Consider the following 72,089-nt stretch of genomic DNA (forward strand, 5'->3'; position numbering starts at 1 on the left):
GAGGGAGTTTTAGGGAGAAAGATGAGTTGTTTTTTAGGTATTTCAAACCCTTGAAGCTTCTATGGGACATCGAAGTGGAAATAGTCTGTGGGTTGGGACAATAAAGAAAGAAATTGGTTGAAGACTAGGGGAAGAGTATAGAGCAAAGAAATATTTAAGATAATAAACATAGAGAGATAGCTGAAAATGTGGGACTGGATTACAAAGGAAGAGTGATTTAGTTATGAAGCCCAAGGGCTGACAGGAATGGGTGACTACTCGAGGAGTTCATATGCATCTGTTATTGTATGAATAAAAAAATTATCTGTTCCTTCCTAAAGATATCTTCAACCTGTTTTTGGATACATATGGGCACTGCTTTTCATTCTCTTAGCCCCATTTCTTATTTTAGCCTCTGCTGTAGCAATCAGTTCTGCACAGGCTTTGACCCAGGCTTTGACTAGTTGGTGCAGGTGTGATATGACACTTACCTGGAATGGCCCACAGTTTGTGGCTGCTCTCACTTAAGCAGGTGGGATGCTCATGTAGGTGTAACCTAGAAGCTTGGTAGAGTTTATGCCCATGGGGCAACCTGTGACCACTCAAAAATAAAGCCCTTTCCTCCTCCCAGATTGAGGAGTCTTGCATTATGTAATAAAACTCCTTAGAAGGCCTATTAGGTTCCAATACAGCATTAGGCAACTTGATAAGGTATCCCATCATCAGCCTTCCTTTCTTCCCTCATTCCTCTGCCTCTCACTCTTTCTTCCTAAGTTAACTTCTTAGATAAAATGCCAACTTTCTATATTTTGTTTCACATCAGGGAAAATAATTGTATATCCCATTTCAAAAGCACATAAAAAGGTTACTGTATAGAAAATTTGTCTTTAATAGATTAAGGTGTAATTTTCCAAATACTTTAAAATTTTATTTCAGATACGTTTTTCATTTTTATAAGCTTCATCTAAAAGCAGAGTTCACCTAAGAATATACCTAAGAGCATATTACGTAGAATATATTTTATATTTCAGTAGTTTAGCTAGGATTCTTTCAAAATTGAGAGGATCTACAAATATTTCTAACACATTAGTTTTCAGTCTTAAGGCTGAGTCAAGAACAAAGCTCCTAAACTTTGCATTGGTGATTGAGAACATTTTAAAATTGTTATTTAATTCATTAATTTATTTTTAAAAAATTTTCACATTGTAATCATATAGATTTATAGGATACAATTTGATGTTTCAATGAATATGTATGTTGTCTAATGATCCAATAAGGATAGTTAGTGTATTAATTACCTCATGCATTTATCATTTCTTTTTAATAAGAAATTTCAAAATCCTTTCTTCTAGATACTTTGTAATATACAATACTTTACTTTTAACTATAGTCACCCTGCTTTGCAAAGAACACTTCAACTTATTCTTCCTATATAATTGTGATTTCATAACTGTTAACCAATCTATCTCCATTTTGCCCTCCCCACTTCTTCCTCACTGTTTGGTAACCACTATTCTACTCTATTTCTCTATTAACATTTTTTTTTAAGATTCCACACATGAGAGAGATCATGCGGTATTTGCTTTCTGTGTCTGGCTTATTTCACCTAACATTGTATCCTACAGGGTCATCCATGTTGTTGCAACTGGCAGAATTTCATTCTTTTTTTATTGCTGAATAGTATTTCATTGTGTATGTGTCCATATATATATATATTATATATAATAATATGTATAATTATAATTACACATAAAATTATAAATAATTATAATTAATTTTATGTATAATTATAATTACACATAAAATTATATATAATTATAATTATAATTATATATAATTATATATATATAATAATAATATATATTATATGTAATATATAATATACATAACGTATATTATATATAATATACATAACGTATATTATATATAATACACATAAAGTATATTATATATAATATACATAACGTATATTATATATATTATACATAATGTATATTATATATATTATACATGATATATATTATGTATAATATACATGATATATATTATACATAATATACATGATATATATTATATATAATATACATGATATATATTATGTATAATATACATAATATATATTATATATATATATAATTCACTTCTTTGTTTTTAGACACATAGGTTGATTCCATATCTGATTATTAGAAATAGTGCTACAGTAAACATAAGAGTGCAGATATTTTTCAAACACAATGATTTCATTTCCTATGGATATATACCCAGTAGTGGGATTGCTCGGTTATGTGATTGAATAATTGTTTTTTTGTTTTTTTTTATTTTTTAGCGAACTTCCATAAAGTTTTGCTTAATGGTTGTACTAGTTTACAACTTCATCAACAGTGTGTAAGTGTTCCCTTTTCTCCACTTCCTTGCCAACTCTTGTTATCTTTTACCTTTTTGGTAATAGCCATTCTAATGGGTGAACTGGTATCTCATTGTGGTTTTGATTTGCATTTCCCTGATGGTTAGTGATGTTGAACATGATTTTATTATATATTCGTCTTGACCATTTCTATATTTTCTCTTGTGGCATGTCTTTTAGTTTATTTTGTCCTTTTTTTTTTTTTTTTTGAGAAGGAGTCTTGCTCTGTTGCCCAAGCTGGAGTACAGTGGTGCAATCGGGGCTCACGGCAACCTCCATCTCCCTCTTTCAAGCAATTCCCCTGCCTCAGCCTGCTGAGTAGCTGGGGTTACAGGCACACGCCATCATGTTTGGCTAAATTTTTGTATTTTTAGTAGAGAAATGATTTCACCATATTGGTCAGGCTGGTCTCAAACTCCTGACCTCAGGCAATCCACCTGCCTCAGCCTCCCAGTTTTGCCCATTTTTAAATAAGTTTTTTATGTTTTTGCTGTTGAGTTGTTTAAGTTTCTAATATAATCTGGGCATTAACTCCTTAGCAGATGTATAGTTTGCAAATATTGTATCCCATTCTGTAAGTTGTTTTTTCACTCTGTTAAGTTTCCTTTGCTGTGCAAAAGCATTTTAGTGTGATGAAACCCCATTTATCTATTTTTGCTTTTGTTGCCTGTGCTTTTGACGTCTCATTTAAAAAATCCTTGTACAACCCAAAGTTATAGAGAATTTCCCACATGTTATCTTCTAGTAGTTTTTCATAGTTTTCAATCTTACCTTTAGGTCTTTAATCGCATTTGAGTTGATTTTGTATAAGGTAAAAGATAGGGGTCTAATTTCATTATCCCACATATAAATATCCAATCTTCTCAGTACCATTTAATGAAGACACTGTCTTTACCCCTGTGTGTGCTCTTGACTCCTTTTTTGAAAATCAGTTGACTTTAGGTATGAGAATTTATTTCTGAGCTGTATATTCTCTTCCATTGGTCTATGTGTTTGCTTTATGGCAGTGCCATGCTGTTTTGCTTACTATGGCTTTGTAGTATATTTTGAAGTCAGGTAGTGTGGTGCCTCCAGCTTTGTTATTTTTGCACAGGATTGCTTTGGTTGTTTGGGGTCTTTTCTGGTTTCATACAAATTTTAGGGTACTTTTTTCTATTTCTGTGAAGAATTTCATTGTTATTTTGATAGGGATTGCATTGAATCTGTAGGACATTTTGTTAGTATGGTCATTTCAATAGTATCAATTCTTCCATTCCATGAGTATATAGTGTCCATTTTTTGTGTATCGTAAATTTTTCCATCAGTGTGTTATAGTTTTCATTGAAGAGATCTTTCATGACCTTGATTAAATTTATCTGCAGATTTCTTGGTAGCTATTGTAAATGGAATTCCTTTCTTGATGACTTTTTCAGATAGTTCACTATTAATGTATAGAAACACCACTGAATTTTCTGTGTTGATTTTGTATACTACAACTTTACTGAATTTATTTATGATTTCTAGTAGTTTTTGGTCAAGTCTTTAGGGTTCTCACTCTATATAAGTATATATAGAAAGAACCCTAAAGAGAGAGAGATCATATATATCTATATGATCATATATATAGATGTATACATATGTATGTGAGATCACATTTTCTACAAACAGAAACAATCTGACTTCCTTCTTTCCAGTTTGGATCCCTCTTATTTATTTCTTTTGTCTAATTGCTCTGGCTCTGACCTCCAGTACTATGCTAAATAGAAGTGGTAGAAGTTGACATCCTTGTCTTCCTCCATATCATAGAGGAAAAGCATTTAACTATTCACCATAAATAAGATGTTAGCTGTGGGTTTGTCACATATGGCCTTTACTGCGTTGAGGTACACTCCTATACCTACTTTCTTGACAGTTTTTATCATAAACGAATGTTGACTTTTGTCAAGTGTTCTTTTTGCATCTGTTGAAATGATCACATGGTTTTTGTTTTTCTTTCTATTGTGGTGGTGTATCATATTTACTGATTTGTGCATGTTAAGCCATCCTTTCATCCCTGGGATGAATCCCACTTGATTATAGTGAATACTCTTTTTAGTGTGCTGTCGAAGTCAGTTCACTTGTATCTTGTTGAGAATTTTTGTATCTATGTTCTTCAGGAATATTGGCCTGTTATTTTCATTTTGTGCATGTCTTTGTCTGGTTTTAGAATCAGGATATTGCGAGCCTCATAAGATGAGTATGGAAGTATTCCTTCCTCATTACTTTTGTGGAAAAGTTTGTGGAGAATTGGTAGTTATTCTTTAACTGTTTGGTAGAATTCAGCAGTGAAGACATCAGGTCCTGGGTGTTGGTTGTTGTTGTTGTTGTTTTGATGGAAGATGTTTTATTATTGATTCAATTTCCAAACTCATTACTGATGTGTTCAGATGTTATATTTCCTCACAATTTAATCTGGGTAGTTGTATGTGTGCAGAAATTTATTCATTTTATTCTACATTATCAAATTTGTTGGCATGTAGTTATGAGTAATGTCTTACAATCCCTTATATTTCTGTGGTGTATCAGTTGTAATGTCTCCTTTTTCATCTTTTATTTATTTGAATTTTCTCTCCTTTTGTCTTAGTTTAGCTAAAGGTTTGTCAGTTTTACCTTTACACTTTGTCTTATTTATCTTTTGAAATATTTTTTAGTGTCTGTTTCCTTTATATCTGCTGTGAGCTTTATTATTTCCTTCCTTCTACCAATTTTGGGTTTAGTTTGTTTTTGATGTTCTAGTTACTTGAAGTGTATAATTTTGCTTTGTGATTTGAAAATCTTTCTTCATTTTTGGTGTAGGCTTTTATTGCTATAAATTTCCCTCTTAGAACTGCTTTTGCTACGTTCCATAGGTTTGGGTATGTTGGATTTTCATTCTTACTTGTCTCAGCGACTTTTGAAATTTTCCTATTAATGTCTTAATGAGACCTATTGATTTCTTGGGTGCATGCTATTTAATTTCCATGTTTTTATAAAATTTCCAAGGGCTTTCCTGTTGTTGATTTCTGGCTTTATATCACTGTAATCAGAAAAGATACTTCATATGATATCTGTCTTCTTAAGTTTGTTAAGACTTATTATGTGTCATAATGTATGATTGGTCCTAGAGAATGTTTGGTGTACAGTTGAGAATAATTTGTATTCTGCAGCTGCTGGATGATGTATTAGTCTGTTTTCATACTGCTGATAAAGACATACCCGAGACTGGGTAATTTACAGAGAAAAAGAGGTTTAGTGGACTCATAGTTCCACGTGGCTGGGGAGGTCTCCCAATCATGATGGAAGGCGAAAGGCACATCTTACATGGTAGCAAACAAAATAGAATTGAGAACCAAGTGAAAGGGTTCCCCCTTATAAAACCATCAGATCTTGTTAGACGTATTCACTACCACAAGAACAGTATGGGGGAAACCGCCCCCATGATTCAATTATCTCCCACTGGTTCCCTCCCACAACATGTATGAATTATGGGAGCTATAATCAAGATGAGATTTCGGTGGGGATATACAGCCAAACCATATCAGGTGAGATCTTCTTTACCTGCTAGGTCCATTTGGTCTATGGTATAGTTTGAGTCTGTCATTTTTTGGTTGATTTTCTCTTCATATAATCTGTCCATTTTTAAAGTGGAGTGTTGAAATTTCCTACTAATATTGTATTGCAGTCAATCTCTACCTTTAAATCTAATATTTGCTTTATATATCTGGTTGTTCTGGTGTTGGGTACATATATAGTTACACCTAAGTAATATATATGTTATGTCCTCTTATTGAATTGGGCCTTTTATCATTTCATTATACAGCGACATTCTTTTTTTATATAGTTTTTTTATTTAAAGCCTTTTAAAATGTGACATGACTGTGGCTACTCCTGCTTGCTTTTCATTTGTTTGCATAAAATATATTTTTCCATCTCTTCACTTTCAGTCTATTTATCTTTAATAGTGAGGTAAGTATCATGTAGGCAGCATATAGGTGGGTTTTGCTATCTGAATCCATTCATCCACTTTATATCTTTTAACTAGAGTTTAATCCACTTCTATTGAAGTTTATTATTGATAAATTAGGACTTCCTTCTACCATTTCATTAGTTGTTTTTTAGATTACTTGTTCACTTCTTCCTTTCTTATTGTTTATCTCTCTAGTTTGGTGGTTTTCTGTGGTGCTAAGCTTTGTTTCTTTTCCCTTTTTTGGTGTGTGTGTGTGTATCTGCTGTAATTTATTTCTTTCTGGTTAGTGAAACTAACATACAGAGTCCTGTATTTGTAACAGACTATTTTACACTGATAACAACTTAACTTCTGTCACATAAAAATACTCTTGACTTCTCCCCCCGCCACACACACAATTTATATTTTTGTTACGTTACATTGCATCTTTATGAATGGTAGACTCAATGGAACATAGGATCTATGTCACAACTAAATCAATTATTTAATGGCAGCATTAAAGCAGCCCAAAGAATGTGAAAAACTGGTGTGGGTGTATTTAACTTTTTAAAAACTATGTTTCATAATGTTTTCATTAAAAAGTCTTTATCAGTTTGCTAATGCCTAATTTTTACAACCAGCCACCATAGATTTTACAGGATAAATATATTATTTCAGTGGTAATTGAAGCAGAATTTTTGTTGCTCTTCTTACCCTTAGAGATTGTGTATTATCCTCAGACGTAATTCTTTGATTTTTTTTTTCTTTTCATGTTGTTACACATAGTTACCAACAATCAACGTGAGAATAACCTTTGAATATTTTCAAGCATTAAGATTTGTTTATACAGCTGCACAATTAGACAACCAACACTCTTCGGTCTTTACCTCTCAGCATACACCTGATTATTAACTTAAAGGTATGATGGGAAAAGTATCAATTTTTCTTGGTCACCTAGATTTAGAAATATGTAATAACTATAAGCTTGGGTCTGCTTCTTCAGAAGCCTAGGAAGTGGAGTGATGGTTCTCTGAAGAGGCTGGAAACAAAGTATGTGTTTCCAGAAGGCTTAATAGAATATGTTGAGACATAGGCCATTAACACAAAAGTGAAAGAAATGCAAAAAATGTATGAAAGTAAGGATTTGAGAAGGGAAATTTTATTTTTCAGTCTAAGATTCCTATGAATTATATGAAAGTAAATGTCCTATCCTTAAAATTAGCCAAAGGAAGCACTTTACTTATCAATATGATATGACTTTTCATACTCTTATCTAAAGATATCCTAAACTAAGATCCAGTTTTCTAAGAAAAGACTTTTTACTCATGCTTTAAAGCATGCTAGATGATTCCTACCACATCACATAATGTTGTTTACATGTATGATTTAAACTGCATTTATTCTTCAACTCACTGGTTCCTTAGGCTTCTTATCTTTCCTTGCACGCTTAGATAATTTTATGTAAAATTGATTTTTAGAAGTTTAGTTGCTGGGCGTAGTGGCTGTCATCTGTAAACCCAGTACTTTGGGAATTCAAGGCAGGTGGATTGCTTGAGTCTTGGAGTTTGAGGCCTGCCTGGAAAGATGACAAACCCCATTTGTACAAAAATAAAAATATTAGCTGGATATGGTGGCACATGCCTGTGGTCCCAGCTACTCCAAGGCTGAGGTGGGAGGATGACTTGAGTCCGAGAGGCAGAGGTGTGAGCCAAGATCATGCCCTGCTCTTCAGCCTGGGCAAAGAAGCCAGACCCTGTTTCAAAAAAAAAAATCTAGTGAGATTTGATTTCTATTTCTATGTGATTCAAAACTAGGAGAGCTTCAAGGCTAATGACTATTAAAAAATGGCCATTGCTACTTGCATTTTCTATGAAGCCAGCATACACAGCAACGTGCAACCTAAAAACCAAGCTATTTAATATGTAGCTTAGATCTCAGGTTTGATTGTCTTTGAGGTTTGATTATTGCAGAGATCAATTGCCAGACCAAATATAGACTAATTCTGTATTTGGTCTTTTTATCATATGAAACATCCCAGCCTTGGGTATAAATTAAGAGCAAGTACGGATGTTTATACCGATAGCGGTGTAGATATTTCCATGTTTATACAGATAGCGGTGTAGATATTTTCATGTCTATACAGATAGCGGTGTGGATGTTTCCATGTTTATACAGATAGTGGTGTAGATATTTCCATGTTTATAGAGATAGCGGTGTAGATATTTCCATGTTTCTACAGATAGCGTGGTAGATATTTCCATGTTTATAGAGACAGCGGTGTAGATATTTCTATATTTATAGAGATAGCGGTGTAGTTATTTCCATGTTTATACAGATAGCGGTGTAGATATTTCCATGTTTATACAGGTAGCAGTGTAGATATTTCCATGTTTGTACAGGTAGCGGTGAAGATATTTCCATATTTATACAGGTAGCGGTGCAGATATGTGAATTCATTAAACCTCTTTTTCTTTATAAATTTCCCAGTCTTGGGTATGTCTTTATCAGCAGCATGAAAATTGACTAATACACTCACTGTCCATGAATGATACTCTGTTAGCCCATTTGCATTGTTGTAAAGAAATACCTGAGGCTGGGTAATTTATAAAGAAATGAGGTTTATTTGGCTCCTTGTTCTGAAGGCTGTACATGAAGCATAGTACTGGCACCTGCTTCCAGGGAGGGTCTCAGGAACCTTCCAATCATGGTGGAAGGTGAAGGGAAACCAGCATATCACATGGTGAGAGAGGAAGCAAGAGAGACAGGGAGGAGGTGTCAGTCTCTTTTAAACAACCAGATATCGCATGAACTCACAGGGTAAGAACTCATTCATTACCAAGAGGACAGCACCAAGCCATTCAGGAGGCATCTATCTCCAACATTGGGGATCACATTTTAACGTGAGATTTGAAGGGGACAAACATCCAAACTATGTCAGATACCAAAGCTGACAATGCTTAGGATCTTTAGCTGTTCCAGGTTCTGGGAAAAGGGAGAGAGTTAGCTTCCCTCGTCTATGCTGTGCTACTCCATATTATATTGGTAATTATTGTTCTCTAAAGGTTCTTAAAAGCAAATAAACAAATGCAAGGCAAAACATTTGAAATGGAAGGCAAAACACAAGAAATGCAAGGCAAATGCATTAAAAACTTTTGAGTGTTAATATATAGATTTTATTTTATCTTTTTAATTTCTTTTGCTTAACCAAATAGATTATGTAGTTTTGATTAACTGGCCATGAAATAGCTCTGCCTACATAGAATTTCCCATGAATAATTGGTTGTGGAGACTTTTGTGTGTGACCCAAATCCTCCCTCAAAACTGAAGTTTGCCCAGCTATTGGGAGTGTTGGCAATTCATGCCTCTCAGCTGATTCTCTCTAGAATTTATTCTCAGGAGATCTAATTAATAACTTGTCAAGCTGATGTCCATCCTTGGGGACAACTCGTATCTGAAGAATGGTCAGTGAAAGGTATTAAAACTCCATACTCCTGCCTCAATTTAGGGCAACTCTGAAGGGTCACCCCAGCTTCTCAGCTCCCCCTTGAGATTAGCTGAGGTATTTGTTGTGACTGCCTCACATCTCAACTCCCTTTATCCAATTCAGCTTTTTTGCCACAGTTGTTGGTTCCTAGGATTTTACCCAGTTAAATGTTCTCTACACAAATCTCTATCTCAAATCTGCTTTACAGGGAATGTGGCCTCAGACAGGTTTTCATTAGGTTCTGGACATAACTCTCATTAGTCATTGATATGATTCGGCTGTGTCTCCGGCCGAATCTCACCTTGATTGTAATTATCCCCGCATGTCAAGGATGGAGTCAGGTGGAGATAATTGAATCATAGGGGCGGGTTCCCCCTACTGTTCTCCTGGTAGCGAATAAGTCTCACCAGATCTGATGCTTTTAAAATGGGAGTTTCCCTACACAAGCTTTCTTCTCTGCTACCATTTAAGATGTGCCTTTGCTTCTTTTTTGCCTTCTGCCGTGACTGTGAGGCCTCCCCAGCCATGTGGAATTGTGAGTTCATTAAACCTCTTTCCTTTATAAATTACCCGGTCTTGGGTAGGACTTTATTAGCAGCATGAGAACAAACTAGTACAGTCTGTTCTATAAGCCCAAGTCGGATCACAGAGTCCCGCTTTCTTTTTTTTTTTTCTAGCCCATATTTCTACTAAAACTTGACTCATATAGACTTAAAACAAAATAATTAAGCATGGCTAATATTTATTTAATATTTTATACGTGTCAGGTACTGTATTTTGTAACTTATCTTTTAATAATCTTTCCAAATCTCTAAAAGGAGAATTCTGCTCTTTTATAGAGAAAATAAGGATGGCTCAATCTTTTGATTTTTATTACAAGCTTTATTTTGTATAACATATAATAAACTAAAAATATTGAAAGTTTAGAAACCATCAGCACACAATCGAGGTGATGGAAATATACTTCACCTCCAGTTTCCTGATGCCTCTTTATAATACATTTCTCTGGCCCCTCATTCCTGGCCCTTAAAAACCACCAAACTGCTTTCTGTCACTGGACAGTAATTTATACAGTCAAAAAATGTATATAAACACAATTTTACACTATGCACTTTTTTGTCTGACATTTTATGTTTTTTTCTCTGCATGTTTTACCTCTAGAGTCTGCCTTGTTTCACTTAGTATAATTATTTTGAGATTCATTCATGTTATAGTATGTATCCATAATTAATTCGGATAAAGCAAGTTAATTCATTAATGTATTGATTGATATTTAGATTGTTTCTAGTTTGGGCTATTATGAATACATGTGCTATGAACATTTGTGTTGATATCATTATATGAACACCTACTTTTATCTCTCTTGGGTAAATACCCAGGAGTGCAATGGCTGAGTCTTACGGCAGAAGTATGTTTAACTTTTTAAGGGACTCCTGAACTGTTTTTCAAAGGTTACACTTTTTTGTATTCCCATCAGCAGTGTATGAGAGTTTCAGCTTCTCCACATCCAAGCCAGTGCTTGGCTATTATCAGTCATGCTAATCTTAGCTATTTAAAAATAGATAGTGGCGTCTCATTTTGGTTTTAATTTGCATTGCCCTAAGCATTAATTATGTTGAGCATATGTGCTTATTTACCAAACAAATGTCTACTTTGAAATGTCTGTTCCAGTCTTTCACCCAAGTTTTAAATGGGGTTGTTTGTTTTTCATTATTAAATTTTGAGCTTTTAAAATATATTTTTGATGCAAGCCTTTTATCAGATATATGAGTTGCAAATATTTTCTCCCAGCCTGAAGCTTGTCTTTTCAGTCTCTTAATAGATTCTTTTGAAGAGCAGATTCTTTTTTTTAAATTTGATGAGTTCTTCTTATCAATATATTATTATATAAATCATGCTGTGGGGTCATATCAAAGAAAGCTTTGCCTGACTCAAAGTCCCAAATGTTTTCACATCTTCCCTCTCCTCTCCTTTGGGAACTGAGATTACACGTAAATTCAGTTACTTGAAATGTACTGTCTACTATTGCTCTGTTCATGTTTTTTAAAAATTTATTTTCTCTCTATATTTTATTTTGAGAGGTGTCTATCTTTTCTTCTTTAATGACTAATGTGCTATCAGCCTACCATGTAGCTGGGACTACAGCCGCATGCTACTATGTCCCGCTAATTTTTGTATTTTTAGTAGAGATGGGATTTCACCATATTGGTCAGGCTGGTCCTGAACTCCTGACTTCGTGATCCACCTGCCTCGGCCTCGCAAAATGCTGAGATTACAGGCGTGAGCCACTGCGCCCAGCCTCCTTTAGTGTATCTTGCATGTCTCTATTTTAGAACATATAGAATACTGTTTCAATAAGCATTTTAATGTTCTTAACTGATAACTCTGGCACCTTGATTTACTCTGGATCAGTTCTGACTCAGTGATTTTTCTCCTTATTATGAGCCACGTTCTTCTGTCTTTTGTTGTTACTGTTGCGTCTCTGCTAAACTGTGTCTGGATGTCAGATACGGTGACTTTTATCTTATTGAGTGCTGGAAGTATATATAAATATTCTTGATCTTTGTATTGGTATGTATTTAAGTTTAGTTGGAAAGAGTTTGACTCTTTTTGGTCTTGCTTTAAAAATTCATTAGGTGGGATCAGACCAGTTCTCATTTTAGAGCTAATCACTCCCAACTAGTGAGGCAAGATCCTTCTGGGTATCCCTGGGAATCTTGAGGTGTTTCTGGGTTGGCTGATAAAATAAGCACTATTACTGGACCTTGGTGAGCATGTGTACTGTTACTTTTCATCTTATCTGTGTGTTGTTTCCCCAACCGTAGGTACTTTTCTCTAGGCCTGTCCTAACAATTACTTAGCTATGTACTTTAGGGGGACCCTTTGCAGAGCTCTGGAGTTCTCTTTCTGTGCAGCCCCTTCTTCTCGGAAACCTTGTCCTGAGAGCTCATGTCAACATGGTTTCTGTGGACTCTCAGCTCTGTCCCCTCAGCTCAGGGAGAACAATGGGCTCCTCTTGGGCTCTTCTCCTGGAGTAGTGGGCTGGAAAACTTTCTCCAGGCATAAATTAGGGCAGTTGATAGGCTCACCTTGTTTGAGACTGACTTTACAGGGTCTTGCAAACTTTTGTGGCATACATTTTGGCCATTTTTTTGGTTGTTTCAGGAGGGAGAGAAAGTCTAGTTCTTGTTACTCCATCATGGTCATTGCAGAAGTCAACCTAACTGATATTTATCAATACAGTCTGTTGCTACACATTGAACTTGCTTAAGATAATTTTTAGATGGCACAGAACTTTCTGTCCATTGAATGAGACTCTCTGCTTATTTTGCAAGTGCTCATTTGTATGGAGACATTTGTATGGAGAAACTTCAAAAAGTTTGTGGAAAAATGAAGTTAAAAGATAAACATTGAAAATGTGATCTTCGGTTTTCATCCCTAAAGAACTGATGGTCCTGGGAACTTAACAATGTCAATGCAGTCTCTTATACATTATTAACTTAAGAAAAATGGGTGCCCTTTCCACATTTGTTGAGATTGGGAAACAAAAAGAAGTCAGAAGGAGCCAAATCAGAGCTGTAAGGTGGATGCCTGACAATTTCCCATTGAGACTCTCACAAAATTGCCTTTGCTCGATGACAGGAATGAGCAGAAACATTGTGGTGTTAGAGGACTGTCTGCTAAAGCTTTCCCAGGTATTTTGCCCTAAAACTTTGGCTAACTTATTCAAAACACTCTCATGATATGCAGATATTATTGTTCTTTGACCTTCCACAAAGTCAACAAGCAAAATGCCTGGAATGTCCCCAAAAAACTGTTGCCGTGACCTTTGCTCTTGAGTGATCCCCTTTTGCTTTGACTGGACCACTTCCACCTTTGGTAGCCATTGCTTTGATTGTGTTTTGCCCTCAGGATCACACTGGGAAAGCCATGTTTTATCTTCTGTTACAATTCTTCAAAGAAATCCTTCAGGATCTTGACCCTAGTTCTTTAAAATTTCCATTGAGAGCTCTCCTCTTGTCTGCAGCTGATCTGAGCACAACACTTTTGGCACCCATGCAGTGGAAAGTTGGTTCAACTTTAATTTTTTAGTCAGAACTGTGTAAGCTGAACCAATTAAGATGTCTACGATGTTGGCTATTGTTTGTGCTGTTGATTATCAGTCCTCTTCCATTAGGGCACAAACAAGATTAATTTTTTTCCTTGAAAATTGATATGGATGATCTGTCCCTGTGGACTTCATCTTCCACATCATCTCGTTTCTTCTTTAAAAAAGCTGTCCGCTTGTGAACTACTGATTTCTTTGGTGCATTGTCCCCTCAAGCTTCTTGTAAAGCATCAGTGATTTCACCATTCTTTCACTCAAGCTTCATCATAATCTAATGTTTGTTCTTGCTTCAATTTTAGCAGAATTTACATTGCTCTGCTAGGGGCTCTTTTCAAACTAATGTCTACTCCTTCTTACTGTCTCAAACTAGATCCTGTTCAAACATGCTATAATAAATTAGTATGAGTTTATTTTGCTGCCAATATTGAAACCCTTGCATAGTTTTTTTCATAATATACATTTTCCATGAACTTTTTAAGGCCTCTCACGTATCCACAGGTAGAGTGCCTTACCTACTCTGACTTCAGTCAATTATTCAAGACCTTTCCTTGTCAGTGACACATTAGAAAGGTAGAGTATTGAAAAATAAGAGTAGCTTCTGCTGATTAAGAAATACTATATCTTTTTCTACTTCTTTCTTTCTTTTTTTTTTTTTCTTGAGACAGCATCTTTCTCTGTCACCCAGGCTGGAGTGCAGTGGTGTGATCTCAGCTCACTGCAACCTCTGCCTCCCAGGGTCAAGTGATTCTCCTGCCTCAGCCTCCCGAGTAGCTGGGACTATAGGTGCCTGCCACCACACCCAGCTAATTTTTGTATTTTTAGTGGAGACAAGGTTTCACCATATTGGCCAGGCTGGTCTTGAACTCCTGACCTTGTGATCTGCCTGACTCGGCCTCCCAAAGCGCTGGGATTACAGTCATGAGCCACTGTACCTAGCTTTCTACTTCTTTCTTATTATTTTCCTCCTCTCTCATTCCTATATTCTCTCCTTTCTCCTACTTTCCTCCCCACTCCCTGTTTCCTTCCTTTCATCTTTCCTATTTTCAGGACTTAATTATTTCTTGAACCTCAGATGTTATCATAGTATGTTATTTGTTTAATTTTCACATAACAATAATAGTTTAAATACAAATAATATTTATTTTCATCCCCATGTTATCAGTATAACAGTAAAGATGTGGAGAGGCCAGCTGGGCATGGTGGCTCAAGCCTGTAATCCCAGCACATTGGGAGGCCGAGGTGGGTGGATCACGAGGTCAGGAGATCGAGACCATCCTGGCTAACACGGTGAAACCCCATCTCTACTAAAAAATAGAAAAAATTAGCTGGTCGTGGTGGCGCGTGCCTGTAGTCCCAGCTACTCGGGAGGCTGAGGCAGGAGAATAGTGTGAACCCGGGAGGCAGAACTTGCAGTGAGCCAAGATCACGCCACTGCACTCCAGCCTTGGTGACAGAGCGAGACTCTGTCTCAAAAAAAAAAATAAATAAATAAATGAAAATAAAATTAAAAAAAATGATGTGGAGAGGCCAAACCAATGGCTCTTATATCCACGTTATTTCTTCTAAATGATTTCACCTTAGTTTTGGTCTGCATCTCTAACCATAGCTAGTTGCAGTAGGACCTTCTATCTGGCCTTGCTGCTCTCATTTTTGGACCTCCTCACTGAAATCAAATTGATCTTTCTAAAATGCAAACCCGGTCTTAGTATTTTATTACTTAAAACCCATTGGTGGCTTTCCATGATTTATGGAATAAAGTCAAAATTCCTGTTTTTGCCCACGTTTCTGTGTGCCTCTCATCCCTACATTTACTGATTCCTGTGTGCCATAAATTGCCAGTTGTCCAGAGTTCATTCTCTTTTTGTACTTGGGAGGACTTCTGCATCCTGCAACTTTTCCCCTGAAACATGCTTGGAAAATACCTACTCATTTTTTTCAGATTCAGGTTAGTTTTTTACTTCAGTTTCTTTTCCTGAAGCTTATACTGACTGCTCCATATGGCTTTGGGGATTAGCTACTCATTCCTTTGTGCCCTTTTGTAGATACACATTTATCATGGAGTCTTTTTTTTTTTTTTTTTTTGAGACAGAGTCTCACTCTGTCACCAGGCTGGAGTGCAGTGGTGTGATCTCAGCTCACTGCAACCTTTACCTTCCAGGTTCAATTGATTCTCTTGCCTCAGCCTCCCAAGTAACTAAAGCCATGCACCACCGTGCCCAGCTAATTTTTGTATTTTTAGTAGAGACGGGGTTTCACTATGTTGGCCAGGATGGTCTCGATCTCTTGACCTCGTGATCTGCCCACGTTGGCCTCCCAAAGTGCTGGGATTACAGGCATGAGCCACCACTCCCAATCAGTCATGCAGTCTTCATACTTACTTGTTTACTTGCCTGTGAGCTCACTGAATGCAGGGAATATTTCCTTGTTGCTCTAGCACCTACACCAGTACCTGGTATCCAGAAGCTGTATGCTAAATGTTTGTTGAGTGGCTGTTTGACTGAATGATTGTACTCCTAATTAGTAGATAGAAAGCCATGAACTTCCCAGTTCATCATTCTTTGTGCTCAATTCTGGTTTCTTTATTGTGTTCAAAAGAGTTCCTTAGTGACATAAAACTATGGAGCTAGTATGTCAGCTCATTTAAGCAATGATTGGTTTATGTATATAAGAGGCTTCAATAATTATATATTTTTATTTCAGTTTCAATAAATGATCAATTGATTAATTTTCTCTGTTTTGGCTTATTGTTCACATTTAATATCAAAAGTGTTTTACTTAAAATTATTCATGCCAATTATGACAGTTAGGTGAATATTACTTTGATTTACATTCCAGTAGTAGTTTTGGTTGAACCCTGAATATGCTAAGACGTCACTTTTCTTTTTTCTTATGAACAGGCTACTGTGTTTACATATATTATTAAAATCTTCTTTGAAAATACGAAGTGTTACATTTCTTATATTTAGTTCTCTGTGCTTCAGAATTCCTGTGATACTTGCACTTAAGTCCTTCTGAGCAGTTGATGTTAATATTTATGTGGTTAATTTCATGAAACATGGTGGTTTTCATTTCTATCATTAATTTATACAGGAGATAGACTGTTTTCCAGGTGTAAGCTCAGTCATATAATTAGAAAATTTATAAGCAGAAGGGAGTTATTTGGTCTAACCCATTTATTCTACAGATAGAGAAATTAGAGTCCAGAAACTCTGTCTTCTTTAAAGTCTTACAGGTATTTAAGAAAAAAGAATAGGCTTGAGGTTTCTGTGTTCTGAACCCAGTGATCTTGACACTGTAATGATCTTCATCCATATTATTCACAGAAGTAAATATAATCACATATTAAATAAGAAACACAAATACTAAGGAGATATTATACTGAAAAATGAAATAATATTATCTTAATTATTTTGATCAGATTCAATATATAGCAGCTTGAAGGCTAATAATTCCAATGATTCTCTGAATAAACCATTTTTCTAATAAGATTACAGGTTTTAGTAATCTAATTATTTTGACTGATGCAAATGTTACCCCGCCAGTCTGAAAAATGTGTTTATTTATATGTCATAAAGAATAATTTATTCCAAAAAGGCTAATTTCCAAAATATATGTATCTTCTGGAACTGTATCTATTTTTTCCCACGTTTTCTAAATATAGTTTAGAGGGCGTTTGTTGATTTTCATGGTGCTGAAACATTAAGGTATAATGTTCTCATGAAGGAGAATAATGTCATTTAGACATTGTAATTTTGGAGGATCACAATACTTTTTGGAATGTGGTTGTTGCAGCACTGGTCACTTATACTAATTATATAATAACATACTATACTAATGCAATAATATACCATATGAAATTATTAAATGGTAAATTTGTCTTAAATCCTCTAGAATACTGCAAAGAAATAGTTTATATAAGAAAGAGTACCATAGCATATGTGAACACAATGTTTCCTATTTTTTTCTTCTTTTTTATTTTTTTGAAGACAAGTTCTCACTCTGTTGCCCAGACTGGAGTTCAGTGCCATGTTCATAGTTCACTGCAACCTCAAACTCCCAAGCTCAAGTGATCCTCTTGATTCAGCCTCTGAAGTAGCTGTGCCTATAGGTGTGCACCACCACACTGGCTAATTTTTAAAATTTTTTATAGATATGTTGCCCAAGCTGGTCTCAAATTCTTGAGCTCAAGAGATCTTCTCACCTTGGCCTCCCAGAGTGTTGGGATTACAGGCATGAGCCACCATACTCAGCCAATATTTCTTTTCTAAAAGACATTTTCTAACATACTTCTCATTTTAACTAACATAATATTCAAAGTGTAGATCTGAGAAAGAGATAGTGCCTGCAGATCTGGGATCCTACATGCTAATATTATGGGATGCATTCAGATTTGATCAGCAGATATTCCATTTATTCTAGAACACCACCAGCAGAAGAATGTAATTACGTCTATCACTAAAACTTTGTGTCAATACAGACTACTGTATTTGTTATCATAGATGGTTCTTGGATGGCAGCCTTAAGCAAGTTTAAACCTAGACAGGTGATGTACTTTTTCTTCTTGGATAATTTTCATTGTTTTATCTAATTTGGTTGTAACTAATGTGTTTAATATGGCTTGCTTGTTTTTTAAAAAGTTGTTCAGTATCCTTAGAACTCAGTGCTGATTTCTTTTTCTAGCAGGCCTTTTATATAGGACATCTCACTTTCTCCTGGCTCTCTACTACTAGCATGAGGTCTCTGAAAAAATCAAGACAGCCAAGTAATTTGTTATAGAATAGCCTATGTAGAGGGAAAGGGGAGGGGTCATATTCCAAGAGGGAAAGACCTTTGAGCCAGGCTCAATTTGTAGAGGCTGTTGAATGAAAATGAGAGAGAGAGAATGCACACTTTATTGCACTATTAAAGCAAAATTCTGACAATAACTTCTAAAAATGATTCCACTCTTATACATTGAGAATATGACAGACCTTCCAAAAGTATAATTTCTTACATGAACGTCCAGGTATATAAGGAAAAATAACTATTTCATACCAATATCTTCAGCCGCCTTTATTGTTGGTTCACCACATAGATTTTTATCAGAATCGCAGAACATTAATTTTTTAAATTAGCTACCATTACAACTAGCTTGAGAAGAACTTTCTTTTTAATAATTCGACCCAGATGCATTCTAGATACTCCAGTGTTACGAATCGATGGCTTCATGAGGAGCCGCTGTTGACTCATGCTATCTCTGGACACACTGACAGGAAATGTTTTCTTACACCTGTTTTCCTCCTGCTTTTCCTTGGTAGGACTTAGTTCCTTGGCATAGTTCAGTATCAATGGCAGTCATAGAGAAGTGTTACAAAAACCCAGCTTATTCCAACTTGTGAATTATTTGGCACCCAGGAACCAGGTCTTACAATCTTCAACCCACTTTTTCCTAACATGGCCCCTTTTCTGAAATGTTTATTTATATATGATGTAGGCCTGGGGAAAGGACATGGACTTTCAAAGAAAATATTCTGCAATAGATCTCTCAACTCCAGAGAACCTTCTGACTAAATCTGAAAGAATTCCACTGTGCTCTGATAACATCCTTTAATAATGAAGGAAAAGATATTTTTCCCCCAGGAGGATTTTGTAGTGAAAGAGATGGCATAATTTTTTTTTAAATGTTGTTTATAATATAATTTGTTTTTTTCATTTGTGGGGTGTGTCTTAAATCCTAAATGGTACATCCTTTTTAAAATACTTCTAGTAATAAAATGTTTCTGAAGTTATGTTGTAAATATCATTGGACTATGTTTAATAATGTTAAGTTGATCCCACTTCCCCTGAAATTATATACATCAATGCTGAAAGTATAAATTTCCATATACAACTTCATGGAACATTTTTCTTCCAAGTGTGCATTTGCTAGAATTTGCATTGAAAGGTTTTGGAAGGAGCCTGTTGGTATGAATCCTGTGTGAGCAACACTCAGATTTGTTGCATACTGAACAGCATGCTAAACCTCACTTCACAAGCTTAGATTTCTCATCTACCATCTTGAGCTGAATTTAAAATATAACTGCAGTTTATTATGTCACCTGTTCGTCAAACACTGATGCAAAGCTTAGTTTTCAGTGTGAAGGACCCATGACTAGAGAAGGGAAGAAGAAAGGGTCAAGCAGACCTCATTAAAGAGTGTATGGGCAAGAAAACACATCAGATGTCTTGATAGGTTTTTTAAAGTCCTGTTAGACTTGTCATGATTTCCAAAACACTAAATGCCATCTAGTATTTTGGACCCTCCAAAATTACAGTAGAATATTATTATGGGTCATCTTAATTGGAAATATACAGGAAAATCCTGATGATTAATGTAGACTAGTGATAGCTCTCACACATTTATATAACCTATGTTGAAAAGAAAGAAGAAAGGCAGGAAGGAAAGAAGGAAAAAGAGCGGAGAGAGAGGAACAAGAAAACACGTGGATTTGTGGAAATGAAAATTTTTAAATTACTAATTTGCAAGAATGGGTAAGAAAAATACCGAGTATGAACATAAGTGCTTTCAATTCCGTTTGTCTCTTAATCCTTCACAGTCCGTGGCCAGTTTTGAAACTTGGTGTAACTTCCTTCCTTTATTCCTCCCTCCCTTGCTCCCTCCATCCCTTCTTGCCAGCCTCCTTCCCTTCCTCTCTCCTTGAGTTTCCTTCTTCTTTCTTGTTCCCTCCCTCCCTCCCTCTCTCTTTTTTTCCCTTAGTTTCCCCGGAAGCACATATACCAGCCATTTGAATGCTTTCTGCTCATAGATACTGCCAAGCCCCCTCACCCAGACTGCTGACTAGATTTGGTAGAATGGAATGAGAAACATAGACTTTGTGTCTGTGGCGGCCACCTCTGATGTGGCAGATTTTTGCCGTGATTATGCACTCCAGCCGAGGGACGCTAGAGAGGTTGAAATTTCAACTGTGGGATTTGCCATTTTGGAATTTGCAGTAATGTACTGGATATGCTAACAGCAGCCTGGCTAGCCACCACTTCACAAGGAAGTATTTAAATATACACGTGTAATATGAAGAAAATTGCATTAGATCATAAGGGATGAATTATTTTGTAAATGACTATACCGTCAAATACCATACCTGATATCAATCATCTTCATCAGACAGTATCTGTGTATGTAAGTAGATAAACAAAAAAGCAGGAGTTTATTTCTCTCTAATGTATCCTTGACTCTCTAGCGGTGACCTCTGAAATGTCTCTTCTGATCCAGACTTGTTTGAATCATGTGCAACATTTTAGATTTGTCTTTTCTCTGCAGGTTTTTTTTTGTTAAGTACCATAACATATTGAACCAAATAGTTTTGCTTGCTTTCTATTGATGACACATGATTTTGGCTTTTATCTTCAGTGGAAAATCAATGTGTCACATGGCGTTCACTAAGAAAAAGGTATGGGGCCTCTTTGTAATTCTTTGTCAGATGGTTGCTTTATCTTGATTTATGCCTTCAAACTTTTTCCCATTCAGCAGAAAATATTGTGTCGCTATCTGTGAGAGCAAAGCGATCTATACCAATTTATGCTCTAAGTGTAGCCTCCTTCCAGAACTGCTTATGGAACATATCAACTCACTATAGATTAGGGACATAATGGATTCTTCTTTCTTAAAAGTGGCAGATTGACAATTTTAGTTCATATACAAGCTTTTATATTAACATTAAAACAATATTTCTATGTAAAGTAAAATATTGTAGTTGATTATTATTCGAGGGCCTCCCAGAATTTCAAGGTCTGAAAATAAATTCAATGTTCCTGGTGGTAACAAAATTGCTCCTACTTCCTTGTATCAGGACTGCCATTTGGAACTGCTGGGGAAGCTCTTTTCAGAAATTATTTTCAAAACAGCATTGTTGCCTTTTGCCAAACTGAAATCTGGTTGTAAACTTTTGAAAACTAGTTCCTTGGAATGGAATTCAAGTTGTCTTCTAAGCAATTTTTTTTAACTCAAACATACATTCTATCTTGCTTTATTATGTCACTATTTGTGTATGAAACATATTTCTATTTTTACCATTTTCAATTTATTTACATTTACATTTACATTTGTGTGTATATATATACACACATACATACACTTTAAGTTCTGGGATACATATGCAGAACTTGCAGTTTTGTGAAATAGGTATACATGTGCTGTCGTGGTTTGCTGCACCCATCAACCCGTCATCTACATTAAGTATTTCTCCTAATGCTATCCCTCCTCTTTCCTTCCTACCCACTGACAGGCCCCAGTGTGTGATGTTCCCCTCCCTGTGTCTATGTGTTCTCTTTGTTCAACTCCCACTTATGAGTGAGAACATGTGGTGTTTGGTTTTCTGTTCTTGTGATAGTTTGCTGAGAATGATGGTTTCCAGCTTCATCCATGTCTCTGCAAAAGACATTAATCCATCCTTTTTTATAGCTGCATAGTATTCCATGGTGTATATGTGCCACATATTCTTTATCCAGTCTATCATTGATGGGCATTTGGGTTGGTTCCTAGTCTTTGCTATTGTGAATAGTGCTGCAATAAACATATGTGTGAATGTGTCTTTATAGTAGAATGATTTATAATCCTTTGGATGTGTACCTAGTAATGAGACTGTTAGGTCAAATGGTATTTCTAGTTCTGGATCCTTGAGGAATTGCTACACTGTCTTCCACAATGGTTGAACTAATTTACACTCCCACCAACAGTGTAAAAGCATTCCTATTTCTCCACATCCTCTCTAGCACCTGTTGTTTCCTGACTTTTTAATGATTGCCATTCTAACTGGCGCGAGATGGTATCTCATTGGACCAGGGGTGATGAGCTTTTTTTTTTTTTTCTTCGAGACAGCCTCACTCTGTCACCCAGGGTGGAGTGCAGTGGCACAATTTCGGCTCACTGCAACCTCCACCTAATGGGTTCAAGCAATTCTCCTGCCTTAGCCTCTTGAGTAGCTGGGATTACAGATATATACCACCACGCCTGGCTAAAGTTTTTTTTTGTGTGTTTTTGGTAGAGACAGAGTTTCACCGTAGTGGCCAGGCAAGTCTCAAACTCCCGACCTTGTGATCCACTCGCCTTGGCCTCTGAAAGTGATGGGATTACAGGCGTGAGCCACCACGCCCAGCCTATGATGAGCTTTTTTTCATGTGTTTATTGGCCGCATAAATGTCTTCTTTTGAGAAGTGTCTGTTCATATCCTTTTCCCACTTTTTGATGGGGTTGTTTTTTTCTTGTAAATTTGTTTAAGTTCCTTGTAGATTCTGGATATTAGCCCTTTGTTAGATGGATAGATTGCAAAAATTTTCTCCCACTCTGTAGGTTGTGTGTTCACTCCGATGATAGTGTCTTTTGCTGTGCAGAAGCTATCTTTAGTTTAATTAGATCTCGTTTCTCAATTTTGGCTTTTGTTGCCACTGCTTTTGGTGTTTTAGTCATGAAGTCTTTGCCTATGCCTGTGTTCTGAATGGTATTGGCTAGGTTTTCTTCTAGAGTTTTTATGGTTTTAGATCTTATGTTTAAGTTTTTAATCCATCTTGAGTTAATTATTTTATAAGGTGTAAGGAAGGGGTCCAGTTTCAGCTTTCTTCATATGGCTAGCCAGTTTTCCCATCACCATTGATTAAATAGTCAATCTTTCCCCATTGTTTGTTTCCGTCAGGTGTGTCAGAGATATGTTGTATATTTCATGGTACAATGCCTTCTGTCAATGGGGAAAAATAACAAGCATATATGGGATGAATGAAGTCTGCTATGGTTAAGGTTGAGAATATTTACTGATCCTTGAGTTCAGTCTCCAGGAATGTTGGAAATAGAGAATGGAGATAATGGAGATAAAGAAAAGTTCTGAAAATGACACTTCCCATAGTGTCAAAATTGTGATCTATTGGAGAATTCTGTGATACATCAAAATCTCTGTTTATACTGATGTTTGTTATTGTGTATGAGCATATCTTTATCAGGTGTAGGCTATTTCTATACTTTCATGTCTTTAAATCAATGTTTCTATTCACATATGTATATGTGCAAATAGAAGCATGTTAATATTATATATATATATTTTCTGTCATTACCATGATTGCTATGATTATCATTAGCATGTATTATTAGTGTGACCGAAGTATCATCAGTATCAGTTTCTTTCTAACTGCAGTGCTCCTGTAATGCTTCATTTCTACAGAGCCAACCTACACCCACCGTTTCCCTGACTATAACTTTACCTAAAGTATAAGCCCTTATAAAGCCATGAAAGCCTACCAAGAATTGTCAAAGAAGCTAGGCAGCAGCCAGGCTCTGCCTTAGGAAAAGACTTTACTTTTTATTATCATGTGCAGTACTTAACTACTTGTTTTGACCTCTAAGATTTTGCTCTCCTATATTTCTATCCCCTGGCTTTCTGATATTTCATGTGATTATATTTGAAATTTTAACCTTGCTTTTCTTTTTGGAATCTCTGATATCTCTGCTGCCACAGGTAATGACAGGTTCCTCTCTAACTGTTGGTGTTATCCCTGGTCAGATTATTACTGATGACAGAAGTAGATGTTTTACGTGGATTCTCTCGATATCAGAAACAAATACAGATATCACAACTCAAAAATGACAGACTGATAACCATTATGAACTTAGATGCAACATTCTTAATACAATATTAGCAAAGTGAGTCTAGGAATATTTAAAAATGATAATGTGTTTTAACCAAGTGGGGCTTATCTCAAGTTGGTTTCAACAACTGAAAATCTACCATGCTGACAGAAAAAAGAAAAATCACGTGACACTCTCAATAGATGCAAAAAAGGAATTTACAAAATGTAACACATTTTTTAAATTAAAAACTCCCAGCAAACTGAGGATAGAAAAGTACATTTTCAAACTGATTATGTGTTTACAGAAAATCTATAGCAAACATCTTACTTAAAATGGTGAAAGCCTTAATACTTTCTACATAAGATTATGAAAAATGCAATGATGTCCTCTCTCCCTAGTTCTTTAAAGTATTGCATTCAATATTAAATAAGTGGAAATATATACCAAGTTCATTGATAAATATTTAATACTTATGAGATGATAATTCTCCTGAAATTGATCTCTAGATTCAGTGGAATTCCCATGAAACCTTATAGGTCCTTTTGGATAAATTACAAAACTGATTCTAAAACAGGGAGAAAGAAAGAAGGGAAGGAAGGAGGAATGGACAGAAAGAAGAAAGAAATAAAGAGAAAAGAAAAGAAAATAAGAAATAAGTGACACCCAAGTTGGGAAGAAAGAAAAATACTATTCTCACATGATGTAAACATATACACAGAAAATCCTTAGGCATCTGCAGAAGTGTGCTAGAGGTATGAAGTGAATTTAACAAAGTTGTAGGATGAAAGATCAATAAATAAAATCAATTGTGTTTCTATACACAATCAACACCAATTAGAAAATAAAATTATGTAAGCAATTTAACTTATAATAGCCTCAAAAATAATAAAATAATTCAGAATAAATTTAATAAAAGGTATGCTGATCCAAAATTTCTAAATCACTAATACGAGAGATTGAATAGGTAGAAATATGTATCAAGTTCATTGGTAAATATACATGTCATACTTATTAGATGATAATTCTTCTGAAACTGGTCTCCAGATTTGGCACAATCCCAATCAAACCTATAGGCCTTTTTGGAGAAATTACAAAGCTGATTCTAATTTTTTTTTTAAATATGGAAGTCCTAGAATAGCCAGAGCATGTTTTAGAAAGAAGAATAAAGTTGGAAAACTTTCCAAATTTCAAGACATATTGTAAAGCTACACTAACCAGTACAGTAAACTTACTGGCATGAAGAAGACATATATATCAGTGAAACAGAATAAATAATTTAGAAATATATCCAGCCTTACATGGCCAAAGTTGCCAAAATAATTCAATAAGGAAATCAATGTCTTTATAAAGATGGTACTAATAAAATTGGATATTAAATGGAGAATATGAACTTCAGAATTACCTCACACCATACCCTCAAGTTAACTCAACATGTATTTTATACATAATGTAAATATAAAAAGTATAAAGCTTACTGAATAGGAAAAATTTTTAATAATCTTACTATAGCTAAAAATTTTTTAGATAAGAAAAGGATGGATGAAAATGGAAAAAAATAGTAAGTTGGACTTCATGAAATTAAGACTTTTGCAATTTAAAACATAGCATCAAAAAATGAAAAGGCAAACCACAGATTGGGACAGAATAATTTTAAATATGTCTGATAAAGAACTTTCATCTAGAATGTACACATAACTAAAAAACTAAATAACAAAACACAAATAACTCATTTAACATAATATTTTGACCTAAATGGACCAAATATTTGTACAGATATTTTAATTTAAAAAGAGATGATGTCCAATACACAAATGAAAAGATACTTAACATTACCCGTCATCAGGGAAATGCAAGTTAAAACCACATTGAGGTACCACTGTACACCCACTGGAGTGGCTGACACGAGCAGAACTGACCATACCACATGATGTGAAGAATTGCTATTCACACCTGGCTAGTGGGACTTCAAAATGGTACAGACATTTTGGAAAGCAGTTTGGCAGTTTCTTTTAATGTTAAACTTAGTACTGATCATATAACCAAATAATTCCACTGCGACTCAAAATAAATAAAAACATATCCGTACCAAGCCTCATCCTTGAAGTTCATAGCAGATGTGTCCATCAACTTGTAAATGGATAAACCAGTTGTAGATGGAGTACCACTCAACAATAAAAAGGAGCAAACTGATACAACAGCAATATAAATGAATATCAAAAGCATTATGCTCAGTGAAAGAAGCTAGACATGAAAGACACCAATGTATCATTCCACTAATAGGATACTCTAGAAAATGCAAACTGTAGAAACAGAAGCAGATTAGTGGTTGCCTGTGTTCAGGAATGGAGAAAAGATCAAATGCAAAACAGCAAAAGAAAACATTTTGTGATGATGCAGATTTTCTGTATCTTGATCATGATTGTGGTCAAATGATGATATTCATCTGCCATAACCCATTAAATTGCACATTGAAAAGGGTGAATTTTACTGTGTGTACATTATACTTAAATGGAGCTGTAAATATGTTTGGAGCTTATCTGTGAACATTAGTTGCAGAGCAGGAGTTATTTTTATAGAGTGGAAATCTGCTAAGTGCCAACTTGAGAAGGGTTGAGAAAAATTAGAACCTTCTTCCAACACATTTCAGTTAGAACACTCTTAGGATGTCGTTACAGCCGTGCTCTATATTGGAGTCTCTGATGAAATCACATGTCTAACAATCTCAGCATGCCTTTAATCAACAGAATATACACGTGTTTTCTTTTTTTACTATAAAGGATATACCAAACAACTTTTTCAAGACTTTACTTCAAAAAGGCACGTAGTTTTGCAACATTTTTGGTAAGTCTTTAATTATTTCAAAATGAAAAATTGAAAATAAAATGCAATTATTTACTCAGGCCCCCCACAAAAAAGGCCTGTACGGGGAATGCATGTGGTGTGTGTGTGTGTGTGTGTGTGTGTGTGTGTGTAAGTGTGTGATTTGAAGAATTGAAAAAATTTTAGTGGGGTTTTGTAGCATCACTTTGATAGCATCCTGTAATTTTGAATTGTGTTAGAAATAAAAATAAAGTGAATACACTGATAAAAGAATTTGGAAAGAATTTGCATTATTGCCTAAATTATGTGTGGTTTCCACAGTGGCATGAATCGAGCATCTTTAACCTACATAACAATATATCAGAATGTATTAGGTAAAAAATAAGTAAACTAGTATAACAAAGTTAAATATTTCTAAAGGAAAATTATAGCTTTATTTTTTTTCCTGAACTGTTTTGAGGAGATATTTACACCAAAAGATATTATCATTGATCAATGAAACTTTTTCAGAATTTGCTTGTGTCCCACCAATATTTGATTACATAGTGTTTCTGTGAGTTCCATTTCATTAATTTAGCATTGACAGGAGAGAAGGCAATGGCTCTGCAGCCTCTCTTGATGTGGCATGATCCTGGTTCCGCTGGCTGATATCTATTAGAACCATGGCCTTAATCATGCCTTTCATGCTTCTAACTTGATTTGCATTTGTTGTGTAATCCAAATTTATTCTCTCGTTTAGTCGCTTCCACCCATAGAAAAGCAGGTCTTTTTCATTTCTCCTTCACCATTGCCCCCATTTTTTCTTTTTGTCCTCCCATGATGAAAAACAAGACAGAAACAAACTATAACAACAACAGAAACCTTTTGTCTGTGGTCACCAATGCATTGTAGCACTAAACTTTGTTCAAAATCTCTAGATCTGACCTCTATATCTGCTGTTCCCAGAGTTTTTCAATGTATTCTCTAGACTGCTGTGACCCATTGACAGAACGTCTAGCTATATTTAATTGAAAGTTATTACTGTCTGATATGGCTTGGCTGTGTCTGCACCGAAATCTCATCTTGCACTGTAGCTCCCATAATTCACATGTTGTGGGAGGGACCCAGTGAGAGGTAAGTGGATCATGGGGGCAGTTTTCCCCACACTGTTCTAGTGGTAGTGAATAAGTCTCATGAGATCTGATGGTTTTATAAGGGGAAACCCCTTTCGCCTTTCACTTGGTTCTCATTTGCTAAATCATGCCTCTCAGCTGATTCTCTCTAGAATTTATTCTCAGGAGATCTAATTAATAACTTGTCAAGCTGATGTCCATCCTTGGGGACAACTCGTATCTGAAGAATGGCCAGTGAAAGATATTAAAACTCCATACTCCTGCCTCAATTTAGGGCAACTCTGAAGGGTCACCCCAGCTTCTCAGCTCCCCCTTGAGATTAGCTGAGGTATTTGTTGTGACTGCCTCACATATCAACTCCCTTTATTCAATTCAGTTTTTTCGCCACAGTTGTTGGTTCCTAGGATTTTACCCAGTTAAATGTTCTCTACACAAATCTCTATCTCAAATCTGCTTTACAGGGAATGTGGCCTCAGACAGGTTTTCATTAGGTTCTGGACATAACTCTCATTAGTCATTGATATGATTCGGCTGTGTCTCCGGCCGAATCTCACCTTGATTGTAATTATCCCCGCATGTCAAGGATGGAGTCAGGTGGAGATAATTGAATCATAGGGGCGGGTTCCCCCTACTGTTCTCCTGGTAGCGAATAAGTCTCACCAGATCTGATGCTTTTAAAATGGGAGTTTCCCTACACAAGCTTTCTTCTCTGCTACCATTTAAGATGTGCCTTTGCTTCTTTTTTGCCTTCTGCCGTGACTGTGAGGCCTCCCCAGCCATGTGGAATTGTGAGTTCATTAAACCTCTTTCCTTTATAAATTACCCGGTCTTGGGTAGGACTTTATTAGCAGCATGAGAACAAACTAGTACAGTCTGTTCTATAAGCCCAAGTCGGATCACAGAGTCCCGCTTTCTGTTTTTTTTTTTCTAGCCCATATTTCTACTAAAACTTGACTCATATAGACTTAAAACAAAATAATTAAGCATGGCTAATATTTATTTAATATTTTATACGTGTCAGGTACTGTATTTTGTAACTTATCTTTTAATAATCTTTCCAAATCTCTAAAAGGAGAATTCTGCTCTTTTATAGAGAAAATAAGGATGGCTCTGAAAATGTTAGTATTAGGGGAAGTAGGGTGAGGGACATAGGGGGCACTTTGTGTTATTTGTGCATTTTACTATCAATCTAAAATCAGGTCAAAATAAAAATTAAAAAAATGAGTAGTAGAAGCAGGTTGTTAAGATTTTCAGTGTGACTCTAGAATTTTTTTGTTTGTTGTTTGTTTTGGAGTGTAGTGGTATTATCTCTGCTCACTGCAACCTCCACTTCCCAGGCTCAAGCAATTCTCCCCCTCAGTCTCCCAAGTAGCTCGGATTATAGGTGCCCCCCCCCACACCCAGCTAATTTTTGTAGTTTTTTTTTTTTTAGTAGAGATGGGGTTTCAGCATGTTGGCCAGGCCAGTCTCCAACTCCTGACTTCAAGTCATCCGCACGCCTCAGCCTCCCGAAGTGCTGGGATTATAGGCATGAGCCACCACTCCTGGCCCAAAGTTCATATTTTAACTACTAACCTAAATTATTTTAAAAACAAAAGCCTCCTTGGACTCAAACCAGGTCAGAGTGACATGATCATGTGCCTGTTTTGTGCAGGGTGAAGTGAGATTATTATCTAGGAAATAGCTGAAATGTCTTGTTGTGGGCATAAATATTTCATATAAATTCTAAGCTTCATATTAGCACTTAGATTATAATTATCTAAAGAATAGAGAACAATTTCATATAATTTTCAGTGTATCAGGCGAATCAAAAGTATACATACAAGCATGCAGATGAATTTCAGTGAATATAGTGGTGACAATGCTCAACAGAATATGTGTCCCCCACCCCATCCCTGCTTCTTGCTCTTTCACTGTCCTAAAGATAGAACAAAATGGTTCAGGCATCCAGCTTGTCCCCCCCACACTTCACACTTTTACTTAATAGCAGCTTATCTTTAACACTTTGTCATCTTTAAGATGTTGCTAATTCTTTCTGGTAGATCCCAGGACTGAGGATGAGGAAGAATGATTTTATTTAAATAAAGTTGCTTAATTAAAAAACAATTTTTTTTAGTTTTAAAATATTTTCATTATTTTATAAAATTTTTGTGGGTACATAGGAGGTTTATATATTTGTGGGGTACATGAGATGTTTTGATACAGGCATGCAGTGTGAAATAATCACATCATGAGGAATGGGCTTTCCATCCCCTCAAGCATTTATCCTCTGAGTTAAAAACTATTCAATTGGCTGGGCGCGGTGGCTCACGCCTGTAGTCCCAGCTCTTTAGGAGGCCAAGGGGGGCGGATCGCCTGAGGTCAGGAATTTGAGACCAGCCTGGCCAACATGATGAAACCCCATCTCTACTAAAAATACAGAAATTAGCCAGGTGTGGTGGCGAGTGCCTGTCATCCCAGCTACTCGGGAGGCTGAGACAGAAAAATCATTTGAACCTGGGAGGTGGAGGTTACAGTGAGCCGAGATCATGCCATTGTACTCCAGCCTGAGTGACAAGAGTGAAACTCCATGTCAAAAACAAACAAAAATCAATTACATTCTTTAAGTTATTAAAATTAAACATTGTAAATGATTTTTTTTCCCAAAGCTTTTTCAGAGAAAAAAAAAGTAGAAACAAAGACACTTTCTACTGATTTCCAACATGGTGACTGTATTTCTAGCATGTGTTAAGGTGAAAAATTGATTTTATGTTTAATACAAAACATAGCATAATGTAATGAAAAGCAAGATTGTAATGATGAAGGAAAATAACATTAGTGCTAATTTTTTTCAATTTGAAGCATTGGATTAAAATGAATTAGGTTATATTCCAACATGTTTATATTGAATTTCTTTTTTCTCCAATTGGTTTCTTTTTATTAATGGGGGAGTGTTGCATTTGTATAAGGTTTCCCTATTATATTCAATTGTTTTGAGATGCTTTTAATATGAAGTTTTTATGTTTTCTTTTTGATGTATACATGTTATGCTTTTATGCTGAATTTGATAATTGGTGCTGTATATGCAAAGCAAATGTAATTTCCCAGCTTTTATTTTTTAAAGCCCTGGGAAGCAACATAATGAAGTAGAAATTGTATCAAGACAGGAGTTAGAATACCTGGATTCTAAAATTTAAATTAAATTAGGATCTAGTGACATTATAGGTGTTCCTTGATCTTCTGATGACCTGGTTCCTCAAAAGAAAAATAAAATAATCTATAAATTGTTTCTAATTCTAAAACTCTATCAATCCTATTTTTAAAATTATAATTAGTTGAACTCTATAAGGTCACAAAAATCCCTAAGAAACTAAAATAAAATTTTATCATATCTTAAAAATACTCTGATCTTTTTTTATATGCTGACATGAATTCTAATTATTTTTGAGCCCCTAAAAAACATTTAAGATCACAGTTTATGTTTTATTATTGACTTTCAGATAATTAACATTTTACTGATAGATATGAACAAATCTACTCTAACAGAGATAGTCATTAGTTTATTTCTCTCTTTTCAGTATCAATAAAAAGTATCGATTTACCAATAACAATGAATTAATTGCCTGAAATAAATGAAACGTAAGCAGCAAAAGTGAACCTTTTAGTATAACTCTTCTTGTAAACATTGACTTAGTTCAAAGGGAGCTTATCTTTAAAAAAAAGCGCTAATTCATGTCTATTGGTATAGATATAATCTTTTGTTCCTTGAAAATAGATCCTACTATACTCCAGACACTATGCCACTTGGTGCAGATATTAACACAAATAGCAGGTGATCATTGTCCTCATGGAGTTTATTTTAAAGAGAACAAAGTGAGACAAAGACACACAAGCAAAGAACTACAATACAAAGGTGATGGCATCTGACTCAGCATGGAGGTGTCACGGAAGGTGTTGTTTTGCTTAGGTTTTGAAGTGTGGGTAGGAGATGGCCCATGTTGAGAGTGGGAACTGGGAATTAAAAAGATGAGGAGGTCTCTGCAAATCTACATGGATGGGAAGTAGCATGCTGATGTGGGAAACAACTAAAAAGTTCCAGAATGCATGGTTTATAAAGCGTGAGTCAGAGAGGGCTAGACCAGTAGCCAGATCAAGGATATCTCAGATGTTATAGTCATGAATTAGTGCATTGACCTGCAGGCCATGGGAGTCACTGAAGGTTTCAGTCAGGTAAGTGAGCTGATCAGAACAGTCCTTTAGATAGGCCGCTCTTTTGGCTGTAAGGGGGACACGTTTGAAGTAGGGCTATAGCTAAAAATATACAGACACTTCCTCTTGTCTACAGCCCTGCTGGCATCTGTTGTATTTTGACTTTTTAATAATAGCCATTCCAACCGGTATGAAATGGTATCTCATTGTGTTTTGATTTGCATTTTTCTGATGATTAGTGATTCTAAGCATTTTTTTTTCGTGTATTTGTTGGCCATTTGTATATGTTCTTTTGAGAAGTGTTTGTTCATGTCCTTTGCCCATTTTTTAATTGGGTTATTTTTTTTTCTAATTGATTTAAGTTCCCTGTAGATTCTGGATACTAAAAAACAAACAAAAACCAGAAGTAAATAAATTCTCAGGACACACACACTCAGACCCACACCCACAGAGAGAGAGAGAGAGAGAGCGCCTCGGTAACAGGCCACCAACCGCCAGGGTCTAAACTGGGAACACTTTCTAGTACAGAATGAATGGAAAGGATTCATGAAATATCTAGAAAGTAACGTTAATGAGATTTACATGTATGGAGTGAATGAGGAGAAACGGATCATTCAGGATTCTGGTGGGAATAACAGGGGGAGCCATTAGTTGAAATTTTGAAGTGGGAGAAGGAGAGGGAGTTTTAGGGAGAAAGATGAGATTTTTTTAGGTATTTCAAACCCTTGAAGCTTCTATGGGACATCGAAGTGGAAATAACAGTCTGTGGGTTGGGACAATAAAGAAAGAAATTGGTTGAAGACTAGGGGAAGAGTATAGAGCAAAGAAATATTTAAGATAATAAACATAGAGAGATAGCTGAAAATGTGGGACTGGATTACAAAGGAAGAATGATTTAGTTATGAAGCCCAAGGGCTGACAGGAATGGGTGACTACTCGAGGAGTTCATATGCATCTGTTATTGTATGAATAAAAAAAATTATCTGTTCCTTCCTAAAGATATCTTCAACCTGTTTTTGGATACATATGGGCACTGCTTTTCATTCTCTTAGCCCCATTTCTTATTTTAGCCTCTGCTGTAGCAATCAGTTCTGCACAGGCTTTGACCCAGGCTTTGACTAGTTGGTGCAGGTGTGATATGACACTTACCTGGAATGGCCCACAGTTTGTGGCTGCTCTCACTTAAGCAGGTGGGATGCTCATGTAGGTGTAACCTAGAAGCTTGGTAGAGTTTATGCCCATGGGGCAACCTGTGACCACTCAAAAATAAAGCCCTTTCCTCCTCCCAGATTGAGGAGTCTTGCATTATGTAATAAAACTCCTTAGAAGGCCTATTAGGTTCCAATACAGCATTAGGCAACTTGATAAGGTATCCCATCATCAGCCTTCCTTTCTTCCCTCATTCCACTGCCTCTCACTCTTTCTTCCTAAGTTAACTTCTTAGATAAAATGCCAAATTTCTATATTTTGTTTCACATCAGGGAAAATAATTGTATATCCCATTTCAAAAGCATATAAAAAGGTTACTGTATAGAAAATTTGTCTTTAATAGATTAAGCTGTAATTTTCCAAATACTTTAAAATTTTATTTCAGAAACGTTTTTCCTTTTTATACGCTTCATCTAAAAGCAGAGTTCACCTAAGAATATACCTAAGAGCATATTACATAGAATATATTTTATATTTCAGTAGTTTAGCTAGGATTCTTTCAAAATTGAGAGGATCTACAAATATTTCTAACACATTAGTTTTCAGTCTTAAGGCTGAGTCAAGAACAAAGCTCCTAAACTTTGTGTTGGTGATTGAGAACATTTTAAAATTGTTATTTAATTCATTAATTTATTTTTAAAAAATTTTCACATTGTAATTATATAGATTTATAGGATAAAATTTGATGTTTCAATGAATATGTATGTTGTCTAATGATGCAATAAGGATAGTTAGTGTATTAATTACCTCATGCATTCATCATTTCTTTTTAATAAGAAATTTCAAAATCCTTTCTTCTAGATACTTTGTAATATACAATACTTTACTTTTAACTATAGTCACCCTGCTTTGCAAAGAACACTTCAACTTATTCTTCCTATATAATTGTGATTTCATAACTGTTAACCAATCTATCTCCATTTTGCCCTCCCCACTTCTTCCTCACTGTTTGGTAACCACTATTCTACTCTACTTCTCTATTAACTTTTTTTTTTTAAGATTTCACATATGAGAGAGATCATGCGGTATTTGCTTTCCGTGTCTGGCTTATTTCACTTAACATTGTATCCTGCAGGGTCATCCATGTTGTTGCAACTGGCAGAATTTCATTCTTTTTTTATGGCTGAATAGTAGTTCATTGTGTGTGTGTCCATATACATATATATATATATAATTAATTTTATGTATATTATAATTACACATAAAATTATATATAATTATAATTATAATTATATGTAATTATACATATAATAATAAATATTATACGTAATATATATAATATACATAATATACGTTATGTATATTAAACATAATATACGTTATGTATATTATATATGTATATATGTATTATATATGTATGTATATATGTTATACGTTATATATTATATATACTATACATAATATGTTATGTATATTATATACATAATGTATATTATGTATATAATATTCATAACATATTATGTATAGTATACATAATATATATTATATATAATATACATAATATATATTATATATAATATACATAATATATTATATATCATACATATTATATAATATACATAATATATATTATATATAATATACATAGTATATATTATATATTATATATTATGTATAATATATATATTATATATAATATACATAATATATATTATGTATATTATACATAATATATATTATATATAATATACATAATACATATTATATATAATATACATAATATATATTATGTATATTATACATAATATATATTATATATAATATACATAATATATATTATATATAATATACATAATATATATTGTATATATATAATTCACTTGTTTGTTTTTAGACACGTAGATTGATTCCATATCTGATTATTAGAAATAGTGCTACAGTAAACATAAGAGTGCAGATATTTTTCAAACACAATGATTTCATTTCCTATGGATGTATACCCAGTAGTGGGATTGCTGGGTTATGTGATCGAATGATTGTTTTTTTGTTTTTTTTTTATTTTTTAGCGAATTTCCATAAAGTTTTGCTTAATGGTTGTACTAGTTTACAACCCCATCAACAGTGTGTAAGTGTTCCCTTTTCTCCACTTCCTTGCCAACTCTTGTTATCTTTTACCTTTTTGGTTATAGCCATTCTAATGGGTGAACTGGTATCTCATTGTGGTTTTGATTTGCATTTCCCTGATGGTTAGTGATGTTGAACATGATTTTATTATATATTCGTCTTGACCATTTCTATATTTTCTCTTGTGGCATGTCTTTTAGTTTATTTTGTCCTTTTTTTTTTTTTTTTTGAGAAGGAGTCTTGCTCTGTTGCCCAAGCTGGAGTACAGTGGTGCAATCGGGGCTCACGGCAACCTCCATCTCCCTGGTTCAAGCAATTCCCCTGCCTCAGCCTGCTGAGTAGCCGGGGTTACAGGCACACGCCATCATGTTTGGCTAAATTTTTGTATTTTTAGTAGAGAAATGATTTCACCATATTGGTCAGGCTGGTCTCAAACTCCTGACCTCAGGCAATCCACCTGCCTCAGACTCCCAGTTTTGCCCATTTTTAAATAAGTTATTTATGTTTTTGCTGTTGAGTTGTTTAAGTTTCTTATATAATCTGGGCATTAACTCCTTAGCAGATGTATAGTTTGCAAATATTGTATCCCATTCTGTAAGTTGTTTTTTCACTCTGTTAAGTTTCCTTTGCTGTGCAAAAGCATTTTAGTGTGATGAAACCCCATTTATCTATTTTTGCTTTTGTTGCCTGTGCTTTTGACGTCTCATTTAAAAAATCCTTGTACAACCCAAAGTTATAGAGAATTTCCCACATGTTATCTTCTAGTAGTTTTTCATAGTTTTCAATCTTACCTTTAGGTCTTTAATCGCATTTGAGTTGATTTTTGTATAAGGTAAAAGATAGGGGTCTGATTTCATTATCCCACATATAGATATCCAATCTTCTCAGTACCATTTAATGAAGACACTGTCTTTACCCCTGTGTGTGCTGTTGACTCCTTTTTTGAAAATCAGTTGACTTTAGGTATGAGAATTTATTTCTGAGCTGTATATTCTCTTCCATTGGTCTATGTGTTTGCTTTATGGCAGTGTCATGCTGTTTTGCTTACTATGGCTTTGTAGTATATTTTGAAGTCAGGTAGTGTGGTGCCTCCAGCTTTGTTATTTTTGCACAGGATTGCTTTGGTTATTTGGGGTCTTTTCTGGTTTCATACAAATTTTAGGGTATTTTTTTCTATTTCTGTGAAGAATTTCATTGTTATTTTGATAGGGATTGCATTGAATCTGTAGGACATTTTGTTAGTATGGTCATTTCAATAGTATCAATTCTTCCATTCCATGAGTATATAGTGTCCATTTTTTGTGTATTGTAAATTTTTCCATCAGTGTGTTATAGTTTTCATTGAAGAGATCTTTCACGACCTTGATTAAATTTATCTGCAGATTTCTTGGTAGCTATTGTAAATGGAATTCCTTTCTTGATGACTTTTTCAGATAGTTCACTATTAGTGTATAGAAACACCACTGAATTCCACTGAATTTTCTGTGTTGATTTTGTATACTACAACTTTACTGAATTTATTTATGATTTCTAGTAGTTTTTGGTCAAGTCTTTAGGGTTCTCACTCTATATAAGTATATATAGAAAGAACCCTAAAGAGAGAGAGATCATATATATCTATATGATCATATATATAGATGTATACATATGTATGTGAGATCACATTTTCTACAAACAGAAACAATCTGACTTCCTTCTTTCCAGTTTGGATCCCTCTTATTTATTTCTTTTGTCTAATTGCTCTGGCTCTGACCTCCAGTACTATGCTAAATAGAAGTGGTAGAAGTTGACATCCTTGTCTTCCTCCATATCATAGAGGAAAAGCGTTTAACTATTCACCATAAATAAGATGTTAGCTGTGGGTTTGTCACATATGGCCTTTACTGCGTTGAGGTACACTCCTATACCTACTTTCTTGACAGTTTTTATCATAAACGAATGTTGACTTTTGTCAAGTGTTCTTTTTGCATCTGTTGAAATGATCACATGGTTTTTGTTTTTCTTTCTATTGTGGTGGTGTATCATATTTACTGATTTGTGCATGTTAAGCCATCCTTTCATCCCTGGGATGAATCCCACTTGATTATAGTGAATACTCTTTTTAGTGTGCTGTCGAAGTCAGTTCACTTGTATCTTGTTGAGAATTTTTGTATCTATGTTCTTCAGGAATATTGGCCTGTTATTTTCATTTTGTGCATGTCTTTGTCTGGTTTTAGAATCAGGATATTGCGAGCCTCATAAGATGAGTATGGACGTATTCCTTCCTCATTACTTTTGTGGAAAAGTTTGTGGAGAATTGGTAGTTATTCTTTAACTGTTTGGTAGAATTCAGCAGTGAAGACATCAGGTCCTGGGTGTTGGTTGTTGTTGTTGTTTTGATGGAAGACGTTTTATTATTGATTCAATTTCCAAACTCATTATTGATGTGTTCAGATGTTATATTTCCTCACAATTTAATCTGGGTAGTTGTATGTGTGCAGAAATTTATTCATTTTTTTCTACATTATCAAATTTGTTAGCATGTAGTTATGAGTAATGTCTTACAATCCCTTATATTTCTGTGGTGTATCAGTTGTAATGTCTCCTTTTTCATCTTTTATTTATTTGAATTTTCTCTCCTTTTGTCTTAGTTTAGCTAAAGGTTTGTCAGTTTTACCTTTACACTTTGTCTTATTTATCTTTTGAAATATTTTTTAGTGTCTGTTTCCTTTATATCTGCTGTGAGCTTTATTATTTCCTTCCTTCTACCAATTTTGGGTTTAGTTTGTTTTTGATGTTCTAGTTACTTGAAGTGTATAATTTTGCTTTGTGATTTGAAAATCTTTCTTCATTTTTGGTGTAGGCTTTTATTGCTATAAATTTCCCTCTTAGAACTGCTTTTGCTACGTTCCATAGGTTTGGGTATGTTGGATTTTCATTCTTACTTGTCTCAGCGACTTTTGAAATTTTCCTATTAATGTCTTAATGAGACCTATTGATTTCTTGGGTGCATGCTATTTAATTTCCATGTTTTTATAAAATTTCCAAGGGCTTTCCTGTTGTTGATTTCTGGCTTTATATCACTGTAATCAGAAAAGATACTTCATATGATATCTGTCTTCTTAAGTTTGTTAAGACTTATTATGTGTCATAATGTATGATTGGTCCTAGAGAATGTTTGGTGTACAGTTGAGAATAATTTGTATTCTGCAGCTGCTGGATGATGTATTAGTCTGTTTTCATACTGCTGATAAAGACATACCCGAGACTGGGTAATTTACAGAGAAAAAGAGGTTTAGTGGACTCATAGTTCCACGTGGCTGGGGAGGTCTCCCAATCATGATGGAAGGCGAAAGGCACATCTTACATGGTAGCAAACAAAATAGAATTGAGAACCAAGTGAAAGGGTTCCCCCTTATAAAACCATCAGATCTTGTTAGACGTATTCACTACCACAAGAACAGTATGGGGGAAACCGCCCCCATGATTCAATTATCTCCCACTGGTTCCCTCCCACAACATGTATGAATTATGGGAGCTATAATCAAGATGAGATTTCGGTGGGGATATACAGCCAAACCATATCAGGTGAGATCTTCTTTACCTGCTAGGTCCATTTGGTCTATGGTATAGTTTGAGTCTGTCATTTTTTGGTTGATTTTCTCTTCATATAATCTGTCCATTTTTAAAGTGGAGTGTTGAAATTTCCTACTAATATTGTATTGCAGTCTATCTCTACCTTTAAATCTAATATTTGCTTTACATATCTGGTTGTTCTGGTGTTGGGTACATATATAGTTACACCTAAGTAATATATATGTTACGTCCTCTTATTGAATTGGACCTTTTATCATTTCTTTATACAGTGACATTCTTTTTTTATATAGTTCTTTTATTTAAAGCCTTTTAAAATATGACATGACTGTGGCTACTCCTGCTTGCTTTTCATTTGTTTGCATAAAATATATTTTTCCATCTCTTCACTTTCAGTCTATTTGTCTTTAATAGTGAGGTAAGTATCATGTAGGCAGCACATAGGTGGGTTTTGCTATCTGAATCCATTCATCCACTTTATATCTTTTAAGTAGAGTTTAATCCACTTCTATTCAAGTTTATTATTGATAAATTAGGACTTCCTTCTACCATTTCATTACTTGTTTTTTAGATTACTTGTTCACTTCTTCCTTTCTTATTGTTCATCTCTCTAGTTTGGTGGTTTTCTGTGGTGCTAAGCTTTGTTTCTTTTCCCTTTTTTGGTGTGTGTGTGTGTATCTGCTGTAATTTATTTCTTTCTGGTAAGTGAAACTAACATACAGAGTCCTGTATTTGTAACAGACTATTTTACACTGATAACAACTTAACATCTGTCACATAAAAATACTCTTGACTTCTCCCCCTCACACACACAATTTATACTTTTGTTACGTTACATTGCATCTTTATGAATGGTAGACTCAATGGAACATAGGATCTATGTCACAACTAAATCAATTATTTAATGGCAGCATTAAAGCAGGCCAAAGAATGTGAAAAACTGGTGTGGGTGTATTTAACTTTTTAAAAACTATGTTTCATAATGTTTTCATTAAAAAGTCTTTATCAGTTTGCTAATGCCTAATTTTTACAACCAGCCACCATAGATTTTACAGGATAAATATATTATTTCAGTGGTAATTGAAGCAGAATTTTTGTTGCTCTTCTTACCCTTAGAGATTGTGTATTATCCTCAGACGTAATTCTTTGATTTTTGTTCTTTTCATGTTGTTACACATAGTTACCAACAATCAACGTGAGAATAACCTTTGAATATTTTCAAGCATTAAGATTTGTTTATACAGCTGCACAATTAGACAACCAACACTCTTGGGTCTTTACCTCTCAGCATTCACCTGATTATTAACTTAAAGGTATGATGGGAAAAGTATCAATTTTTCTTGGTCACCTAGATTTAGAAATATGTAATAACTATAAGCTTGGGTCTGCTTCTTCAGAAGCCTAGGAAGTGGAGTGATGGTTCTCTGAAGAGGCTGGAAACAAAGTATGTGTTTCCAGAAGGCTTAATAGAATATGTTGAGACATAGGCCATTAACACAAAAGTGAAAGAAATGCAAAAAATGTATGAAAGTAAGGATTTGAGAAGGGAAATTTTATTTTTAAGTCTAAGATTCCTATGAATTATATGAAAGTAAATGTCCTATCCCTAAAATTAGCCAAAGGAAGCACTTCACTTATCAATGTGATGTGACTTTTCATACTCTTATCTAAAGATATCCTAAACTAAGATCCAGTTTTCTAAGAAAAGACCTTTTACTCATGCTTTAAAGCATGTTAGATGATTCCTACAACATCACATCATGTTGTTTACATATATGATTTAAACTGCATTTATTATTCAACTCACTGGTTCCTTAGGCTTCTTATCTTTCCTTGCACGCTTAGATAATTTTATGTAAAATTGATTTTTAGAAGTTTAGTTGCTGGGCGTAATGGCTGTCACCTGTAAACCCAGTACTTTGGGAATTCAAGGCAGGTGGATTTCTTGAGTCTTGGAGTTTGAGGCCTGCCTGGGAAAGATGACAAACCCCATTTGTACAAAAATAAAAATATTAGCTGGATATGGTGGCACATGCCTGTGGTCCCAGCTACCCCAAGTCTGAGGTGGGTGGATGGCTTGAGTCCGAGAGGCAGAGGTGTGAGCCAAGATCATGCCCTGCTCTTCACCCTGGGCAACGAAGCCAGACACTGTTTCAAAAAAAAAAAAAATCTAGTGAGATTAGATTTCTATTTCTATGTGATTAAAAATTAGGAGAACTTCAAGGCTAATGAATATTAAAAAATGGCCATTGCTACTTGCATGTTCTATGAAGCCAGCCTACACAGCAACGTGCTACCTAAAAACCAAGCTATTTAATATGTAGCTTAGATTTCAGATTTGATTGTCTTTGAGGTTTCATTATTGCAGAGATCAATTGCCAGACCAAATATAGACTAATTATGTACTTGGTCTTTTTTCATATGAAACTTCCCAGCCTCGGGTATAAATTAAGAGCAAATACGGATGTTTATACCGATAGCGGTGTAGATATTTCAATGTTTATACAGTTAGCGGTGTAGATATTTCCATGTCTATACAGATAGCGGTGTGGACATTTCCATGTTTATACAGATAGTGGTGTAGATATTTCCATGTTTATAGAGATAGCGGTATAGATATTTCCATTTTTATACAGATAGCGGTGCAGATATTTCCATGTATATACAGATAGCGGTGTAGATATTTCCATGTTTATACAGATGGCAGTGTAGATATTTCCATGTTTATAGAGATGGCGGTGTAGATATTTCCATGTTCCTACAGAGGGCGGTGTAGGTATTTCCATGTTCATACAGATGGCGGTGAAGATATTTGCATGTTCATACAGATGTATGTGTACATATTTCCATGATAATACAGATGGTGGTGTAGATATTTCCATGTTCATACAGATTTCGCGGTAGATATTTCCAAGTTCATACAGATGGTGGTGTAGATATTTCCATGTTCATACAGATGGCGGTGTAGATATTTCCATGTTTATAGAGATTGCGGTGAAGATATTTCCATGTTTATACAGATGGCCTTGTGGATATTCCCATTTTTATTAAGATGGCGGTGTAAATATTTCCATTTTATAGAGATAGCGGTGTAGATATTTCCATGTTCATACAGATTGCGGTGAAGTTATTTCCATCTTTATAGAGATAGCGGAGTAGATATTTCCATGTTCATACAGATAGCGGTTTAGATATTTCCATGTTTATAGAGATGGCGGTGTAGATATTTCCAAGTTCATACAGATGGCGGAGTAGATATTTCCATGTTTATAGAGATGGTGGTGTAGATATTTCCATGTTTATACAGATGGCGGTGCAGATATTTCCATGTTTGTAGAGATAACGGTGTAGATATTTTCATGTTTATGAACATAGCGGTGTAAATATTTCCATGTTTATAGAGACAGTGGTGTAGACATTTCCATGTTAATAGAGAGAGCATTCTAGATATTTCCATGTTTCTACAGATAGCGGTGTAGATATTTCTATGTTCATACAGATAGTAGTGTAGATATCTCCATGTTTATAGAGATAGCGGTGTAGACACTTAGCTGTTTTACAGATTGCAGTGTTGATATTTCCATGTTTATACAGATAGCGGTGTAGATATTTCCATGTTTATACAGATAGCGGTGTTGATATTTCCATGTTTATACAGATAGCGGTGTACATATTTCCATGTTTATACAGATAGCCGTGTAGATATTTCCATGTTTATACAGATAGCGTTGTAGGTATTTCCATGCTTATACACTTAGCGGTGTAGATATTTCCATGTTTATACAGATAGCGGTGTAGATATTTCCAAGTTTATGCAGATAGCGGTGTAGGTATTTCCATCTTTATAGTGACGGCGCTGTGGATATTTCCATGTTCAAACAGATGGCGGTGTAGAAATTTCCATGTTTACACAGATAGCGGTGTAGACATCTCCATGTTTACACAGATACCGTTGTAGGTATTTCCATGTTTATAGAGATAGTGGTGTAGATATTTCCATGTTTATACAGATAGCTGTGAAGATATTTTCACGCTTATAAAGATAGCGGTGTAGATATTTCTATGTTCATACAGACAGCGGTTTAGATATTTTCATGTTTATACAGATAGCGGTGTAGTTATATCCATGTTTTTACAGATAGCCTTGTAGATATTTCCATGTTTATACAGATGGCGGTGTAGATATTTCCATGTTTATACAGATGGCGGTGTACGTATTTCCATGTTTATGGAGATGGCGGTCTAGATATTTTCATGTTTATGGAGATAGCAGTGTAGTTATTTCCATGTTTAGAGACATAGCGGAGTTGATATTTCCATGTTCATTCAGATAGCGCTGTAGATATTTCCATGTTCATACAGATAGCGGTGTAGATATTTCCATGTTCATACAGATAGCGTTGTAGATACTTCCATGTTCATTCAGATGGCCGAGTAGTTATTTCCATGTTTATAGAGATAGCGTTGTTGATGCCTCCATGTTTATACAGATGGCGCTGTAGATATTTTCATGTTCATGCTGATAGCGGTGTAGGTGTTTCCATGTTTATAGAGATGGCGGTGTAGATATTTTCTTGTTTATAGAGATAGCGGTGAAGATATTTCCATGTTCATAGAGATCGCGGTGTAGATATTTCCATGTTTATACAGATAGCAGTGTAGCTATTTCTATGTTCATACAGATAGTGGTGTAGATATTTGCATCTTTATGCAGGTAGCAGTGTAGATATTTAAATGTTCATACAGATGGCGGTGTAGATATTTCCATGATTATAGAGAGGGCGGTGTTGATGTTTCCATGTTTATACAGATGGCGGTGTAGATATTTCCATGTTTATACAGATGGCGGTGTAGATATTTCCATGTTTATAGAGATGGCGGTGTAAATATTTCCATGTTTATACAGATGGCCGTGTAGATATTTCCATGTTCATACAGACGACGGTGTAGATATTTCCATGTTTACACAGATGGCAGTGTAGATATTTCCATGTATACACAGATAGCGTTGTAGATATTTCTATGTTTATAGAGATAGCGGTGTAGATATTTCCATGTTTATACAGATGGCGGTGTACATATTTCCATCTTTATAGAGATGGTGTTGTAGATATTTCCATGTTCATAGAGAGGGCGGTATAGATATTTCCATGTTTATGAAGATGGCGGTGTAGATATTTCCGTGTTTATAGAGATGGCGGTTTAGATATTTTCATGTTTATAGAGATAGCCGTGTAGATACTTCCATGTTCATACAGATGGCGCTGTAGATACTTTCATGTTCATACAGATAGCTGTGTAGATATTTCCATGTTTATAGAGATGGCGGTGTAGATATTTCCTAGTTTATACAGATAGCGGTGTAGATATTTCCATGTTTACAGAGGTAGCGGTGTAGATATTTCCATGTTTATGCAGATAGCGGTGTAGATATTTAAATGTTTATACATATAGCGGTGTAGATATTACCATGTCCATACTGATTGTGGGGTAAATATTTATTTCCATCTTTATACAGATGGTGTTGTAGACATTTCCATATTCACACAGATGGCTGTGGAGATATTTAAATGTTTATAGAGATGGCCGTGTAGATATTTCCATGTTTCTACAGATGGCGGTGTAGATATTTCCATGTGTATAGAGATAGCGGTGTAGATATCTAGATGTTTATACATACAGCGGTGTATATTTTTCCATCTTCATACAGTAGGGGTGTAGATATTTCTATGTATATACAGATAGCGGTGTGGATATTTCCATGTTTTTACAGATGGCAGTGTAGATATTTCCATGTTTATAGAGATGGCGGTGTAGCTATTTCCTTGTTTATACAGAAAGCGGTGTAGATATTTGCATGTTTATACAGATAGCGGTGTAGATATTTCCAAGTTCATACAGATAGCGGTGTAGATATTTCCATGTTCATCCAGATGGCGGTGTAGATATTTCCATGGTCATACAGATGGCGGTGTAGATATTTCCATGTTTACAGAGAAACCGGTGTAGATATTTTCATCTTGATACACATAGCGGTGCAGATATTTCCAAGTTTATAGAGATAGCGGTGTAGATATTTCCATGTTTATACAGATGGTCATGTAGATATTTCCATGTTCATACAGATGTCGGTGTAGCTATTTCCATGTTTACACAGATGGCAGTGTAGATATTTCCATGTATACACAGATAGCGTTGTAGATATTTCTATGTTTATAGAGATAGCGGTGTAGATATTTCCATGTTTATACAGATGGCGGTGTGCATATTTCCATCATTATAGAGATGGCGTTGGAGATATTTCCATGTTCATACAGAGGGACGTATAGATATTTCCGTGTTTATAAAGATGGCGGTGTAGATATTTCCGTTTTTAGAGAGATGGCGGTTTAGATATTTTCATATTTATAGAGATAGCCGTGTAGATACTTCCATGTTTATACAGATGGCGCTGTAGATATTTTCATGTTCATACAGATAGCGGTGTAGATATTTCCATGTTTATAGAGATGGCAGTGTAGATATTTCCTTGTTTATACAGATAGCGGTGTAGATATTTCCATGTTAACAGAGGAAGCGGTGTAGATATTTCCATGATTTCGCAGATAGCGGTGTAGATATTTAAATGTTTATACAGATAGTGGTGTAGATATTTCCATGTCCATACTGATTGCGGTGTAGATATTTATTTCCATCTTTATACAGATGGTGGTGTAGATATTTCCATGTTGATACACATAGTGTAGCAGATATTTCCATGTTTATAGAGATAGCGGTGTAGATATTTCCATGTTTCTACAGATAGCGGTATAGATATTTCCATGTTTATACAGATGGTGGTGTAGATATTTCCATGTTTATAGAAATGGCGGTCTAGATATTTCCATGTTTATAGAGATAGTGGTGTAGGTATTTCCAAGTTGATAGAGATAGCGGTGTAGGTATTTCCATGTTTATACAGATAGCGGTGTAGATATTTCCATGTTTATACAGATAGCGGTGTAGATATTTCCATCTTTATACAGATAGCAGTGTAGATATTTTCATGTACATACAGAGAGCGGTGTAGATATTTCCACATTTATAGAGATGGCGGTGTAGATATTTCCATGTTCATACAGATGGCGATGTAGATATTTCCATGTTTATAGAGATGGCGGTGTAGATATTTCTATGTTTACACAGATAGCGGTGTAGATATTTCCATGTTTACACAGATAGCGCTGTAGGCATTTCCATGTTTACACAGATAGCGTTGTAGTTATTCGCATGTTTATAGAGATAGTGGTGTAGTTATTTCCATGTTTATACAGATAGCGGTGAAGAGATTTCCATGTTGACACAGATAGCGGTGTGGATATTTACCTGTTTATACAGATAGCGGTGTAGATATTTCCATGTTTATACTGATAGCGGTGCAGATATTTCCATGTTTATACAGATAGCGGTGCAGATATTTCCAAGTTTATACAGATAGCGTTGTAGATATTTCCATGTTTATACAGATAGCGGTGTAGATATTTCCATGTTTATAGAGATAGCGGTGTAGATATTTCCATGTTTATACAGATAGCGGTGTAGATATTTCCATGTCTATACAGATAGTGGTGTAGACATTTACATGTTTATAGAGATGGCGGTCTATATATTTTCTCGTTTACACAGATAGCGGTGTAGATATTTCCATGTTTATAGAGATAGCAGTGTAGATATTTCCAATTTTATACAGATAACAATGTAGATATTTCCATGTTCATGCAGATAGCGGTGTAGATATTTCCACGTTTATACAGATGGCGGTGTAGATATTTCCGTGTTTATACAGAGAGCGGTGCAGATATTTCCATCTTAATACAGATGGCGCTGTAGATATTTCCATGTTCCTACAGATGGTGGTGTAGATATTTCGAAGTTTATAGAGATAGCAGTGTAGTTATTTCCATGTTTATAGAGAAAGCTGTGTAGATATTTAAATTTATATGCAGATTGCTGTGCAGATATTTCCATGTTAATTCAGATAGCGGTGTAGATATTTCCATGTTCATCCAGATGCCGGTGTAGATATATCCATGTTCATACAGATGGCGGTGAAGATATTTCCATGTTCATACAGATTGCGGTGCTGTTACTTCCATGTTCATACAAATCACGGTGTAGATATTTCCATGTTCATAGAGATGGAGGTGTAGATATTTCTATGTTCATACAAGTGGCGGTGTAGTGATTTCCATGTTCATAGAGATGGTAGTGTAGATATTTCCATGTTTATACAGATAGAAGTGTAGTTATTGCCATGTTTATAGAGATAGCGGTATATATATTTCCATTGATATACAGATAGCTGTGTAGATATTTGCATGTTCATACAGATAGCGGTGTAGGTATTTCCATGTTCATACAGATAGCGGTGTAGATATTTCCATGCTGATACAGATGGCATTGTAGATATTTCCATGTTTATAGAGATGGCGATCTAGATATTTCCAAGATTATAGAGATAGTGGTGTAGTTATTTCCAAGTTTATAGAGATAGCAGTGTAGATATTTCCATGTTTATACTGATAGCGGTGTAGATATTTCCATGTTTATACAGATAGCGGTGTAGATATTTCCATGTTTATAGAGATGGCGGTCAAGATATTTCCTTGTTTATACAGATAGAGGTGTAGATATTTCCATGTTTGTAGAGATAGCGGTGTAGATATTTCCATTTTTATACAGATAGCAATGTACATATTTCCATGTTCATACAGATAGCGGTGTAGATATTTCCATGTTCATACAGATAGCGGTGTAGACATTTCCATGCTGATACAGATGGTGGTGTAGATATTTCCATGTTTATAGAGAAGGCGGTCTAGATATTTCCACGTTTATAGAGATATTGGTGTTGTTATTTCCAAGTTTATAGAGATAGCAGTGTAGCTATTTCCATGTTTATACAGATAGCGGTGTAGATATTTCCATGTTTATACAGATATCGGTGTAGATATTTCCATGTTTATACAGACAGCTGTGCCGATATTTCCATGTTTATACAGATAGCAGTGTAGATATTTTATGTTTACGCAGATAGCGGTGTAGATATTTCCATGTTTATACTGATTGTGGTGTAGATATTTCCATGTTTATAGAGATAGGGGTGTAGATATTGCCATGTCAATCCAGATTGCGGTGTACATGGTCCATGTTCATATAGATGGCGCTGAAGATAATTCCAAGTTCATACAGATGGCAGTGTGGATATTTCCATGTTCATACAAATGGCGGTGTAGTTATTTCCATGTTCATAGATATGGCAGTGTAGATATTTCCATATTTATAGAGATAGCGGTGTAGTTATTTCCATGTTCATAGCGATAGCAGTGTAGATATTTCCATATATATACAGATAGCTGTGTAGATATTTCCATGTTCATACAGATAGCGGTGTAGATATTTCCATGTTCATAAGGATGGCGGTGTAGTCATTTTCACATTTAAAAAGATAGCGGCGTAGTTATTTCCATGTTCATAGAGATAGCGGTGTAGATATTTCCATGTATATACAGAGAGCGGTGTAGATATTTCCATGTTCATATGGATGGCGGTGTAGATATTTCCATGTTCATACAGATGGCGTTGTAGATATTTCCATGTTTATAGAGATGGCAGTGTAGATATTTACATTTTTATACAGAGGGCGGTTTAGATATTTCCATGTTTACAGAGACAGCCATGTAGATATTTCCATGTTGATAAGCATAGCTGTGTAGATATTTCCATGTTTATACTGATAGCGTTGTAGATATTTACATGTTTAGAGAAATGGCAGTCTTGATATTTTCTGGTATATACAGATAGCGGTGTAGATATTTCCATGTTCTTAGAGATAGCGGTGTAGATATTCCCAATTTTATACAGATAGCAGTTTAGATATTTCCATGTTCATACAGTTGGCGGTGTAGATATTTCCACGTTGATAGAGATAGCGGTGTAGATATTCCCAATTTTATACAGATAGCAGTTTAGATATTTCCATGTTCATACAGATAGCGGTGTCGATCTTTCCACGTTTATAGAGATGGTGGTGTAGATATTTCCATGTTCATCCAGATGGCGTTGCAGATATTTCCATCTTTATACAGATGGTGGTGTAGATATTTCCATGTTTACACAGATAGCGGTGTGGATATCTCCATGTTTATACTGATAGCGGTGTAGATAATTCCATGTTTATACAGATAGCGGTGCAGATATTTAAATCTTAATACAGATTGTGGTGTAGATATTTCTATGTTCCTAAAAATGGTGTTGTAGATATTTCCGTGTTCATACAGATGGCGGTGTAGATATTTCCACGTTTATAGATAGTGGTGTAGTTATTTCCACGTTTATAGAGAAAGCTGTGTAGATATTTCCATGTATATGCAGATAGCTGTGTAGCTATTTCCAAGTTGATACAGATAGCGGTGTAGATATTTCCACGTTCATCCACATGGCGGTGTAGATATATCCATGTTCATAGAGATGGCGGTGAAGATATTTCCATGTTCATACAGATGGCGATGTAGATATTTCCATGTTCATACAAATGGCGGTGTAGATATTTCCATGTTCGTAGAGATGGCGGTGCAGATATTTCCATGTTCATACAGGTAGCGGTGTAGTTATTTCCATGTTTATACAGATAGCAGTGTAGATATTTTCATTGATATACAGATAGCTGTGTAGATATTTCCATGTTCATACAGATAGCGGTGTAGATATTTCCATGTTCATACAGATAGCGGTGTAGATATTTGCATGTTCATACAAATAGAGGTGTAGATATTTCCATGTTCATACAGATTGCGGTGTAGATATTTCCATGTTAATACAAATGGCGGTGTAGAGATTTCCATGTTCATAGAGATGGCGGTGTAGATATTTCCATGTTTATACGGATAGCAGTGTAGTTATTGCCATGTTTATAGAGATAGCAGTATATGTATTTCCATTGATATACAGATAGCTTTGTAGATATTTGCATATTCATACAGATAGTGGTGTAGATAGTTCCATGTTCATACAGATAGCGGTGTAGATATTTCCATTTTCATAGAGATGGCGGTGTAGATATTTCCATGTTTATAGAGATGGCAGTCTAGATATTTCCAAGTTTATAGAGATAGTGGTGTAGTTATTTCCAAGTTTATAGAGATAGCGGTGAAGATATTTCCATGTTCGTACAGATGGCGGTGTAGATATTTCCATGTTCATACAGATAGCGGTGTAGATATTTCCATGTTCCAAGAGACAGCGGTGTAGATATTTCCAAGTTCATACAGGTAGCGGTGGAGATATTTCCATGTTCATACAGATGGCGGTGCAGATATTTCCATGTTTATAGAGATGGCGGTGCAGATATTTCCATGTTCGTACAGATGGCGGTGTAGATATTTCCATGTTTATGCAGATAGCGGTATAGATATTTCCATGTTCATACAAATGATAGCGGTCTAGATATTCCCTCGTTTATACAGATAGAGGTCTAGATATTACCATGTTCATAGAGATAGCGGTGTAGATTATTCCATTGATATAGAGATAGCGGTGTAGATATTTCCGTGTTTACACAGATAGCGGTGTGGATATCTCCATGTTTATATAGATAGCGGTGTATATATTTCCATGTTTATACAGATATCGGTGTAGATATTTCTATGTTTCTACAGATAGCGGTGCGGATATTTGCATCTTAATACAGATGGCGGTGTAGATATTTCCATGTTCATACAGATGGCGGTGCAGCTATTTCCATGTTCATAGAGATGGCGGTGTATATATTTCCAGTTTTATAGTGATTGCAGTGTAGTTATTTCCATGTTTATAGAGATAGCGGTGTAGAGTTTTCCATGTATATACAGATAGCTATGTAGATATTTCCATGTTCATACAGATAGCGATGTAGATATTTCCATGTTTATACAGATAGCGGTGCAGATATTTCCATGTTTATACAGATATCGGTGTAGATATTTCCATGTTCATACAGCTAGCATTGTAGATATTTCCATGTTCATACAGATGGCGGTGTAGATATTTCCATGCTCATACAGATGGCGGTGTTGATATTTCCATGTTCATTGAGATGGCGGTGAAGATATTTCCATGTTCATATGGATGGTGGGGTAGATATTTCCATGTTCATACAGATGGCGTTGTAGATATTTCCATGTTTATAGAGATGGCGGTGTAGATATTTCCATGTTTATACAGAAAGCGGTGTAGATATTTCCTTGTTTACACAGATAGCGGTGTAGACCTTTCCATGTTTACACAGATAGCATTGTAGATATTTACATGTTTAAAGAGATAGTGGTGTAGTTATTACCAAGTTTATACAGATAGCGGTGAAGATATTTCCATGTTTACACAAATAGCGGTGTGGACATTTCCATGATTATACAGATAGCGGTGTAGATATTTCCATGTTTATACAGATAGTGGTGGAGATATTTCCATGTTTATTCAGATAGTGGTGTGGATATTTCCATGTTTATACAGATAGCGGTGTAGATATTTCCTTGTTTATACAGATAGCGGTGTAGATATTTCCATGTTTATACAGATAGCGGTGTAGATATTTCCACCTTAATACAGATGGCGTTGTAGATATTTCCATGTTCCTACAGTTGGCAGTGTAGATATTTCCATGTTCCTACAGATGGCATTTTAGATATTTCCATGTTCATACAAATGCCGGTGTAGATATTTCCATGTTCATACAGATGGCGGTGTAGATATTTCCATGTTCATACAGATAGCGGTGTAGAAATTTCCATGTTCATACAGATAGCGGTGTGCATATTTCCATGTTCATACAGATAGCGGTGTAGATATTTCCATGTTCATACAGATAGCGGTGTAGATATTTCCATGTTCATCCAGATGGCGATGAAGATATTTGCATGTTCATACAGATTTTGGTGTAGATATTTCCATGTTTATAGAGGTGGTGGTGTAGATATTTTCATGTTTATACAGAGGGCGGTTTAGATATTTCCATGTTTACAGAGATAGCGGTGTAGATGTTTCCTTGTTGATACACATAGTGGTGTAGATATTTCCAAGTTTATAGAGATAGCGGTGTAGATATTTCCAAGTTTATAGAGATAGCGGTGTAGATATTTAGAATTTTATACAGATAGCAGTGTAGATATTTCCATGTCCATATAGATAGCCGTGTAGATATTTCCAGTTTTATAGAGATGGCAGTGTAGATATTTCCATGTTCATCCAGATGGCGTTGTAGACATTTCCATGTTTATATAGATGGAGGTGTAGATATTTCCATGTTTATACAGATGGCAGTTCAGATATTTCCATGTTTACAGAGATGGCGGTGTAGATATTTCCATGTTTATACAGATAGCTGTGTAGATATTTGCATGTTCATAGAGATAGTGGTGTAGATATTTCCATGTTTATACAGATAGCGGTGTAGATATTTCCATGTTTATGCAGAAAGCGGAATAGATATTTCCATCTTAATACAGATGGCAGTGTAGATATTTCCATGTTCCTACAGATGGCGGTGTAGATATTTCCATGTTCATTCAGATGGCGGTGTAGATATTTCCAAGTTCATATAGATAGCGGTGTAGTTATTTCCATGTTTATAGATAAAGCTGTGTAGATATTTCCATGTATATGTAGATAACTGTGTGGATATTTCCAAGTTCATACAGATAGCAGTGTAGATAATTCTACGTTTATAGAGATGGCGGTGTATATATTTCTATGTTCATACAGATGGTGGTGTAGATATTAACATGTTTATAGAGATGGCGGTGTGGATATTTCCATGTTTATACAGATGGCGGTGTAGATATTTCTATGTTTATAGAGAAGGCGCTGTAGTTATTTCCATGTATATACAGAAAGCGGTGTAGATATTTCCATGTTTTCACAGACAGCGGTGTAGATCTTTCCATGTTTACACAGATATCGTTGTAGATATTTACATGTTTATAGAGATAGCGGTGTAGTTGTTTCCATGTTTACACAGATAGCAGTGTTGATATTTCCATGTTTATACACATAGCGGTGTAGATATTTACATCTTAGTAGACATGGCGGTGTAGATATATCCATGTTCATACCGGTAGCGGTGTAGATATTTCCATGTTCATTCAGATAGCGGTGTAGATATATCCATGGTCATACAGATAGCGTTGTAGATATTTCCATGTTCATATAGATGTCGGTTTAGATATTTCCATGTTTATAGAGATGGCGGTGTAGATATTTCCATGTTTATACAGAAAGCGGTGTAGATATTTCCATGTTTCCACAGATAGTGGTGTAGACTTTTCCGTGTTTACACTGATAGCGTTGTAGATATTTACATGTTTATAGAGATAGTAGTGTAATTATTTCCATGTTTACACAGATAGTGGTGAAGATATTTCCATGTTTACATAGATAGTGGTGTGGACATTTCCATGATTATACAGATAGCGGTGTAGATATTTCCATGTTTATACTGATGGCAGTGTAGATATTTCCATGTTCATCCAGATGGCGGTGAAGATATTTCCATGTTCATACAGATGGTGGTAACGATATTTCCATGTTCCTTCAGATGGCGGTGTAGATATTTCCATGTTCATACACATGGCGGTGTAGATATTTCCATGTTCATAGAGATGGCGGTGTAGATATTTCCATTTTCATACGGTTGGCATTGTAGATATTTCCATGCTCATACAGATGTCGGTGTAGATATTTCCAAGTTTATACAGATAGCGGTGTAGATATTTCCATGTTTATACAGATAGCGGTGTAGATATTTCCATGTTTACACAGATAGCGGTGGGGATATCTCCATGTTTATACAGATGGCGGTGTAGATATTTCCATGTTCATACAGATGGCGGTGTAGATATTTCCATGTTCGTACAGATGGCGCTGTAGATATTTCCAAGTTTATAGAGATAGCGGTGTACTTATTTCCATGTTTATGGATAAAGCTCTGTAGATATTTCCATGTATATGCAGATAGCTGTGTAGATATTTCCATGTTCATACAGATAGCAGTGTAGATAATTCCACCTTTATAGAGATGTCGGTGTTGATATTTCTACGTTCATTCAGATGGCGGTGTAGATATTAATATGTTTATAGAGATGGCCGTGTGGATATTTCCATGTTGATACAGATGGCGGTGTAGATATTTCTATGTTTATAGATTAGGCGGTGTAGATATTTCCATGTTTATACAGAAAGCGGTGTAGATATTTCCATGTTTACACAGACAGCGGTGTAGACCTTTCCATGTTTACACAGATATCGTTGTAGATATTTACATGTTTATACAGATAGCGGTGTAGTTATTTCCATGTTTATACAGATAGCGCTGAAGGTATTTCCATGTTTACACAGATAGCAGTGTGGATATTTCCATGTTTATACACATAGCGGTGTAGATATTTCCATCTTAATACAGATGGTGGTGTAGATATTTCCATGGTCCTACAGATGGCGGTGTAGATAATTCCATGTTCATACAGATGGTGGTGTAAATATTTTGAAGTTTATAGAGATAGTGGTGTAGTTATTTCCATGTTTATAGAGAAAGCTGTGTAGATATTTCCGTGTATATGCAGATAGCTGTGTAGATATTTCCATGTTCATCCAGATGCTGTGTAGATATATCCATGTTCATACAGATGGCGGTGAAGATATTTCCATGTTCATACAGATGGCGGTGTAGATATTTCCATGTTCATACACATGGAGGTGTAGATAATTCCATGTTCTTAGAGATGGCGGTGTAGATATTTCCATGTTCATACAAATGGCGGTGTAGATATTTCCATGTTCATAGAGACGGCGGTGTAGATATTTCCATGTTTATACAGATAGCGGTGTAGAGATTTCCAAGTTTATAGAGATAGCGGTGTAGATATTTCCAAGCTTATAGAGATAGCGGTGTAGATATTTCCATGTTTATAGAGATAGCGGTGTAGATATTTCCATGTTTATACAGATAGCAGTATAGATATTTCCATGTTTATACAGATGACGGTGTACATATTTCTATGTTTTTAGAGATGGCGGTCTAGATATTTCCATGTTTACAGAGATAGTGTTGTAGTTATTTCCAAGTTTATAGAGATAGCGGTGTAGATATTTCCATGTTTATACAGATAGCGGTGTAGATATTTCCATGTTTATACAGATAGCGCTGTAGATATTTACATGATTATAGAGATGGCGGTCTAGATATTTTCTTGTTTATACAGATAGCGTTGCAGATATTTCCATGTTTACAGAGATAGCGGTGTAGATATTTCCAATTTTATAGAGATAGCGGTGTAGATGTTTCCTATTTTATACCGGTAGAAGTGTAGATATTTCCATGTCCATACAGATAGCGGTGTAGATATTTCCACATTTATAGAGATGGCAGTGTACATATTTCCGTGTTCATACAGAGGGCATTGTAGACATTTCCATGTTGATAGAGATGGAGGTCTAGATATTTCCATGTTTATACAGATGGTGGTGCAGATATTTCCATGTTTATAGAGATGGTGGTGTAGATATTTCCATGTTTATACGGACAGCGGTGTAGATATTTGCATGTTTACACAGATAGCGGTGTGGATTTCTCCATGTTTATACAGATAGCGGTGTAGATATTTCCATGTTTATACAGATAGCGGTGTAGATATTTCCTTGTTCATACAGATGGCGCTGTAGATATTTCCAAGTTTATAGAGATAGCGGTGTAATTATTTCCATGTTTATAGATAAAGCTGTGTAGATATTTCCATGTATATTCAGATAGCTGTGTAGATATTTCCATGTTCATACAGATAGCAGTGTAGATAATTCTACCTTTATAGAGATGGCGGTGTAGATATTTCTACATTCATTCAGATTGTGGTCTAGATATTAATATGTTTATAGAGAGGGCGGTTTGGATATTTCCATGTTTATACAGACGGCGCTGTAGATATTTCTATGTTTAGAGAGAAGTCGGTGTAGATATTTCCATGTTTATACAGAAAGCGGTGTAGATATTTCCATGTTTACACAGAAAGCGGTGTAGGCCTTTCCATGTTTACATAGATATCGTTGTAGATATTTACATGTTTATAGAGATAGTGGTGTAGTTATTTCCATCTTAATACAGATAGTGGTGTAGATATTTCCATGTTCCTAGAGATGGCGGTGTAGATATTTCCATGTTCATACAGATGGTGGTGTAGACATTTCCATGTTTAGTCATATAGCATTGTAGATATTTACATGTTTATATAGATAGCGGTGTAGTTATTTCCATGTTTATACAGATAGCGGTGAAAATATTTCCATGTTTACACAGATAGCGGTGTGGATATTTCCATCTTTATACAGATAGCGGTGTAGATATTTCCATGTTTATACTGACAGCGGTGCAGATATTTCCATGTTTATACAGATAGCGGTGAAGATATTTACATGTTTATACAGGTAGCGATGTAGATATTTCCAAGTTTATAGAGATAGCGGTGTAAATATTTCCATGTTTATACAGATAGCGGTGTAGATATTTCCATCTTAATACAAATGGCGTTGTAGATATTTCCTTGTTCATACAGATGGCGGTGCAGATATTCCCATGTTCGTACAGATGGCGGTGTAGATATTTCCATGTTTATAGCTATGGCGGTGTAGATATTTCGATGTTTATTCAGATAGCGGTGTAGATATTTCCATCTTTATACAGATAGTCGTGTAGATATTTCCACGTTTATACAGATGTCGGTGTAGATATTTCCATGTTTATAGAGATGGCGGTGTAGATATTTCTATGTTTATACAGATGGCGGTGTAGATGCTTCCTTCTTTATATACATAGCGGTGTAGATATCTCCATGTTCATACAGATGGCGGTTTAGATATTTCCATCTTTATAGAGATGGCGGTATAGGTATTTCCATGTTTATAGAGATGGCGGTGCAGATATTTTCATGTTCCTACAGATGGCGGTGTAGATATTTCCATTTTTATAGATATGGCGGTGTAGATATTTCCAAGTTTATAGAGATAGTGGTGTAGTTATTTCCAAGTTTATAGAGATAGCGGTGTAGATATTTCCATGTTTATACAGATAGCGGTGTAGTTAATTCCATGTTTATTCACAGAGGTGTGTAGATATTTACATGTTTTTAGAAATGGCGGTCTAGATATTTCGTTGTTCATACAGATAGCGGTGTAGATATTTCCATACTTATTGACATAGCAGTGTAGTTATTTCCATTTTTATACTAATAGCAGTGTGAATATTTCCAAGTTCATACAGACTGCGGTGTAGATATATCCACCTTTATAGATATGGCGGTGTAGATATTTCCATCTTTACGCAGGTAGCGTTGTAAGTATTTACATGTTCATAGAGATAGCGGTGTAGTTATTTCCATGTTTATACAGAGAGCGGTGAAGATATTTCCGTGTTTACACAGCTAGCGGTGCGGATATTTCCATGTTTATGCAAATAGCGGTGTAGATATTTCCATGTTTATACCAATAGCGGTGCAGATATTTCCATGTTTATACAGATAGCCGTGTAGATATTTCCATGTTTATACAGATAGCGGTGTACATATTTCCATGTTTATACAGATAGTGGTGTAGATATTTCCATGTTTACAGATGGCGGTGTAGATATTTGCATCTTAATACAGATGGCGGTGTAGATATTTCCAACTTCATACAGATGGTGGTGTAGATATTTCCATGTTCATACAGATGGCAGTGTAGATATTTCCATGTTCATACAAATGGCGGTGTAGATATTTCCATGTTCATAGAGATGGCGGTGTAGATCTTTCCATGTTTATACAGATAGCAGTGTAGTTATTTCCATGTTCATAGAGATAGCAGTGTAGATATTTCCATTGATATTCAGATAGCGGTGTAGATATTTCCATGTTCATACAGATAGCGGTATAGATATCTCCATGTTCATACAGTTAGCGGTGTAGTTATTTCCATGTTCATACCCATAGCGGTGTAGATATTTCCATGTTCATACAGTTAGCGGTGTAGATATTTCCATGTTCATACAGATGGCGGTGTAGATATTTACATGTTCATACAGATGGAGGTGTAGATATTTCCATGTTCGTATGGATGGCAGTGTAGATATTTCCATGTTCATATAGGTGGCAGTGTAGATATTTCCATGTTTATACAGATAGCAGTGTAGTTATTTCCATGTTTATAGAGATAGCAGTGTGGATATTTCCATTGATATACAGATAGCTGTGTAGGTATTTGCATGTTCATACAGATAGCGGTGTAGATATTTCCATGTTCGTACAGATAGCTGTGTAGATATTTCCATGTTCATACAGATAGCAGTGTAGGTATTTCCATGTTCATACAGATAACGGTGTAGATATTTCCATGTTCCTACAGATAGCGGTGTAGATATTTCCATGTTCATACAGTTAGCGGTGTAGATATTTCCATGTTCATAGAGATAACGGTGTAGATATTTCCATGTTCATACAGATAGCGGTGTAGATATTTCCATTTTCATACAGTTTGCGGTGTAGATATTTCCATGTTCATACAGATGGCGGTGTAGATATTTACATGTTCATACAGATGGCGGTGTAGATATTTCCATGTTCGTACAGATGGCGGTGTAGATATTTCCATGTTCATAGAGATGGCGGTGTAGATATTTCCATGTTTATGCAGATAGCGGTATAGATATTTCCATGTTTATACAGATGGTGGTGTAGTTATTTCCATGTTTATAGAGATGGCGGTCTAGATATTTCCATGTTTACAGAGATAGTGGTGTAGTTATTTCCAAGTTTATAGAGACAGCGTTGTAGATATTTCCAAGTTTATACAGATAGCGGTGAAGATATTTCCATGTTTATACAGATAGCGGTGTAGATATTTCCATGTTCATACAGATAGCGGTGTAGATATTTCCATGTTCATACAGTTAGCGGTGTACATATTTCCATGTTCATACAGATGGCGGTGCAGATATTTACATGTTCATACAGATGGCAGTGTAGATATTTCCATGTTCATAGAGATGGCGGTGTAGATATTTCCATGTTTCTACAGATAGCAGTGTAGTTATTTCCATGTTTATAGAGATACCAGTCTGGATATTTCCATTGATAAACAGATAGCTGTGTAGATATTTGCATGTTCATACAGATAGCGGTGTAGATATTTCCATGTTCATACAGATAGCGGTGTAGATGTTTCCATATTCATACAGTTAGCGGTTTAGATATTTCCATGTTCATACAGATGGCGGTGTTGATATTTACATGTTCATACAGATGGCGGTGTAGTTATTTCCATGTTCATACAGATAGCGGTGTAGATATTTCCAAGTTTATACAGATAGCGGTGTAGATATTTCCATGTTCATAGAGATGGCGGTGTAGATATTTCCATATTTATACAGATAGCAGTGTAGTTATTTCCTTGTTTATAGAGATAGCAGTGTAGATATTTCCATTGATATACAGATAGCTTTGTAGATATTTCCATGTTCGTACAGATAGCGGTGTAGATATTTCCATGTTCATACAGATAGCGGTGTAGATATTTCCATGTTCATACAGATAACGGTGTAGATATTTCCATGTTCATACAGATAGCGGTGTAGATATTTCCATGTTCATACAGTTAGCGGTGTAGATATTTCCATGTTCATACAGATGGCGGTGTAGGTATTTACATGTTCATACAGATGGCGGTGTAGATATTTCCATGTTCATAGAGATGGCCGTGTAGATATTTCCATGATTATACAGATAGCAGTGTAGTTATTTCCATGTTTATAGAGATACCAGTGTGGATATTTCCATTGATATACAGATAGCTGTGTAGATATTTACATGTTCATACAGATAGCGGTGTAGATATTTCCATGTTCATACAGATAGCGGTGTAGATATTTCCATGTTCATACAGATAGCGGTGTAAATATTTCCATGTTCATACAGATAGCGGTGTAGATATTTCCATGTTCATACAGATAGCGGTGTAGATATTTCCATGTTCATACAGTTAGCGATGTAGATATTTCCATGTTCATACAGATGGCGGTGTAGATATTTACATGTTCATACAGATGGCGGTGTAGATATTTCCATGTTCATACAGATGGCGGTGTAGATATTTCGAAGTTTATAGAGATAGCGCTGTAGTTATTTCCATATTTATAGAGAAATCTCTGTAGATATCTCCATGTATATTCAGATAGCTGTGTAGATATTTCCATGTTCATGCAGATGGCGGTATAGATATTTCCATGTTCTTACAGATGGCGGTGTAGATATTTCCAAGTTCATAGAGATGGCGGTGTAGATATTTCCATGTTTCTGCAGATAGCGATATAGATATTTCCATGTTTATACAGATGGTGGTGTAGATATTTCCAAGTTTATAGAGATGGCGGTCTAGGTATTTCCATGTTTACAGAGATAGTGGTGTAGTTATTTCCAAGTTTATAGAGACAGCGTTGTAGATATTTCCATGTTTATACAGATAGCGGTGAAGATATTTCCATGTTTATACAGATAGCGGTGTAGTTATTTCCATGTTTATACAGATAGCAGTGTAGATATTTCCTTGTTTATAGAGATAATGATGTAGATAATTTGAATTTTATACACAGAGCAGTGTAGATATTTCCAAGTTCATACAGATAGCGGTGTAGATATTTCCACGTTTATAGAGATGGCGGTGTAGATATTTCCATGTTCATACAAATGGCGGTGTAGATATTTCCATGTTCATAGAGATGGCGGTGTAGATATTTTCATGTTTACACAGATGGCGGTGTAGATATTTCCATGTTTACACAGATAGCGGTGTAGACATTTCCATGTTTACACAGATAGCGGTGTGGATATTTCCATGTTTATGCAGATAGCAGTGTAGATATTTCCATGTGTATACAGATAGCGGTGCGGATATTTCCATGTTTATTCAGATAGCGGTGCGGATATTTCCATGTTTATACAGATAGTTGGGCAGACATTTCCATGTTTATACAGATAGCGGTGTAGATATTTCCATCTTAATACAGATGGCGGTGTAGATATGTCCATGATCGTACAGATGGTGGTGTAGATATTTCCATGTTCATACAGATGTCGGTGTAGATATTTGGAAGTTTATAGAGATAGTGATGTAGTTATTTCCATATTTATAGAGAAATCTGTGTAGATATCTCCATGTATATTCAGATAGCTGTGTAGGTATTTCCATGTTCATGCAGATTACGGTGTAGATATTTCCATGTTCATCCAGATGCCGGTGTACATATATCCACGTTCATACAAATGGCGGTGAAGATATTTCCATGCTCATACAGATGGTGGTGTAGGTATTTCCATGTTCATACAAATGGCGGTGTAGATATTTAAATGTTCATACAGATAGCGGTGTAGATATTTCCATGTTCATACAGATAGCGGTGTAGATATTTCCATGTTCATACAGATAGCGGTGTAGATATTTCCATGTTCATACAGATAGCGGTGTAGATATTTCCATGTTCATACAGTTAGCGGTGAAGATATTTCCATGTTCATACAGATGGCGGTGTAGATATTTACATGTTCATACAGATGGCGGTGTAGATATTTCCATGTTCATACAGATGGCGGTGTAGATATTTCGAAGTTTATAGAGATAGCGCTGTAGTTTTTTCCATATTTATAGAGAAATCTCTGTAGATATCTCCAAGTATATTCAGATAGCTGTGTAGATATTTCCATGTTCATGCAGATTACGGTGTAGATATTTCCATGTTCATCCAGATGCCGGTGTACATATATCCGTGTTCATACAAATGGCGGTGAAGGTATTTCCATGCTCATACAGATGGCGGTGTAGGTATTTCCATGTTCATACAAATGGCGGTGTAGATATTTCCATGTTCATTGAGATGGCGGTGTAGATATTTCCAGGTTCATACAAATGGCGGTGTAGATATTTCCATGTTCATAGAGATGGCGGTGTAGATATTTCCATGTTTATAGAGATAGCAGTGTAGTTATTTCCATGTTTATAGAGATACCAGTCTGGATATTTCCATTGATATATAGATAGCTGTGTAGATATTTCCATGTTCATACAGATAGCGGTGTAGATATTTCCATGTTCATACAGATAGCGGTGTAGAGATTTCCATGTTCATACAGATAGCGGTGTAGATATTTCCATGTTCATACAGATAGCGGTGTAGATATTTAAATGTTCATACAGTTAGCGGTGTAGATATTTCCATGTTCATATACATGGCGGTGTTGATATTTACATGTTGATACAGATGGCTGTGTAGATATTTCCATGTTCATACAGATAGAGGTGTAGATATTTCCATGTTTATACAGATAGCGGTGTAGATATTTCCATGTTCATACAGATAGCGGTGTAGATATTTCCATGTTCATACCAATAGTGGTGTAGACATTTCCATGTTCATACATTTAGCGGTGTAGATATTTCCATGTTCATACAGATGGCGGTGAAGATATTTACATGTTCATACAGATGGCGGTATAGATATTTCCATGTTCTTACAGATGTCGGTGTAGATATTTCCATGTTCATAGAGATGTCGGTGTAGATATTTCCATGTTTCTGCAGATAGCGGTATAGATATTTCCATGTTTATACAGATGGTGGTGTAGATATTTCCAAGTTTATAGAGATGGCGGTCTAGCTATTTCCATGTTTACAGAGATAGTGGTGTAGTTATTTCCAAGTTTATAGAGACAGCGTTATAGATATTTCCATGTTTATACAGATAGCGGAGAAGATATTTCCATGTTTATACAGATAGCGGTGTAGATGTTTTCATGTTTATACAGATAGCAGTGTAGATATTTCCTTGTTTATAGAGATAATGATGTAGATAATTTGAATTTTATACAGAGAGCAGTGTAGATATTTCTAAGTTCATACAGATAGCGGTGTAGATATTTCCACGTTTATAGAGATGGCGGTGTAGATATTTCCATGTTCATACAAATGGCGGTGTAGATATTTCCATGTTCATAGAGATGGCGGTGTAGATATTTTCATGTTTACACAGATGGCGGTGTAGATATTTCCATGTTTACACAGATAGCGGTGTAGACATTTCCATGTTTACACAGATAGCGGTGTGGATATTTCCATATTTATGCATATAGCAGTGTAGATATTTCCATGTTTATACAGATAGCGGTGCGGATATTTCCATGTTTATTCAGATAGCGGTGCGGATATTTCCATGTTTATACAGATAGTTGGGGAGATATTTCCATGTTCATACAGATAGCGGTGTAGATATTTCCAGATTCATACAGATAGCGGTGTAGATATTTCCATGTTCATACAGATAGCGGTGTAGATATTTCCATGTTCATACCGATAGCGGTGTAGATATTTCCATGTTCATACAGTTAGCGGTGTAGATATTTCCATGTTCATACAGATGGCGGTGTAGACATTTCCATGTTAATAGAGATAGCGGTGTAGATATTTCCATTGATATACAGATAGCTGTGTAGATATTTGCATGTTCATACAGAGAGCGGTGTAGATATTTCCATGTTCGTACAGATAGCGGTGTAGCTATTTCCATGTTCATACAGTTAGCGGTGTAGATATTTCCATGTTCATATAGTTAGCGGTGTAGATATTTCCATGTTCATACTGATGGCGGTGTAGATATTTACATGTTCATACAGATGGCGGTGTAGATATTTCCATGTTCATAGAGATGGCCGTGTAGATATTTCCATGATTATACAGATAGCAGTGTAGTTATTTCCATGTTTATAGAGATACCAGTATGGATATTTCCATTGATATACAGATAGCTGTGTAGATATTTACATGTTCATACAGATAGCGGTGTAGATATTTAAATGTTCATACAGATAGCGGTGTAGATATTTCCATGTTCATACAGATAGCGCTGTAGATATTTCCATGTTCATACAGTTAGCTTTGTAGATATTTCCATGTTCATACAGATGGCGGTGTAGATATTTCCATGTTCATAGAGATGGCGGTGTAGATATTTCCATGTTCATACAGATGGCGGTGTAGATATTTCGAAGTTTATAGAGATAGCCCTGTAGTTATTTCCATATATATAGAGAAATCTCTGTAGATATCTCCATGTATATTCAGATAGCTGTGTAGATATTTCCATGTTCATGCAGATTACGGTGTAGATATTTCCATGTTCAGATGCTGGTGTACATATATCCGTGTTCATACAAAAGGCGGTGAAGATATTTCCATGCTCATACAGATGGCGGTGTAGGTAGTTCCATGTTCATACAAATGGCGGTGTAGATATTTCCGTGTTCATAGAGATGGCGCTGTAGATATTTCCAGGTTCATACAAATGGCGGTGTAGATATTTCCATGTTCATAGAGATGGCGGTGTAGATATTTCCATGTTTATAGAGATAGCAGTGTAGTTATTTCCATGTTTATAGAGATACCAGTCTGGATATTTCCATTGATATATTGATAGCTGTGTAGATATTTGCATGTTCATACAGATATCGGTGTAGATATTTCCATGTTCATACAGATAGCGGTGTAGATATTTCCATGTTCATACAGATAGCGGTGTAGATATTTCCATGTTCATACAGATAGCGGTGTAGACATTTCCATGTTCATACAGATAGCGGTGTAGATATTTCCATGTTCATACAGATGGCAGTGAAGATATTTACATGATCATACAGATGGCGGTATAGATATTTCCATGTTCTTACAGATGGCGGTGTAGATATTTCCATGTTCATAGAGATGGCGGGGTAGATATTTCCATGTTTCTGCAGATAGCGTTATAGACATTTCCATGTTTATACAGATGGTGGTGTAGATATTTCCATGTTCATAGAGATGGCGGTCTAGATATTTCCATGTTTACAGAGATAGTGGTGTAGTTATTTCCAAGTTTATAGAGACAGCGTTGTAGATATTTCCTTGTTTTTACAGATAGCGGTGAAGATATTTCCATGTTTATACAGATAGCGGTGTAGATATTTCCATGCTTATACAGATAGCAGTGTAGATATTTCCATGTTTATAGAGATAATGGTGTAGATAATTTGAATTTTATACAGAGAGCAGTGTAGATATTTCCAAGTTCATAGAGATAGCGGTGTAGATATTTCCACGTTTATAGAGATGGCAGTGTAGATATTTCCATATTCATACAAATGGTGGTGTAGATATTTCCATGTTCATAGAGATGGCGGTGTAGATATTTTCATGTTTACACAGATGGCGGTGTAGATATTTCCATGTGTACACAGATAGCGGTGTAGACATTTCCGTGTTTACACAGAAAGCGGTGTGGATATTTCCATGTTTATGCAGATAGCAGTGTAGATATTTCCATGTTTATAGAGATAGCGGTGCGGATATTTCCATGTTTATTCAGATAGCGGTGTAGATAATTCCATGTTCATAGAGATGGCGGTGTAGATATTTCCAGGTTCATAGAGATGGCGGTGTAGGTATTTCCAGGTTCATACAAATGGCGGTGTAGATATTTCCATGTTCATAGAGATGGCGGTGTAGATATTTCCATGTTTATAGAGATAGCAGTGTAGTTATTTCCATGAGTATAGAGATACCAGTCTGGATATTTCCATTGATATACAGATAGCTGTGTAGATATTTGCATGTTCATACAGATAGCGGTGTAGATATTTCCATGTTTACACAGATAGCGGTGTAGACATGTCCATGTTTACCCAGATAGCGATGTAGATATTTCCATGTTTATGCAGATAGCAGTGTAGATATTTCCATGTTTATACAGATAGCGGTGCGGATATTTCCATGTTTATTCAGATAGCGGTGCGGATATTTCCATGTTTATACAGATAGTTGGGCAGATATTTCCATGTTTATACAGATAGCGGTGTAGATATTTCCATCTTAATACAGATGGCGGTGTAGATATGTCCATGATCGTACAGATGGTGGTGTAGATATTTCCATGTTCATACAGATGGCGGTGTAGATATTTGGAAGTTTATAGAGATAGTGATGTAGTTATTTCCATATTTATAGAGAAATCTGTGTAGATATCTCCATGTATATTCAGATAGCTGTGTAGATATTTCCATGTTCATGCAGATTACGGTGTAGATATTTCCATGTTCATCCAGATGCCGGTGTACATATATCCATGTTCATACAAATGGCGGTGAAGATATTTCCATGCTCATACAGATGGCGGTGTAGGTATTTCCATGTTCATACAAATGGCGGTGTAGATATTTCCATGTTCATAGAGATGGCGGTGTAGATATTTCCAGGTTCATACAAATGGCAGTGTAGATATTTCCATGTTCATAGAGATGGCGGTGTAGATATTTCCATGTTTCTACAGATAGCAGTGTAGTTATTTCCATGTTTATAGAGATACCAGTCTGGATATTTCCATTAATATACAGATATCTGTGTAGATATTTGCATGTTCATACAGATACCGGTGTAGATATTTCCATGTTCATACAGATAGCGGTTTAGATATTTCCATGTTCATACAGATAGCGGTGTAGATATTTCCATGTTAATACAGATAGCCGTGTAGATATTTCCATGTTCCTACAGATAGCGGTGTAGATATTTCCATGTTCATACAGTTAGCAGTGTAGATATTTCCATGTTCATACAAATGGCGGTGTAGATATTTACATGTTGATACAGATGGCGGTGTACATATTTCCATGTTCATACAGATGGCGGTGTAGATATTTACATGTTCATACAGATGGCGGTGTAGATATTTCGAAGTTTATAGAGATAGCGATGTAGTTATTTCCATATTTATAGAGAAATCTGTGTAGGTATTTCCATGTATATTCAGATAGCTGTGTAGATATTTCCATGTTCATGCGGATTACGGTGTAGATATTTCCATGTTCATCCAGATGCCAGTGTACATATATCCATGTTCATACAAATGGCGGTGTAGATATTTCCATGTTCATAGAGATGGCGGTGTAGATATTTCCATGTTTATACAGACAGCAGTGTAGTTATTTCCATGTTTATAGAGATACCAGTCTGGATATTTCCATTGATATACAGATAGCTGTGTAGATATCTGCATGTTCATACAGGTAGCGGTGTAGATATTTAAATGTTCATACAGATAGCGGTGTAGATATTTCCATGTTCATACAGATAGCGGTTTAGATATTTCCATGTTAATACAGATAGCGGTATAGATATTTCCATGTTCATACAGATAGCGGTGTAGATATATAAATGTTCATACAGTTAGCGGTGTAGATATTTCCATGTTCATACAGATGGCGGTGTAGATATTTACATGTTGATACAGATGGCGGGGTAGATATTTCCATGTTCATACAGATAGCGGTGTAGATATTTCCATATTCATACAGATAGCGGTGTAGATATTTCCATGTTCATACAGATAGCGGTGTAGATATTTCCATGTTCATACCAACAGCGGTGTAGACATTTCCATGTTCATACATTTACCGGTGTAAATATTTCCATGTTCATACAGATGGCGGTGAAGATATTTACATGTTCATACAGATGGCGGTGTAGATATTTCCATGTTTGTACGGATGGCAGTGTAGATATTTCCATGTTCATACAGGTGGCGGTGTAGATATTTCCATGTTTATACAGATAGCAGTGTAGTTATTTCCATGTTAATAGAGACAGCGGTGCAGATATTTCAATTGATATACAGATAGCTGTGTAGATATTTGCATGTTCATACAGAGAGCGGTGTAGATATTTCCATGTTCATAGAGATGGCGGTGTAGATATTTCCTTGTTTGTGCAGATAGCGGTATAGATATTTCCATGTTTATACAAAGGGTGGTGTAGATATTTCCATGTTTATAGAGATGGCGGTCTAGCTATTTCCATGTTTACAGAGATAGTGGTGTAGTTATTTCCAAGTTTATAGAGACAGCGTTGTAGATATTTCCATGTTTATACAGATAGCGGTGAAGATATTTCCATGTTTATACAGATAGCGGTGTAGATATTTCCATGTTTATACAGATAGCAGTGTAGATATTTCCTTGTTTATAGAGATAATGATGTAGATAATTTGAATTTTATACAGAGAGCAGTGTAGATATTTCTAAGTTCATACAGATAGCGGTGTAGATATTTCCACGTTTATATAGATGGTGGTGTAGATATTTCCATGTTCATACAAATGGCGGTGTAGATATTTCCATGTTCATAGAGATGGCGGTGTAGATATTTTCATGTTTACACAGATGGCGGTGTAGATATTTCCATGTTTACACAGATAGCGGTGTAGACATTTCCATGTTTACACAGATAGCGGTGTGGATATTTCCATGTTTATGCAGATAGCAGTGTAGATATTTCCATGTTTATACAGATAGCGGTGCAGATATTTCCATGTTTATTCAGATAGCGGTGCGGATATTTCCATGTTTATACAGATAGTTGGGCAGATATTTCCATGTTTATACAGATAGCGGTGTAGATATTTCCATCTTAATACAGATGGCGGTGTAGATATGTCCATGATCGTACAGATGGTGGTGTAGATATTTCCATGTTCATACAGATGGCGGTGTAGATATTTGGAAGTTTATAGAGATAGTGATGTAGTTATTTCCTTATTTATAGAGAAATCTGTGTAGATATCTCCATGTATATTCAGATAGCTGTGTAGATATTTCCATGTTCGTGCAGATTACGGTGTAGATATTTCCATGTTCATCCAGATGCCGGTGTACATATATCCATGTTCATACAAATGGCGGTGAAGATATTTCCATGCTCATACAGATGGCGGTGTAGGTATTTCCATGTTCATACAAATGGCGGTGTAGATATTTCCATGTTCATAGAGATGGCGGTGTAGATATTTCCATGTTTCTACAGATAGCAGTGTAGTTATTTCCATGTTTATAGAGATACCAGTCTGGATATTTCCATTGATATACAGATAGCTGTGTAGATATTTGCATGTTCATACAGATAGCGGTGTAGATATTTAAATGTTCATACAGATAGCGGTGTAGATATTTCCATGTTCATACAGGTAGCGGTGTAGATATTTCCATGTTAATACAGATAGCGGTGTAGATATTTCCACGTTCATACAGATAGCGGTGTAGATATATAAATGTTCATACAGTTAGCGGTGTAGATATTTCCATGTTCATACAGATGGCGGTGTAGATATTTACATGTTCATACAGATAGCGGTGTAGATATTTCCATGTTCATTCAGATAGCGGTGTAGATATTTCCATGTTCATACAGTTAGCGGTGTAGATATTTCCATATTCATACAGATGGCGGTGTAGATATTTACATGTTCATACAGATGGCGGTGTAGATATTTCCATGTTCATACAGATAGCGGTGTAGATATTTCCAGATTCATACAGATAGCGGTGTAGATATTTCCATGTTCATACAGATAGCGGTGTAGATATTTCCATGTTCATACCGATAGCGGTGTAGATATTTCCAAGTTCATACAGTTAGCGGTGTAGATATTTCCATGTTCATACAGATGGCGTTGTAGTTATTTCCATGTTAATAGAGATAGCGGTGTAGATATTTCCATTGATATACAGATAGCTGTGTAGATATTTCCATGTTCATACAGAGAGCGGTGTAGATATTTCCATGTTCGTACAGATAGCGGTGTAGCTATTTCCATGTTCATACAGTTAGCGGTGTAGATATTTCCATGTTCATATAGTTAGCGGTGTAGATATTTCCATGTTCATACATATGGCGGTGTAGATATTTACATGTTCATACAGATGGCGGTGTAGATATTTCCATGTTCATAGAGATGGCCGTATAGATATTTCCATGATTATACAGATAGCAGTGTAGTTATTTCCATGTTTATAGAGATACCAGTATGGATATTTCCATTGATATACAGATAGCTGTGTAGATATTTACATGTTCATACAGATAGCGGTGTAGATATTTACAAGTTCATACAGATGGCGGTATAGATATTTCCATGTTCATAGAGATGGCGGTGTAGATATTTCCATGTTTATGCAGGTAGCGGTATAGATATTTCCATGTTTATACAGATGGTGGTGTAGATATTTCCATGTTTATAGAGATGGCGGTCTAGATATTTCCATGTTTACAGAGATAGTGGTGTAGTTATTTCCAAGTTTATAGAGACAGCGTTGTAGATATTTCCATGTTTATACAGATAGCGGTGAAGATATTTCCATGTTTATACAGATAGCGGTGTAGATATTTCCATGTTTATACAGATAGCAGTGTAGATATTTACATGTTTATATAGTGGTGTAGATAATTTCAATTTTATACAGAGAGCAGTGTAGATATTTCCAAGTTCATACAGATAGAGGTGTAGATATTTCCACGTTTATAGAGATGGCGGTGCAGATATTTCCACGTTCATACAGAGGACGGTGTAGATATTTCCATGTTTATAGGGATGGCGGTGTAGATATTTTCATGTTTACACAGATGGCGGTATAGATATTTCCATGTTTTCACAGATAGCGGTGTAGACATTTCCATGTTTACACAGATAGCGGTGTGGATATTTCCATGTTTATGCAGATAGCAGTGTAGATATTTCCATGTTTATACAGATAGCGGTGCGGATATTTCCATGTTTATTCAGATAGCGGTGTGGATATTTCCATGTTTATACAGATAGTTGGGCAGATATTTCCATGTTTATACAGATAGCGGTGTAGATATTTCCATCTTAATACAGATGGCGGTGTAGATATGTCCATGTTTGTACAGATGGCGGTGTAGATATTTCCATGTTCATACAGATGGCGGTGTAGATATTTCGAAGTTTATAGAGATAGCGCTGTAGTTATTTCCATATTTATAGAGAAATCTGTGTAGATATTTCCATGTATATTCAGATAGCTGTGTAGATTGATCCATGTTCATGCAGATAGCTGTGTAGATATTTCCATGTTCATCCAGATGCCTGTGTACATATATCCATGTTCATATAGATGGCGGTGAAGATATTTCCATGTTCATACAGATGGTGTTGTAGATATTTCCATGTTCATACGAATGGCGGTGTAGATATTTCCATGTTCATAGAGATGGCGGTGTAGATATTTCCATGTTCATACAAATGGCGGTGTAGATATTTCCATGTTCATAGAGATGGCGGTGTTATTTCCATATTTATAGAGATAGAAGTGTAGTTATTTCCATGTTTATAGAGATAGTAGTGTAGATATTTCCATTGATATACAGATAGCAGTGTAGATATTTCCATGTTCATAGAGTTAGCGGTGTAGATATTTCCATGTTCATACAGATAGCGGTGTAGATATTTCCATGATCATACAGATAGCGGTGTAGATATTTCCATGTTCATACAGATAGCGGTGTAGATATTTCCATGTTCATACAGATAGCGGTGTAGATATTTCCATGTTCATACAGTTAGCGGTTTAGATATTCCATGTTCATACAGATGGCGGTGTAGACATTTCCATGTTCATACATTTAGCGGTGTAGATATTTCCATGTTCATACAGATGCC

This window comes from Gorilla gorilla, chromosome 4, assembly GCF_029281585.2.
Source record: "Gorilla gorilla gorilla isolate KB3781 chromosome 4, NHGRI_mGorGor1-v2.1_pri, whole genome shotgun sequence".
Classification (NCBI taxonomy): Eukaryota; Metazoa; Chordata; class Mammalia; order Primates; family Hominidae; genus Gorilla; species Gorilla gorilla.